We start from the raw sequence: 72,089 nt of genomic DNA on the forward strand, positions 1-72,089 counted from the left end.
AAAGTTGTTATACATGTACGTTATTGTCTGTTGTTGTTTAAAAATATGTAAATATTTGAAAAGGTCTGCATAAGATTGGAGGATGTTCTGATTTCATTACTTACCCCAGTTTTTGGGGTTTGTTTTTCACTAGATGAGTATATACACAGAGTTTCTGTAAATCCTCAATCAGCATGTGATGAAATTGGGCAATCCTCCTTTAAGCATGGCCCTTTCAAGATATAAAAAAATATTGTTCTGTGTACATAAATCACCATGCAGTGCACTTATTCTGAAGAACAATATACTGTTTTGGGGCTGAAGTATACTCATATATTAGAGGGCGTACCTGCCCACCTTGGCACCTATTGTACTTTGCACTGTGCTTAATCAAGACATGTATGGAATTCAAAATCATCCAGACATGTTTGACCATTTATTGGTACCTACTTACTAAGGATTCCATTTGAGGGTAGAATATTGTAAAGCACAGTATTTTTGCAGCATAGATGAGAAAACAACCAGTTTTTTTGGTAGCAAGAAATCAAATTTGTACTTTGTACAGTTCTTTAATTGCCTGTTGCAATTGCAAAATAAAATAATACTTGCCACTTTGCAAAAAATATCATGTTCTACAATAGCCTCTCTCTTGTTAGATGTAGTATGAAAGCGGAATCAGTAGATCCATTCAATGAATAAATTAGAGCGAGGTAGAAATTGTAATTATAATGTTATTCTGCCACCTATTTTGGATAATGGATGCAATCCTAACTTCTCCCAAGATTAACTGGAATTTATAATAAAAGCACACTATGGACTGTCTATTAGTTGAGAATAACGCCATGTTAGATTTCACAATGGTAGATTCGAATTGCACACGCTAACAAAATCCAACAGGGCGTATAAATATGTGTAGAAGGGCGATTTGTCCGTAAGCTGACAACGTAATCGCACTGGTTAGAATCTACCACTGCAAAATCCAACATTGCGTTACTCTCAACTTGAGAAGAGACACACCATAGAATGTTTTTGGTACATGGTTGCTATTTTAATGTACTACACTTAAGGGGGTACTACACCCCTGTGGTAAATTTTGGACTATTTTTGCATTTTTCTCAAAAAATAATAACACACTGGTAACAAAAGTTATGTATATTATTGGGGCAAGGAATCCAGTTACTACACTGAAATTTCAGTGACTCAAGACACGCGGTTCAGTATATATGATAGGAAATGAGGTACACTGTAGCGGTACCTTATTTCTTGTCATAAATAACAAACCGCTTGTCTTGGGTCACTGAAATTCCAGTGTAGTAATTGAATTCCTTGCCCGTATAATATACATAACTTTTGTTACCAGTGTGTTATTAGTTTTGGAGAAAAATGCAAAAATAGACACAATTTATCGAGGGGTGTAGTACCCCCTTAACAATTTGGAATTAAAGTTAGGTTTCTAAGATTTTCACATAGTATGTCAAATCATAACATGGATTCAAAAATATTGTAACTTGTAGAATAAAACATGATTCCTTTGAGAAAACCAGTTTAAAACTTTATGTTGTTGGTGAAAAGAAAGTTGAAGATGCTGATGAATCATTTGTGTTGTTTTGTTGTCAAATAATTCATGTTTTACCAGAATTAAAGATTTAAAACTAAAGACTAAAGGTTCAGATAACAATAGCACAATTTGAGATGAGGTAGGAAATATTATCTAAAATAGACAGTCTATTAAGCTACTTGCAGTTCCGCCATTATGCACTATATGTGGGGAGAGCCTCGAACTGGCAGCATACATGAAAGGAAGAATTATGTAACCTTACACAGAGCGTTATGACTAGTTCAATTCCCATTCATGTATGCTGCCAGTTCGAGGCTCTCCCGCACATAGTGCATAATGGCGGAACTGCAAGTAGCTTAATATATTAATTACAAGGTCTCATGAGTAACCAAATTGTTGTACAAATGAACAGTACTTTTATCTGGTGGTTTGTGCTATTTAAATTTATGTATGAATCGATGGAGACTTTTGTATGCACTGTGTTGATATTTTGTATATGGGTATAACTTGATTACAAGAAACCTGTTTTTCTATTTCAGAAATAAAATAATACAAAATGGTTTATTTCAAATTGTCTGTTGAATTTATTACAACTGTTTTATTTATTTAAATGTGAAAAAATATGTAACCCGCCATAAGTTGCACTCAGCCATTTCGAGGTACGGCGAGTCAAAGTTGGGAAAGGGTTGAAAAACCTTGCAGATTTTGTTTTTCAGTTTTTATTAATTTTTGATTCCTTAATGTTTACTTTAACCTACCAATGAAAACAAAAAAAATCTTTAACGTCTAAAGCACCCAAATCTAGCATTTTCTGAGCCAAATCAAGTCCTTTTAAAATGACATGTTAAAACATGTCATTTTACAACTTCCAAAGCCATTTTTATTGCATTTGCCTTTTCTTTATGTGTCGCTTCCCCCCTTCCCGTTGAAAGACTGTAGAATGAGGATCACATGTCCAAGAAACATAATTTTGGTATCAAATGAAAGCTGAAGACCTATGCTAAATGATGACATCAAAAACTCAATTTTCAAAGTTTTTTTTTTTTTTTTATCTTCATGTATTTTTATTATCAGAACAAATCACAAAAAGAAATCACAAAGAAATCACAAGAAATCACATGAAAAAAGCAAAAAAAGCAGCATACAAAAATAGATTACAGTGGTACAACTAAAACATTATACAGTGTACAAGTATCAATTTTCAAAGTTAGTGACTTATGTCTGGTTTTGTGCGAACAAGACATATGTTACTTAAAGCAACACATTCACAACAATGGGGGTGTAGATTTCAAATGAAGTCGACCCATTTAGGTAACCCCATTTGAAATTCACACTGCCTGTGTGTCATATTGTCTTCAATAGGGGGTGTATAGATTCATCTGGAAAAGCCCAGTCTGTTAATTAGATGAATTACTTCTGAATAAGATAAGTAAATATCATAATTGGGAGAAACAAGAATGATTCAAGTACTTTCAAGTGTTTTTACATTATAATAATTATGACATGACTAGGGTGTTTTTTTTCTTGAACAGATTTCTTGAGTTTTATGGCAGAAAATATCATAAAGTGCTACTTGTGTTAGATGTAGCTTATTTATGGACAGGAATGTTAGATGAAAAGATGACAACCAATGTTACTTGACGAGGAAAATAAGCATTGATAAACTTAATTGATATTACTAGTTCAATTGCAATTTTATTTACGTTCAAAATGAGTCAACTTTACAACTACTTTCTGTTTCAAACCCATTATACTCTTATCCTCTCTGGACTCTTCAGGAAACAATGTGTCCAAGTACATATTATATACATGTATCATACAGTTGATAGAATTTTTTACACATTTTGTATACAAATAGTTATTCAACAAAGATACAAATAAAGGTTGTGGAAAACATATATGGTCAATTCCAGCCAAAGCGGGACAAAATTCTCTCTGGGGGCCATTTTGAAAATGTTTTCCTTTTCAATTCTAGACTTATCAAATGAGACGATCATATCTAGTGAATCATCAGGTGGAAGTGCCATCGGATTGAAAAATAACTTTTCTTGCTAGACCAAATAAAGTGTTAAATGCGCATATGCATGTTACCCACAATTCAAGCCTTTTTCACCTGTTGTACGCCATAAAATTTCACTTTCTTTAATATCTTTCAATATTTTATGTGTGACTCATATACACTAGAAATCGGTGAAGACTTTGAACGTAAAATAGAACTTTATTACATATATCTACAAAGAAATATTTTGGTTATTACAAATTTTAATAAAGAACCAGGTGTACAGTTAAGATTGTGTCAATTCTTCGAACTCTTTCCAAAGTGGCTATCATTTAACATTACTGTATTATTTGAAAGATTAGAATAAATGCTTCATATAAATATAAAGTTAGATTTTGTATCTAAATCGCAGGATGAGGATCTCGGATGGATTCGTGGGTAACAGCGTCTGGAAAATAGCAATTCCTATTCATTTTTTTTAATAAAAAATAAAAAATACTTTTCCGTATGTCAATAATTCAGGCTGCAATGGCACTAAAATGAATTTTAATCAAAATACAAACTACATGGAATATTTAGAATGGATCATTATGGCATTTTGGGTATAAAAATTTTGAGAATAATGAAGTTGCCAAATTCAAATAGACAGAGCAAACAGTTTTATATTATTATTTTAGTAAAATAATACCATATTTTCATGCAGCAATATTCTATTAACTCGTGTTTGACAGTTCCTATGAACTAAAACACTATCAATACATTGTTAACTATAATTTAAGTAGGGATTCGTGGGTAACCAAAATGTTATTAGTGGGTAACACATATTTGAAGGTATGTATTGGTAAGCGGCAAAATAGAAAATATTACAGAAGGTTGGAAACCATCATGCGGTTATTCCTCCATTGTGTTTCAATGATTCCCGTTTCTCTAACCAATTGCATTTACCCAAAAAATGGTAATTTAGGATAATCAATCAAAACTTCATGATACAGCTTCAGTATGCCTTCAAGAGGACGCTATTAAACAGGAATGTTTTGGAACCTATTTCGCATGTTTTCAAAATGTTAAGATGCATAAGAAACATATAATTTCTGAGTAAATCCTTGGATTAGTGGGTAACGTCGGATTCGTGGGTAAAGCTATAAGTACTATAGTACCGTTTGGGGTTTGCGTTTCTTAGGTGCATAAACTGTAAGTACTGTAAAAATTATAGCATACCTATGGCTTGAATATGTGCTGATTTAAACTTAAAATAAACAATCTCCTTGTTTTTCAAGGTTAGCATCTATTCGGGATTCGTGGGTAACAAAAGATTAAACCGTCGTAGATTCTTTTTTAAAGCGGTGAACGTATTTTTACGATTTACAATTTTAAGGGCTTGTCAAACTAAATACAGTGTCCAAAGTCATTAAATGTTAATTTAAGTTATGGCAATTATGTTTGCTGGACTCGTGGGTAACAGTTGATACGTGGGTAACGTCAAATTTGATTTTATGGAATTTTATGGGTAAAACGTATTATGCATAAAATAATCACTTGGACCTCAGAATTATAGAGCGAAACTTCGTTTCATGATATAGTCATTTATGGCATATTCACTTAACATTTTTCAGAACGATCATTTTATTTTTGATACGCGGGTAACAAAATTATTAGCCAAATTGACTTAATGGCCTCTAGAGTCCACAAACTTTGGTGGAATTCAATCGTTTTACATATGATGAGAGATCATGCAAACGTCTTTCTAACGGTAATAATTTCATTTTGATTGAAGGACATTCAATGACATATATGGTGCTTTATCTTTGAATTAGTGGGTACGCCAATTCATTTAAGCCATCATAACTTGTCCCCTGGTATGACTTGCTAGTAAAGGCCTATATGCACAAAGAGAGCACATTGGACGTGACATGATATGCTCCATCAATAACGTGATTTCCTTTATTAATGACATTTTAAAGTGGAAAGTTAACATAGAGAGAATTTTGTCCGCTTTCGCTGGAATTGACCATATATAAAACTATTATACATTCCAGCTATGGAGACACCTTGTGATGTCATACTGGACAAATTGTATTTACTGTCAGAGGAGATTTGTGTGTATGAATGCAATGGAGCAAATAGGTCTACACTCAATATAGCCTTGATTTGGTAGGAATTGAACACAGCACCTGTCTCATCAAACCACCTCTTCGAAAGTGATAGAGGTGTTATTGAAGCTGGAACAGATAGTAATTTTCTTTATTATGGTTGTATCATTATACACTACTCAAAAGGATCAGAACATGACAGTCTGCTTTGTACAGAGATGCCAACCCTTCCTACTTTAGATGGAGGCTCCCTATTTTTTGGAAACATTTTTGTCCATTTTGACACCCAAATTTGGCAACCTCCCTATTTCTGGCAAGTTATGTGCCATTGAAGTTGCATGTAATTTTTAAAACCTCCCTATTTTTTGTTTGAATCCTCCCTATTTTCTGCATGTTAATGTTGGCATCTCTGTTTGTATTATTTCTTTTCTGTTCTCATGATACTGACCAACATGTTTGTCAGTATCATGGGATTTGGGTAATCGATACTATTGCCTCAACATAACTAAATGATATGACTCTTGTCAGGTTTACAATTTTAAATTTAATGCTGTTTTTAAAAATGCTGCTTGACCTTTATTTATTTTTAGTATGTATACATAATTATTACCTGGATGAACAGCTGGTTTCTCAAAATGCAAGTTTTCACCTTCAATGTGTACCTACAAAATATTCGAAACATGCCAAATGTCACACCTGTAAGTCCTACATCCAACTGTTACATGGTAGATGAATATCTTCATATATAGTCAATTTGACACACGTGGTATACTTTAATCAGCTTACAATTGGTAAGTTTTTGTTACTATGTGCATCAGAAGTCCCAGCGTATGCTTGCTTAAATTGACAAATGTGTGTGCCAGTCACGTAGTATAGTTGTTGTGTACGCCATTCTACATCAATCTGCATTGTAAATATTTTTGTCAATTATAAGCTGAACAAAGTATAGGTAGTTTATATTTGTACATCTTTGCATGTATGATTCCAATAAGTAATACATGAATCTTTCATATTTTTGTGCAGGAATTAATATTTTAAAAAAGAATGATAATTGATTGAATAATTGGTCCATAACATCACATTTTATCGTAAGCAAGCCATATATACTACACATACTACACATACAGTGTCTACTTGATTCAGTTCAGGTCTGTGGTTCAAGTCCATGAATAACAGAAATACATAAAAAGATAAACAGACTTTTTAGAAGCATCTAGCTTGTATGACCATAAGAGGTTCAAGAATATTTGGCCATATCCTTCATGGATCATTTTGTAGGTTAAAATGAAGCATGAACAAAGTTTCTTTCAACTTAGTTCATCCATCCAAATACATGTACTCTTCTTATTATCATTTGCATTTTGTCTTGATATGATTAGCATCTACACTTATGCAAAGAACTGATAAAAATATAAATCAAAATATATTGCTTAATTCACTTAAGGGATCTAAAATGAGCGTTTATTGCGTTTCAACAGTATTTTTTGTGGGACATGAGAGCACCTCAGACCTATCGAATTGCATTCTGAATACGAAGCATGTCTTTCTGATATCAAATAATTTTGTTTTTTTGAAAATCACAATATAATACACATTTTATGACAAATTATAAAAATTTGATATTTTTTAAATTTTTGATATATAACAGTCCTCAAAGTAAATTATATAAATCTAATGACATATTCTTAAAGTGTATGTAGCAGGAGGAAAAGCCGACGGTCAATTGAAAATTTTGACCTTTCATATTGAAGATATGGATTTTTTTCCCAAAAGACCTAATTTTTTTTGGTGTTTTGGGAAAAAAATCCATATCTTCAATCTTAAAGGTCAAAATTTTCAATTGATCGTCGGTTTTTCATCCCACCTACATATACTTTAAGTATAAATCATCAGATTTATAAAGTTTACTTCAAGTACTGTTAAATATCAAAAATATCAATTTTAATGATTTGCCATAAAATGTGTATTAAAGTGCGAATTTCAAAAAATCAAAATTATTTGATATCAGAATGACATTCTTCGTATTCAGAATGCAATTCAATATGTCTGATGTGCTCTAATGTCCCACAATAAATACTGTCCAAACGTTCATACCCCAGCCCTTAAAGTACTCACAAATATGCAATTTTAATCAGCACATTTTGATATGGATAAATATATTAGGTGGATGGAAATAAATGAATTTGCACTTTGAGCTTTAGTGAAATATACCTTGAGTGTATTTTGGAAAAAAGGTGAGATTTATCAATATGTAGAAATGGGCAAAATTAGCTTTCCAGCAATACCATGCTTTTGAAAATTGAGGGTTTCGTGTTGAGTTATGATGAATCTAGCCAATATATTTCTTATATTTCTCTTTATATTTTTCAAGTTAAGTTTGTTTATGGAGAAGATATCTTACACTTCCCACAATTCACTTTTATTCTCTCCTGCACTGATTTGCTATTCAGTGAAACATCAGCTCACCAACGGAGTATGGAGCTGTATGGAAAAAATATTTATAATATAGGGTGTTGACACTGCATCACATCATGTGGAATGTATACACACAAAGTGGTTTTAATAATGAGCTTTATAGTGAGATCCTGGTTGGGTTAGTGTTTAAAAAGATCAAAGTGTTCCAGACCTTGATTGAGCCAGTGCTACTATTTGGGTCTTAAGCATGACAACACAAAAGCAACTGGAAAAGCTTAGATGGATGCTATACCAGACTTTAAAAGGCTACTCAGGATATACGCTGGAAGCAGAAGATACCTAACCAACAACTTTACCATCTAAAGAAAGCTGCAAATAAATTTATACTCTGGGAGTCCAAACATGGTACTAAAGGCCATAAAACCTATCTGCATGTCCCACTTGGACGCCACAACAGTTGAAAGCATTCATGAAGGACAAAAGTGTCTGGCAAAAGTGTTGCAGCCAAGATGTGATTCCACCAGATCGCAATCTGTAATGGTGATAGTCAAACAAGGTCAAACTGATGCTGATGATACTGAAGTTTAAGTTGCTGTGACAAGTAGTGAGAACAAGATATGGCAACATGGGAGCATAAAAACATGAAGATGTTACCATGTCAAGTAAACCACATCCACCCACTGGAATAAAAATGTGTTCGGTCAGTTTGGTGAAACATGATTTCTTTCAAAACTGAATAAATCGCATTTCTATTCTCCTCTTCTAGTCCAGAATCTGATAAATTCACTTTCTTGAGATGAGGCATGTATTTGAAAGCTTCCAGTAACTTGTCTACTGAGTCACCTATTTCATTTCTTGGAATATGCAAGCTTTCCATCACCAAACCTCTCTGTGAAGCATTTGATGCATCACTTTGTACATTGCTACTTGAAGTACATGGTATATCAGCTTGTGTATTGCTACTTCTCTCATCTTGTACTAGCATTTTACCTGCTGTAATGAACCCATCAAATAACACAGCACACTGAGATGGATTCAGTCCTGTGCCATCTAAATATAAGCGCCTCATACTAGTCATGTACCTGTATGCTTGGGCAAGTTTCCCAACAGAGTCGCCAATATTGTTACCTGATATGTCTAACTCTTCTAGTGGTAAACAATTTGGCCTGAGCATACCTGGCTGTTGTAAACCATCTGGTTTCTTTTCATCTTTTGACTGTCCTGCTAAGAGAAAACCATCAAATAGTTGTGCACAATGAGATGGATTCATATCTGTGCAGACCAGGTTCAAACATCTCACACATTTCATGTATCTATATGCCTGAACAAGTTTTCCCGCTGAATCACCTATCTCATTGCCAGATAGGTTCAGGACTTCCAAAGCTAAACTATCACCTCTTGTTTGACCTGCTTCTATAAACCCATCAAATAATTTCTCACTATGATGGACTTTTAATGATACACCACTCAAATCTAAGCATTTGAGATGTGGCATATGTCTAGAGTACACCTTTGCAAATTTTTCGATTGCATCACCAATCTCATGGTATGACAATTCAAGTGTCTCTAGTAACAGACCCCTATCATATCTTTCATCTGAACTACTCTTGTCCCCTTGTTCTTGGTTACAGGTGTGTGTATTCTTAGAAGCATCAGCAAATGCATCAAACAGCATGTCACAATCCTGTGATCTCAAAGAATCATTCAAATATAGACTCAATTTTTTAAGATGTAGCATGTACTTCACTGCCTTTACAAAGTTGCATACATCATCATGTTCAAGTCTGGAGGACTTTATCTTGATTGCTTCTATTGGTATGTAAGTCTTCACAGCAGTTGATTTCTCATTACTGTGGGATTGACTCACATTTTGTTGCTCAATTATATCAGCTGTCTGTGAAAACCCACTCAGTATTGCCTTAATTGCTTCTGGTGAGTATCGAATGTATAATTCTTTGAGTGCTGGAAGGAACAAGGCACCAGGGGATTCATCGGGCAACTCACTACACAATATTGTGTTCAAAATAGCCAGTTTGCTATGAGGTGACATAGGTGATATGAAATGTGAAAACCGATTTACATTACATATAGCATGATTGAATTGCAACTCTGAGAGTGAGGTAATAGAGAAATGTCTTGTGATCAAAGCATTAAGAAATTCATTGATATCAGCATAGCCATCATCCCCAAAATGCAAAATTGACATTCTAGACAGTGCACAAAGCACCTCAGCATCCTTCATGTCTACATTGTGAAATTTAGGGACTCTTACTTTTTCAACATTATCAAGCAAAGGCTTCAACAGCATGTGCAGCTCACTACGCTTTCCTATTTCAGAATGATTTGATTCAGTTTCATACAGCAGAAACATAGGTATTTGCAGGTAGATATTGGTGCAAATATTAACATATCCTTGACTATCTTTTAATTTGTCATCATTGCACATGTGTACGGCATGTGGCAAGATGGCTTCAGCAGCCTTGACACTCAACCCACAAGCAAACCGCAACAAATATTCCATCTCATCTATATTATCACCAGTCACTTGCTTCAGGTAGTATTTGAATGTCTCCATTTCTGTATCAATCAATGTTATCAAGTAATAAGCCGCACATATTTCCTGAAATGTTTTATGCAGGAAGGTAACATGGTATGTCACATTAAGCTTATATCGCTTCTTTTCTTTGGTAACTACACCCAATGAACAAGCCTCTTCTAGTGCTGCTTTTTCAAATTCATCTGATTGAAATACAAGCTTATCTTCAAACAATCCTTCAATAGCTACTTTCCCAATGTGCTCAAGTACCCTTTCACTCCAGTTTTGAACACTTTGCACATCAAGCTCATCTGCAGCAGTTTTAGCAGTTTTAGCAAATGTATGTTTAGCTAAGTGTATGATGACCTCTTTATACAAGGCTGTGACAGTTGATGGAAGTTTTTCATCATCTACCCAGAGCAAGCACAGCATGGAAAGAATGATAGGTGTATATGAAAGCTGATACAGTGATGAAGACCTTATAAATGTAAGAAATTTTCTAACCTTTTCATCAGTACCATCACCATCATCATAATAATCTCTATCACTATCCCCATCATCATCATCATCATTGGCGTTTTCATGAAGCTTAAAAAACTTCCTTACATACTCTTCCACTCCATATTTAGAAAAACCTAGAATATGTACTTGTAAATATGGGCCATAGTTTTGACAAAATTTACCAACTTGATTTGATCTTGTGGTCACAATAACACATGCTTCAGCCAACCATTTACTACGCAACACATTACTGATATCTTTACACTGGTGAAAATACTTGGAGGCCTCATCATATCCATCAAGCAAAATAACTACTTCACTAGCATTTGATTGGATGTATGCACGCAAACTCTCACCTGATACCTCTGGTAATAACTGGTCTTGTATGATACCTATCAAATCAGTGTTGGTATTAATTTCATTAATTGTGAGAGCAAACAGTAATTGGAACTTTGAAATAGGTGAGTCTTGTCTACCACATGCCCAATCATATGCTAGCTTGGATATGGTTGATGATTTTCCAGCACCAGGAGCTCCTTTTACTAGAATACGTTTGACTAGTTCAGTTTCTTTACTTGCACCCTTTCCAATTTGTCTTTCAATACATACAATGTCACCAGAAGATTTCAATTCCCTTGATAGAACTCCAGATGGTTTCCTGTCTTCTTCGATGTGCAGGTTGACAAAGAGGTCTTCCATGTTGGCAAACTTTTCTGGCATACCAGGCAGCAGTGGTAGCTTACCTCTTGTTTCTAGATATTCTGCTTTCAGTTGTCTTCTCACAGAATCCAAGTTGAAATCATGAATATCTGTAAAATGGACAAAAAATGAGAATGCTACCTTAATTCCTTAATACTTAAAAACAACAACAACACCACTAAACCACACAAAAAAGGGCAATTTCATTATGCATAAAGGTACTATCAGTGACAACACAAAAGCATGAAAATATTTAATGTGTAGGAAAAGCTTACAAGTGAAGGATAAGATTAAATAAGGCTCAGAAAACTGTGCACATAACTTTTAATTTTAGCCCATTTTACTCCATTCCAGCAATATTCAAACTTTTTGCTTTAAGACCACCAACATCTGCCCTATAATGCTAGCTTTTAATTAACACCCTACTTAAAAAAATTCAATGTATATGTTTTAAACTATGGTCAAACAGTACATATTATATTATTATGATCTTTATATTTGACAAGTGATTTTACCTATATCTCAAATTGAGAAAAATGGATGGAAGAACTCTTCAACTATTGATAAAACTAATGTTAGTAACTATAGACCTATCTCTGTATTACCACTTGTATCAAAGATCATTGAAAGAGCTGTTCATGATCAATTATATGAATATATGAGTAATGTAGGACTATTATCAAATGCTCAATCAGGATTTCGGTCCAAATCATTCCACAACAACAACCCTTCTAGATGTTCAAGATTACATTTTAAAGAATATGGATACAGGTTATGCTACAGGCGTTTTATTTATAGACTTAAAGAAAGCATTTGATACTGTAAATCATGATATTCTGATTAGGAAACTTAAACAATATGGGGTATGTGGGGATGAATTATTATGGTTTAAATCATACTTAAACAACAGAGAACAAACTGTTAATGTTAACTCAACTTTTTCTGACTTTAGGCCAATTGATATTGGTATTCCTCAGGGCTCAATTTTAGGTCCTTTACTGTTTATAATTTTTGTTAACTGTTTACCTAATGCTGTGTCTGAATGTAAAACTGTAATGTATGCAGATGATACCTCTTTAATGTGTAAAGCTAAAAATGAATCTGATCTTAAAATTCAAATGGAGTCATGTCTAAGTAGGGTAGCTGAATGGTTCAAAGTAAACAAACTCACTTTAAATGTTGAAAAGACTAAGTTTATGATCTTTGGTACAAACAAAATGCTTGAAAAGTTCAACAATGTACATTTAATATATAACAACAATGATATTGAAAGAGTAGATGAGTTTAAATATCTAGGTGTGAAATTTGATAGCAAGCTGTCTTGGTCAGCTCATGTCGATAATGTTAGTAAAACTATTTCCAAAAGAACTGGCATAATAAAACGTATAAAATATTTCCTTCCATACAAAACCACTGTAATGTTATCCAATGCTCTTGTTATTCCCCACTTTGATTATGGAAGCATGGTCTGGTCAAATTTTAGTGTAGAGTACCATAATAGGCTTCAGGTACTTCATAATAATCTAGCTAGAATAATTCTCTCAGCAGATATAAGGACACCAACTAATGATTTAATGAATACATTGCAGTGGGTTAAACTTGATCAAAGATGGCATAATACTCTATTAATGACTGTTTTCAAATGTTTAAAGAATGAATATCCATCGTACTTATCTTCTCAATTTGATTTTGTTCATGATAACCATAATCATATAACTAGAAATCATACTTCTAATACATTGATTGTACCAAAACTTAAATCAAATTCAGGTCAACGTACTTTTCATGTCAGGGCAGCCTATGCATGGAATTCTTTGCCACCGACAGTAAGAGCTCAGATGCAAAATATGACTTTAGGCCAATTTCAATCAAAAATTAAAGAAATTTAGGCCTGTCTTTTTCTATATTTTATTCATTTACTTGCTTGATTTTGTATATAAATATAATTATTGTATTTCTGTATTTTGAATCATGGTATTTATAATTATCTTGTAGTTGATGGTACCATTATACTTATTTGTAATATATTGTAAATACGTTGTAAATACTGTATGATACTTTGTAAATATTGTGTATCATAATATATTTTGTTGCTATATAACATGTATCAATGAGGGCCTGCTTGAAAAGCAGTGCTTGTCACTGAAGCAGTATAACCCTCAATAAAGAAAGAATAAATAATAATAATAATAATTGATGGGTCCAGGTATTGACTAAGCTGGTTATTTATTGGAAGTCATCTTAACACATGCAAGTTATAAGAATATGTGATAAATTCACACACACACACACCCACCCCATATGTAATCACCTCCAAACATGGACCCCCTCCCCATTGCAGAGAGGTACATGGTTTAAATGAGAAAAACAAGTGTGTGTCCTTGTTTTACTGGCAAACACCTATATGCACACCCACCCCCACATACAAACCCACATGACTACATATTTCATACACCCACATTCTAACCATGGAGTTCAACTGTGGAGTGTTACACAACCAAGTACATAATCAACTTACTATTAAGGTCTTCAAAATACCGCATTATACCCCTCTATGGCTCAAAGACACTGCTTTTGAAGCTGTCTCAACCGTTGAGCTCCACACTTGGATCAGGCTTGACAGCAGGAATGCGTGTAAATATGCAAACTCACAGTTTGAATGTAGATAAAACATGCACACCCCTTCCTCACCACACACACACATATTCCTCACCCACCCCTACACACAAAATCAGGTATGTGATAAGTACATACCCAACTTCCTCCTTTTGCTTCCCTGGTCCACAATGTTATATACATTTTGTACCACCTGTGTCTCGATATTTGTGTCAATGTGTCTATCAACATGCTGAATGTTTGTCTGGTCGCCAGTAACAACATTTTGAGTGGCACCCTGGCCCAGGAGGTTAACATTTTGCGCTTGTATGGATGTTGGAAGGAGTGCAGCTTGCTGCTTGTGTCCTTCTACAGTTACTGCACCTAGGTAAGACAAACAATAATCATCAAAGGCTAATTATAGTTCCACATTACATTAAGATTAGCTTGGAAACCCAGCACTGGCTATCTTCAACAAACACGGAAACAGATAGGTGGCACCTAAATATTCCCGATTTTAGCATTTAGAATTGATTGTTTGCAATAAACATACCAAATTATAAGGTATAATCTTTCTTTTTATTCTTGTTTTGATTCATTTTTTCCTTTCTAGTTGGAAAACATTTACATTAAAAACTAAAGAAATCAAATTAGTATATTCTAGTTTATTGTATGATAGAGTTGAGATTCAGGACTGCAAAAAACACCTGCAAATGTCAAAAGAGCATCATAGAATTGCTCAAGTTTGTTTGGCTTATAATTGGCAAAAGATGAGACTTGTAGCATCATGTATTGATATAGAATGGTGTGCATGCTGTTGGGGGCACACACTTACACTAGTTGCATGTTGTATAATGTGCTACTATAGCACACACTTATGTGAATGCCAATTTGAGCCAAACAAACTTGATCAATGACCCCAAATGAAACGTGGCTGCCACTATTTTACATTCAAATTAAATTTGCTTAACCCCAATGCCCAACGAATGGGCTTTTAATGGAAGGGAAAGAAGGGAGGAATAAAGAGAGAAAACAAACAAAGAAGTTGTTTGCTCTGGGTGGGATTCGAACTTGAGACACCTCGCATGCCAAGCACTACATACATCGAATGTATGGAGCCGGTATATAAACCAGATGGATTGTGAAAAGCCGTAACTCACACATACGATGGGTGTAGCCAAGCACTAGGTCGCCAACACTTAGCCACGGGTCTTACACTGGCTGGGCCACCAAACCCATGCCCATATTTCACTTAGGGCGACTGCGTCATCACATCCTGTGGGTTGCACACACGCACATGCAGTGAAGTTGTTTGTAGTATTTTGTAGTACTCAGGCCAGTTAGGGAATGTCACTTTTTGTACCGTGAATTGTTTTAAATGCATAGAGTACCGAAGTGTGACATCATAAAATTTTCTTTTTTGCATTTCAGCATTTTCATGACCATATTTCATTAGAACATGATGAAAAACATCCACAGTCCAAATACCTTTTGGGAACCAGGCCAATTTACACTGATTTCAATGGGGCTAATTAGGTATTCATGCGGCCATAGCTCGGGCCCTTATGATCCGATTCCCACCAAATTTGGACTGTGGATGTTTTTCATCATGCTCCACCGATACATGGTATTCAAAACGCTGAAATGCAAAAAAAGTTTTCTGTGACATCATCACTTTGGTACTCTATTGTAGGTTTCTTTTATCCGGGGCTTTTATCATAAGCTTTTGGTAACTGCAAGATGAAATTGGTATTACTTCAGTTTATGTACAGATATTTTGGTTGTCTACCAAACCAGAGAAGCTCATCTTCTCTGACCAGACAACCACTATATCATTTTAGCTTGTCCACATTTTTTAGTTGTTTGGGAAATGACCGGACAACTGCTTCTATCAAATGCCGACTCAGACCAGTCCACCACCCCACATATTACCTAATCCAGAGCACCGGACTCGTGATCACAAGGTTGTGAGTTCGAACCCCCACCTCTGTCACTGCATTCACTTTTTATCAATTGATAGGTCCAAGAGCAAAAATCATTCTGACGTCTACATGGTCAGCCAGCATGACTGATTAACCTAGACGTAAAACGTTTCTCATCTTTAAATGTAACTGGTCTAACCAGCGTAGTGAAAGTGAAGCTTTGTCTGTCATGCTGAGTTTCCCAAGGGAAGTTACCTAACAGAAACAGAATGAAGCCCAAGCTGTCCCCAGAAATCTCACATCATTTCAACTTACCTCCCTGTCCACCACATGGTTGTAACTCTTCATGCAGATTGTCATCAGATGATCCAGATGTGGCCATATTGAATCTATAAATGCTTTTGTCAATGTGACAAATATATGTTTGTCACACTCACACGTCCACATCACTTCATCTGCTGGTGCTGGTGTCTAAGCTGCACATGGTAGTCTGTAGACTGTCTGTAAAGCAAGTGTGCATGTAAGTGAGCAAGTTCAGGTAAAGTTCAAGATCTGGCAATTCACCTACAGTGTTGCCAGTTCATACACTTACAGTACACTAGCAACTTTGATAAGTAATATGCAATAGACATATGAAGCGGGATATGAAGAGCTTATTTCCAAACCATGTTAAGTCCACTATCCCATGTTTCTGATTTCCCTGTGTGATATTGCAATGTGTTGTCAGGGTTGCCAAAAGATTTCAGCCCGAATTGCGGGTCAAATAATCGAAAAGTCGCCCAATTTTTCTCTTTACCATTGGTTTCTATGGGGCAGGAAACTATATCGGATGTCGCGGGAGCCATTCAATGTTGAAAAGTTGCCCAAATTTTTTCTTAACCATTGGTTTCTATGGGACAGGAAAGTCAAAAGTCGCGGAAAAAATCTTCAAAAGTTGCCCAATTGGGCTACCAAATCGCGGGTTTGGCAATTACCCTGTGTGTTGTGATGCTAGGTATTATAATTTCAGTTGGATGCACCATTACAAAGCAAACAATACTGTGTGAGGCTTTTGTCTCCCAAATGAGAACAATAGTCTGCATATTGTTATGCAGCATTGTTATGGTAAATAATAGCTTGTTGATGGTACAACTCTTTGTTGCTAATGTCATACTTGTCAAAGTATTTATGATTGTATCTCACAAGTAAATGAGACACATGGGGTTGTGGACTTAACATGGTTTGGAAATAAGCTCTTCATAATGGTTTCAATATTAAATTGTTTATTTGAAAATAATTATTAAGATATATCAAGCCAGAAGTATATGGTTTCAGGCCAAGAAAAACCTTAATTGAAATAAATACATTTTTGTTAATTTTCAAAACAACTTGTCTGTGGGCACCACCCCGGCCCCCCAACTCAACACAAAAGCGCGGAAAAGGGGTTATTTTTTTGCCAGTAGGAAGGACCGCGAAATTGGCAAAATAGGGGGTATTTAATTTGCACTGTCCGGGAAATTTGGATAAAAGGTGTACTTGAGAAAATCCAGATATTTTATGTCAATATTTAGTGTCATTGATAAGGGGTGTTTGAAATTGTAATCATTGAAAAGGGGTGTTCGAAACTCTGGTCATTGAAAACCACAAAAAAGGTGTTGTTTTTGGCCAAATTTTGTCCTTGATTTTGCATGAAAAAGGAGGGTAAATTTGATGAAAAATCATTGCAAAGGGGGCCTTTGAAAGATTTGGTAACTCTCATGGTTGTCAACTTTTGTGTTGAATTGGGGGACGGGGGCACCACACAGTGATAATTTCACCCTCTGACCATTTCACCCACATAGCGACATCCGACTCATTTCCCTTGATCGTGTCACATATTCGCATGTTTTTATTTTCGTGGTAGCTGAATTGAGCACGAAAAGCACGAATATTTGCACCCCTTTACACATGACACCCCCATTTTAGGTCATAATATCAAAACAGTGCCCAAATATCTGTGCCCAAAATTGCTTGTGTCCCCCACACTTTTGGTGTACCAAAATATCTATGACCCTCTTGGCCCTTTGGCCTTCCAAAAATCTTTGCCACCCCTATAATAATTCACTATATCCAGAATGCACACATAATTATTGCACCACCCCCATATAACATTGTGTTCAGATATAGTAGGATATTGAAATAAAGTACTTTTTATTCAAATACATTTCATCAGCTACTTCAACCATGTTAGCATATAGTAATGTTGGTCCCCACAGCATTATTTGTTGAATTAGCTCTTTTTAAAATCAGAAATGTATACATGTACCAAAGTATTCTAGCTTCAATTAAGGATTACATATGACAAGAGAGAACATTCCCGTCATGGCTCAAAAGAAGTTAACATTCATTTTATTGCTATGACTTTACTTTGATGGTAAAGTACCAGATCACTGGCTAGCCTACTATCTAATACTCTTACCTTTTGATGGGATTCAACAAATATACAAACTAAGGACTTAATAAAATACAAGACAACAAGGATGAATAATGGTGTATGCCTTTTGTCGTACTGGTAGAAGCTGGTATTAACACCACAATGTGCACATTTCACATGCTGTCTTCATATTTGCGACAGAGACTATTTACATTTCAATTTTATCACAACTGATCATATTCACCTTTACACCCTGTAAATTATTAAATATTAATCAATTGTGGTGCATGGGCTTTCAAATACCAAGTTCTATAATAATAGGTCCTCTTCAGACCTCTGTTATGAATGAGTATAATAAGTACAAAGCAGGGCACGTTCTAGTCCATGGGGGCCAAAGGCGCAAAATTTGAAATTGAGATAAAGGCAAAAATATGGAGTAGAACACCAATGAAAAATATAAGAAAATACACATCATCACAAAACTTCAGAACTTTAGAACCAAGTATGCTAGACCTTTGGTGTTTTCAGTATATGATAGCTTAATGCTTGTATAAGGTAATAATTATAGTAACTTAAAGGAGTATTTCCTGCTTCTAGTATCCTTTTTTATGACATATCCATGAAAAAACCTTATTCCAAACATTTCAGTTGATTCAGATTTTGCGTTTGAGAGTTATGCATGATTATGTCTATTACACAGTACACTGCTCCATAGACAATGTGTTGTAATTTCGTTCTGGTGTACCAGAATGTAATCCAAATTTAATGATATTTTTGCTAAACAAATTAATTTGCAAGATATTTTTTGTACATAAACATTCTGTTGCCAGAGGTTTCCAGTGGTATGAAAATCTCAACTTTTTTGGAGAAAAGTGGGGGATGATGCTGTGGATCACGAAATGCCCTTTTAATTGTCAAACATGCCTCCTTTTGCCCTGGCAGATCACGCCTTCAAGTTTATACAAAGTACATGGTATTTTTTTTGGATGGGATAAGACAATAATACAAAAGTATGCCCCAATTCCCACAAAACCCACAGCAAGTCGGCAGATATAGCTTCTAAAGATGACATTTTCATTTTTTTTAAATCAAATTTTCAAATTCCTAATTTCATCATGGCATTTGACTGTGGGACTAAGTACAGTGGAATTGGCCCATTTCTCTGAATAGCAATGGGGCAAAGATATATTTGACCCATTCTGACAAAACCAGGAACAAGTCGCATTTTTGACATTTCATGATTTGAATAAAAATGTAAGCACTAGACAATAAGCTTTAAAATGATACCAAAATTATATACACAACATCAATACTTTTAAGATATGTATAATTTTGTAAATGATACCTTGATATTTTTGCCAAATTGCTATTCTGAGTAATGGGCTAATTAGTTTCCTGCCTTACACAGCATTGAATAGGGATTATCACAGTTCAATTGTTAATTATTGATTAAATAAACCTCGTTTTAGTAATTACTTTCAAGGATTTGAAAGTCCATTTAGTTCCACAGTCAATACCGTGAACTTAAAAATTCCAATTTTTTTAAAATTTTATGGGAATGTCATCTTTAAAGGCCTATAACACAAAACATGTGTGGTGACTTGTTCTGGGTTTTGTTGGAGCTGGTAACATATAGGTATCGTTTTCAAAAAATTTCAAATATCGAAAAGTATTCATGCTACTTACATAAATTTGCTATTATTTTAAAGCTTGTTTAGTGCTTACAATTGTGACCAGATCTGGTCCAATCAGGCTTAAGTTGGCAATATAATAAAACTGAGATACAGCCAATGAGGTAGAAAGGATAGAGTGCCCTGCTCGCCGAATCTGTGAAGCAGGTTTGGGTCCCGGTTTGGGTGCTGTATAAATACACAAAGTTGAACAAATCATGTATTACAACGCATTAAATTTCCCAGTATACCATTGTTTTTATCAAAAAATTGCTGAATTATAAAGGCAAGCACGCCTGAATCTGGTATATATCACCAGTGTTGCCACGCTAAACAACTCTACCACTTTACGAAATTTCGCCTTCAGTGGTCATGGTGGTAGAGTTGTTTAGCGTCCGCATGGCAACGGGTAATGAACTAGATTTAGGAGCGTGCCTGCCTTTATTATTCAGCAATTTTTGATAAAAATGGTACACAGTAAAGTTGAATATGCTAAAACAAGTAATTTATTTAATTTTATTAATCCATACATGCTAGAGTAAATTCAGTTCCCATTTTAGTTGCATTTGATACTGATTTTGTTAGGTCCCTTCATTTCATAATGGCGTATTCAGTGTGTGATTGTCAATGAAACGGCAACGTACCAGTTCGAGCTCAGCGATCTATGTTTTTCTACGTCATTGGATACAGCCAATGAATGAGGAGAAAAAAACCCAATAAAAACGATATATGAAAGGTTCATAACTAATTTGCAACCAAGTATTCAAGAGACCTGGAAATTCAACATAGATAAAGTGTAGATACTGAGCAAGTTAGTATGGTTCATGAAGCAACTCAATTTTCAAAATTTCAGACTTTAGCCTGAGTGGATCAGATCGGGGCACAATTTATATTAAAATGTCAAAAATGTGTCCTGTTACAGGTTTTGTCAGAGTGGATCGCATATGCAAATTAATACAAAGATGTCAAAATTGTAAACAAATCATGGTCTACTGGAAAGTTATTAAAATCAGGATTTGTAAGTATGGATGTGGAACTTCATCTTCTTTAAATCCATATAGCAATACTGTTATAATGTTAATATCACTGACTCATTGAGAGTGAAAATACTATAAATGCATTAACTCCATAAACCAAAACATTGGTTTCAAGTTTATTGCAACTATAATGCCATCACAAAATACAATAAAGTAAACAGAAAATAATGTATATTTATTTTTATCGATATTCATCACTGGTATCATATACAAACTACAATAAAGATAAATATATTGCACAGCTTTAACAACATTTGTGAAATTCTTTGACAATGTCTCACTTTTACAAACAAGGTATAATTTTTGATAAAAATTAGAAAAATTAAGCTACAGATGAAATACATGTAAGGCTTTAAACACTCTCTGTTAAGTGATGCCCAGGGAGTCATTCTTTGTATGTTAAATTTTCGCATCATGTGTGCAATCAACCAGTACGGTCAACAGAAAATTGCTAAATTTATCTGCAACACATTTTAAAATGTCACACTTGTTGGGACCCGTTCATTATGGGATAACCTGTATAACCTGGGCTGTATACATGACTTGTATTACATTACAGGACCCTAATAAGATTGAATGCGGAATTCTGTTACCAGAAGAGAGAACATGCTGGCTGTAGCAACAACATCAAGTTTCACCTGGGTTGCCGATTACAAGCCAAACAAAGTACAGTGGAAACTTGTTAACACAAAATTAGTGATAACACAAAATGCTTTTCAAGTCTCAAGTATAAAATTTGATTTATTTTCCAAATCCAATGCATGACAGAAATACATACAAAGAAAACTGACTTAAGAGAAGCATATTTTGTGTGTAAACTCATACTCATAGTTCATTTTTGGGCCAAAAAACTGTTGAGTAAAAAGGTTTTTCAACTTAGTTCATCCATCCAAACACACTCCTTATTATACCCACTTGCATTATGTCTTGATATGATTAGCATCTACATTTATACATTCAAAGAACTGGTACAATCAGGCATAAGAATAGATTTCCATGACAAAACAGGAACATTCTGAAAAAGCAGGAAAAAGTTTGTAAAATGTGGCAAAAAATCTCCAAAATGGGCTAAAAATAAATAAAAATGTGTGGACAACAAAAAAGCAGGAATTCCTGCTTGGGCAGGACAATTCTCATGCCTGTACAATTATAAATCAAAATCTATTGCTTAATTCGCTTAAAGCAATAATGTACGATTTCCGTCAAATATTAATTTTGTTATTCTTTATTCAAAATGTTTAAATAATATTTGTAATAACTGACGGAGAAAAGGGTTGCTGCCAATTTTAAGCTGAAACAGCAATGTAAAGTGAAAGAAATCCCACTGGTTATTTTAGCCATTCAACATGCAGTTCTATAGGATCGTGATTGGAGGACATAAAGTCATAATAAAAAAAATATGACTTTATGTCAAACTTTATTTTGTTGACCTACAAACACAACAAATTTGGCTGATTCCATCTAGGTGCAAGTTGGAACATGCGTAAACATTACAAATATGCAAAAAAAATCAAGTTTGGAAAAAATTCATATTATAAGATTGTACATAAATGTCTTTAAAGAGTTTGCAGATATTTAATCTTAATCAGCATATTTTGATAATGATAAATATAGAGATGGATGGAAATAAATGAATTTGCACTTTATGTTGACCTACAGTGAAATATAGCGTACCTTAAATCTATATTTCAAAAAAGTGAGATTTACTAATTTGTAGAAACAGGCAAAAATTAGCTTTTCAGTAAATATGTTGCTTTTGAAAATTGAGGGTTTGGTTTAAGAGTTATGATGAATTTAGCCAATATATTTCTAATGTTTCACTTCATATTTTTCATTTATAAGTTTAGTTTGTCTATTACTCAGACTCACAATATATTTTACTTGAATTGGTCACAAATGCATACATGTACTCAAAGTGTATCATGCCGAAGTCATGAAGCAGCAATGACTTTCTATTTTGCTAACAACAGCACTTGGCTACTTCCATAAATAAATCATTGAGAGCCTGTGTGTGAGCATGGAAAAAAATATAAGTTAGCAAACTTATTGGAGGTGCATGGATTTAACATGATTCAGTTTCCACAGGATTTGTGAGTAACCAGTAATATAGCCATGTAGTCACTTACAAAACTAGTGATATGCAGCCAAAGTCATTACTTGCACGGTTCTTGTATCTGCATCGTATTATGTGTAAATTGCTGTGGAAGTTACATGGCAGGTGTGTTAAATACTATCAGCCTATAAAATCCCACCTATAAAAGCATTTCAAGTTTGAGATCCAAGCAGAAGTCATAAAAGGGGGCACACATGCCCCATTTTTCTTCATCACAATAGTATATAGGTTAATGCCCCCATCAAACCATCCCTTCTGCTACAAGGCCCATGAACTTAGGTTTACTATCAAACCAATTAGGCAATCCAAGAGAATTGGAAAACTGACAATTACAAACTTACGTGTAGGCCTTGCTGATGTAGCAACCATCAAACAAGATATTTCTATGAGGAAGTGTCAAAATCCAACCTTCCTAGACAAACAAAGATTGAGTATTCCAGGCCTTGGTGGAGCCAATACTACTCTGTTCTGAAATAGGGACTCTTATCAAGCAACTGAATAAAGATGGATGCTATACCAAACTTAAAAAGGCTGTCCTTGATATAAGCTGGAAGCAGATGATACCTAATCAACAACTGTATGGTGATCTTCCCAATGATATCCATGAAAATAGGGGAGTGCAGACTATGTGCTTATCACCATCAAAAGGAAGCTGCAATTAAATTCATATTCTGTGAGTCCAAACATGGTACTAAAGGCACACAATATAAAATATCTGCATATCCCACTTGGATGACACAGGAGTTTAAAGCATCTATAGCGACCTTCATTAGGACAGAAATTCCTGGAGAACTTAACTGCCAAAGATATCATCCAAGTAGCTTATCTGTGATGGTGATGGTTGACTGAGGTTGAAATGATGCTGATAGTGAAAGCAAGATATGGCAACATGTATGGGAGCAACAAAACATGTATAAAGATTATCAAGTTTACACGTACCATGTACCCGCAGATGAATAAAATACTAATATGCCAGTTTGGTGAAAAAAGATTTCTTTTAAAACTGAACCAATTACTTTTTTGGACTCCTTTTCTAATCTGCAATCATATAAATCAAGTCTCTTGAGATGAGGCATGTATTTGAGAGCTTCTAGTAACTTGTCTACTGAGTCACCTATTGTATTATCTGACATACACAAGGTTTCAATCATCAAACCTGAAGCATTTGATGCATCACTTTGTGTATTGCTACTTGAAGTTCCCGGTATATTAGCTTGTGTATTGCTACTTGACACATCTTGTTGTGCTAGCATTTTACCTGCTGTAATGAACCCATCAAATAGAACAGCACACTGGGTTGGATTAAGTTTAGGCTCCCTCATAATGCCCCCCCTTAAAGTTAAACATCTCAGGTTTGTATGCCTGGGTAAGTTTTCCTACAGAGTCACCAATATCATTACCTGATATGTCCAACTCTTCTAGTGTTAAACAATTTGGCCTGAGTGTACCCGACTGTTGTAAATCATCTGATTTCTTCTTTTCATCATGATTGTCTTTCAACTGTCCTGCTTGGAGGAAACCATCAAATAGCTGTGCACATTGAGATGGATTCATATTGGTATATTCCAGCTTCAAACATCTCAGACATGTCATGTATCTATATGCCTGAGCAAGTTTTCCTGCTGAATCACCTATCTTATTATAAGATAGGTCCAGTACTTCCAAAACTAAACCATCTTCTCTTGCTTGACCTGCTTCTATAAACCCATCAAATAACTTCTCACAGTGATGGACTTTCAATGATACACCACTCAAATTTAGGCATATGAGATGTGGCATGTGCTTAGAGTACACCCTTGCAAATTTATCGATTGCATCACCTATCTCATGGTGTGACAATTCAAGTGTCTCTAGTAACAGACCCCTATCATATCTTTCACCTGAACTACTCATGTTCCCTTGGGCTTGGTCACAGGTGTGTGCATTCTTAGAAGCATCAGCAAGTGCATCAAACAGCATGTTACAATCTTCTGATCTCAGAGAATTATTCAAACGTAGCCTTAATTTTTTAAGATGAAGCATGTACTTTATTGCCTTTACAAATTTGCATACATCATCATGTTCAAGGCTGGAGGACTCTATCCTGATTGCTTCTATTGGTATGTAAGTCTGCACAGCAGTTGATTTCTGATTACTGTGGGATTGACTCACATTTTGTCGCTGAATTATATCAGCTGTCTGTGAAAACCCACTCAGTATTGCCTTAATTACTTCTGGTGAGAATCGAATGTGTAATTTCTTGAGTGCTGGAAGGACCATTGCACCATCAAAAAACTCACCACATAATGACATGTTGAAAATAGCCAGTTTGCTATGAGGTGACATGTTTGATATGAAATGTGATAACCGCTTTGCATCACATTTAGCATGATCAAATTGCAACTTTGTGAGTGAGGCGATAGAGAAATGTTTTGTGACTAAAGTATCAAGAAATTCATTGACATCATGATACATATTATCTCCTAAACACAAACCTGACATTCCAGACAACGACAATGCACAAACCAACTCAGCATCCTTGTCTACATTTTTGAATGTACGGACTGTAACTTCCTCGACAGCATGCACCCATGAATGCCCATGACTAGTTTTCCTATCAATTTTCTGCTCTTTCGAAACAATGTATAAATTCAGGATTTCTTGAAACTCTTTATAACCCCCTTGATCGGATCTTTCTAAGCACACAGATTTGAGCAAAGGCTTCAACAGCATGTACAGCTCACTACACTGTCCTATTTCAGTATTATTTGATTCAGTTTCATAAAGCAGAAAAATAGGTATTTGCAGGTAGATATTGTTATAAAAATTGACATATCCTGCAGTATCTTTCCATTTGCAATCATTGCATATACTTTGTACAACATGTGGCAAGATAACTTCAGCAGCCTTGACACTCAACCCACAAGCAAACCGCAACAGATATTCCATCTCATCTATATTATCACCAGTCACTTGCATCAGATATTTTTTGAATGTCTCCATTTCTGTATCAATCAACTTTGTCCAGTAATAAGCAGCACATATTTCCTGAAATGTTTTATGCAGGAAGGTAACATGATATGTCACATTAAGCTTATAGCTCTTCTTTTCTTTGGTAACTACACCCAATGAACAAGCATCTTCTAGCGCTGCTTTCTCAAATTCATCTGATTGAAATACAAGCCTATCTTCAAACAATCCTTCAATAGCTACATTCCCGATATGATCAAGCACCCTTTCACTCCAATTTTGAACACTTCGCACATCAAGCTCATCTGTTGCAGTTTTAGCAAATGTGTGTTTAGCCAAGTGTGTGATGACCTCTGTATGCAAGGCTGTGACAGTAGATGGAAGTTTTTCAGCATCTACCCAGAGTAAGCACAGCATGGAAAGGATGATAGGTATGAATGAAAGATGATATAATGATGAAGCTCTTATACAAAGGAGAAATTTTCTAACCTTTTATCAACACCATCACTAACATCATAATCATTTGCTTCTTGGTGAAGCTTAAAGAACTTCCTTATATACTCTTTCACTCCAAATTGAGAAAAACCTGGAATATGTACTTGTAAATATGGGCCATAGTTTTGACAAAATTTACCAACTTGATTTGATCTTGTGGTCACAATAACACATGCTTCAGCCAACCATTTACTACGCAACACATTACTGATATTTTTACACTGGTGAAAATACTTGGAGGCCTCATCATATCCATCAAGCAAAATAACTACTTCACTAGCATTTGATTGGATGTATGCACGCAAACTCTCACCTGATACCTCTGGTAATAACTGGTCTTGTATGATACCTATTAAATCAGTGTTGGTATCAATTTCATTAATTGTGAGAGCAAACAGTAATTGGAACTTTGAAATAGGTGAGTTTTGTCTACCACATGCCCAATCATATGCTAGCTTGGATATGGTTGAAGATTTGCCAGCACCAGGAACTCCCTTTACTAGAATACGTTTTACTAGTTCAGTTTCTTCCTTTCCAAGTTTTCTTTCAATACATACAATGTCACCAGCAGATTTCAATTCCCTTGATAGCACTCCAAATGGTTTCCTGTGTTCTTCGATGTGCAGGTTTACAAAGAGGTCTTCCATTTTGGCAAACTTTTCTGGCATACCAGGCAGCAGTGGTAGCTTACCTCTTGTTTCTAGATATTCTGCTTTCAGTTGTCTTCTCACAGATCCCAAATTAAAATCAAGAATATCTGTAAAATGGACATAAAATGAAGATGCTACCTTAATAATCTTAATACTAATCACGGCGTGTCCGTCCGTCCGTCCCTGGCTCACTAACGCGTGCTCGCGGTGTGCTATCGCGTAGTTCACAGAGTACCAACAGGCGCGGTGCTAGCATCAGAAAGCATTACATTGTGGCTAATCGTGCAGGTGCATCTGATCGGATCAATAGGCCTATTTTCAACACACACGTGCAGAGGCCTATTACTCAGAACATGACTATTTCCGGGGTATTTTTTTTTTGGGGGGGGCTCATATGTGGTAGCAGGACAGGGCTTGGAAGAGGCGAACGATGGGTTTCCAGATTACGGCCAAGTAAGTGTCACATCTACAAAACTACTAAGTTGATTATTGTGTCAAATTGAGTCTTGATCATTGAGAGACGTATATCATAGTTAGTTTAAAAGGTCAGGGCAGGTAGGCCTATGGGTAACGGGTGTTGCGTAATTAGAGAAAGTCCTATCATGAGAACCACCCAACCCGAGAACCGCGAAATCTAGTAATATATAAAGAGATGGAGCTCAGACAAACTGGCATTATAATAAAGGAGAGAAAAAATCAGAACCGTTTGGATTCGAACCAGCACACATCCACGATTACACATCGTTGAGTTCACCACCACAATAATATGAAAAGATTTCTTTTGAACAAAACAAAACCATTACTATTATCTATTAATGATTTCACCTATCCTGAAAAAGGTGAATACCATATTTTAAATGAAGAAACTTGAGAAATCAGGGGAAAATTTTTGAGTGCATGGACAGTAGGATTGCAAAGTATTTCTTTAAAAAAATGAGGAAGTGTCCCATTCCTGCTGACATTGATTGGTCCAGGGTATGGGAAATGACTTGTTTCCATGACTTAAATACCTGTAAATCGGTTAACAATTTGTGGTCATTAACATGACATGTTGAAAATAGCCAGTTTGCTATGAGGTGACATGTTTGATATGAAATGTGATAACCGCTTTGCATCACATTTAGCATGATCAAATTGCAACTTTGTGAGTGAGGCGATAGAGAAATGTTTTGTGACTAAAGTATCAAGAAATTCATTGACATCATGATACATATTATCTCCTAAACACAAACCTGACATTCCAGACAACGACAATGCACAAACCAACTCAGCATCCTTGTCTACATTTTTGAATGTACGGACTGTAACTTCCTCGACAGCATGCACCCATGAATGCCCATGACTAGTTTTCCTATCAATTTTCTGCTCTTTCAAACAATGTATAAATTCAGGATTTCTTGAAACTCTTTATAACCCCTTGATCGGATCTTTCTAAGCACACAGATTTGAGCAAAGGCTTCAACAGCATGTACAGCTCACTACACTGTCCTATTTCAGTATTATTTGATTCAGTTTCATAAAGCAGAAAAATAGGTATTTGCAGGTAGATATTGTTATAAAAATTGACATATCCTGCAGTATCTTTCCATTTGCAATCATTGCATATAATTTGTACAACATGTGGCAAGATAACTTCAGCAGCCTTGACACTCAACCCACAAGCAAACCGCAACAGATATTCCATCTCATCTATATTATCACCAGTCACTTGCATCAGATATTTTTTGAATGTCTCCATTTCTGTATCAATCAACTTTGTCCAGTAATAAGCAGCACATATTTCCTGAAATGTTTTATGCAGGAAGGTAACATGATATGTCACATTAAGCTTATAGCTCTTCTTTTCTTTGGTAACTACACCCAATGAACAAGCATCTTCTAGCGCTGCTTTCTCAAATTCATCTGATTGAAATACAAGCCTATCTTCAAACAATCCTTCAATAGCTACATTCCCGATATGATCAAGCACCCTTTCACTCCAATTTTGAACACTTCGCACATCAAGCTCATCTGTTGCAGTTTTAGCAAATGTGTGTTTAGCCAAGTGTGTGATGACCTCTTTATACAAGGCTGTGACAGTAGATGGAAGTTTTTCATCATCTACCCAGAGTAAGCACAGCATGGAAAGGATGATAGGTATGAATGAAAGCTGATATAATGATGAAGCTCTTATACAAAGGAGAAATTTTCTAACCTTTTTATCAACACCATCACTAACATCATAATCATTTGCTTCTTGGTGAAGCTTAAAGAACTTCCTTATATACTCTTTCACTCCAAATTGAGAAAAACCTGGAATATGTACTTGTAAATATGGGCCATAGTTTTGACAAAATTTACCAACTTGATTTGATCTTGTGGTCACAATAACACATGCTTCAGCCAACCATTTACTACGCAACACATTACTGATATTCTTACACTGGTGAAAATACTTGGAGGCCTCATCATATCCATCAAGCAAAATAACTACTTCACTAGCATTTGATTGGATGTATGCACGCAAACTCTCACCTGATACCTCTGGTAATAACTGGTCTTGTATGATACCTATTAAATCAGTGTTGGTATCAATTTCATTAATTGTGAGAGCAAACAGTAATTGGAACTTTGAAATAGGTGAGTTTTGTCTACCACATGCCCAATCATATGCTAGCTTGGATATGGTTGAAGATTTGCCAGCACCAGGAACTCCCTTTACTAGAATACGTTTTACTAGTTCAGTTTCTTCCTTTCCAAGTTTTCTTTCAATACATACAATGTCACCAGCAGATTTCAATTCCCTTGATAGCACTCCAAATGGTTTCCTGTGTTCTTCGATGTTGTAGTATATTGGAATACGCCCATCCCTACTTATTATAATACGGACCTGATATCGCCCAGGACGTTGCCTTCGACCTTTTGATAATCACTGGACTCTATACCATTCTGGTAAGTCCCACCTTAAATACATAATATTGGCGACGAGAATCATTTTTATGGAACCTACAGCAAAGTTTCAGGTGACGGAACTGTTATAGCACCTACGGATAACTTGGCTAACGACGACGGACATTTTGGGACTTTAAAACAGTGATTTACGATCGCGAACTTTTGACTCATGAGCAGACGACCTACACGTAACTGCGAATTTTGCACCGAAGAGTTTAAGCTTACCAATCGACGATCCACTCGACAATCGCGATGTCACGAAGGCCAATTTTTGAGGAGTTTAATGATCAGGATGGCGACATTGAGTGTTATTTGGATAGATTATCGCAATATTTTATCGCTATGGATATTGCTGACACGGATGATAAGATGCCAAAAGGAGAGCAATACTCCTGAGTAGCGTTGGAAATAATGTCTACAAAACCTTACGGGATGTCAGCTACCCAGATCCGCCTCACGGTAAGACCTACAAGGAATTAGCAGACCTGTTAAAGAAGCATTATAGACCACAACGTTCAGTAGTAGCAGAAAGATTTAGATACAGATCGTGTAAACAACAACCTGGTCAATCTATCAGTGATTATGCTACCAACTTGAAGAAATTAATTGCTTCATGTGAGTTTCAAGGAGATCAGTTGGAGCAGAATTTAAGAGATCAGTTCATTTGTGGTTTAAGATCTGAAGATACGATAGAGAAATTGTTGGGTCCTCAAGCAAAGGATTATAATTTTGCTCAAGCGGTAGACATGGCAATAGCTGAAGAAGAGGCAACGAAGAATGTTAAGGATATCAGCGGTAAAACGCCATCAACGGTAAACAAAATAGGGCATGGACGTGGTAACAACAGAAGTTCTGGAAGTGGACGGGGGAGATTTAGACCCAAATTTGGTCAACGGAAGTCAACCAACACGGACGGCAGACCTAACGACAATGGGAAACGCAAGTGTTACAGGTGTGGCTTAACTAATCATTCCCCAAATGAATGCAAGTACAAGAACTTTACATGTTACAAATGTAATCGAGTAGGACATTTGAAATCAGAATGTCATGCAACGTCAAGCTATCATGCAAAACAAAACACAGTACGCTACGTAACAGAAGACGATGAACAATTTGAAGATTTTCGTGACACTACTTTCACCATTACGACTACAGACGATAGTGACGACAAACGAGACGATACGCATGATGACGACAAACGAGATAACGCGCAAGACAGTGTAAATTACACATCGTCAAAACCAGTATTCCTACCAGTGGAAATTGAAGGAGTGAAATTACAGATGGAGTTGGACACGGGAGCAGGACCGTCGATGGTCAACATCAAGGATTATCTGAAACATTTCAGCAATTTTCCATTGAAACCAGTGTCTCGTCCACTACATGCTTATGCCGGTACACCTTTGAACTTGGCAGGTGAGATCAATGTTGATGTAAAGTACCAAGATCAACACGCAGGATTACTTCGATTAGTTGTTGTAGATGCAGACAGCTATGCACCACCATTATTTGGTAGAGATTGGCTAGCGGAGATGATCTTGGACTGGCATAATTTGTTTCCACAACAAGGTCAATACAGTGTCAAGAGTTCATGCACGGTGCCTGAATTGAAGCAGAAATATAGTGAGGTATTTCAACCAGGATTGGGTACAGTGAAAGGTATGAAAGCAACACTTCATGTGAAGGAAAACGCAGTTCCAGTATTTCACAAAGCACGACCGCACCGCACGCCCTACGTCCAGCGGTAGATAGAGAATTACAGAGAATGCAAGATGAAGGTATTATCGTTCCTGTAGATTTTAGTGAATGGCGACACCCTGGTTTGCATACCAAAGCAAGACGGAATGGTGAGATTATGTGGAGATTATAAAGAAGCGTCAACCAAGCGATACATACAGGCAATTTCCAATGCCGACGCCAGAAGAAGTATTCAGCAAGATGGCGGGAGGTGAGAAATTTACCAAAATTGACTTGAAATGTGCTTATCAACAGATGTTGTTAGATGACAAATCTCAAGAATTGGTGATAATATCCACATGGAAGGGATTATTCCGCTATACACGGTTACCATTTGGAATTTCCTCGAGTCCAGCCATTTGGCAACGATTCATGGATCAAGCTTTGGCAGGATTGGATTTCACATGTGCCATCATGGATGACATTTTAGTATCAGGAAGAAACGACGAAGAACATCTTCACAATCTGGAGAAAGTACTTCAACGACTGCAGAAGTATGGACTACGAGTAAAACCAGAGAAGTGCAAGTTCATGGAACAGCAAGTGGAGTACATGGGTAGAAGAATCTCAGCTCAAGGAATTCAACCTACGGATCACAAGATCAAAGCTATCAAGGGCGCACCACAACCGCAGAATGTTACGGAAGTGCGATCATTTCTAGGCATGGTGAATTTTCAAGCTCAATTCGTACCTCATCTGTCTACGGTGATACATCCACTGAATGAACTGTTATGTGATAAACCATGGAACTGGACAGACGCTTGCACAACAGCTTTTGAGACAGTCAAGAACATATTGACATCTGAAAAGATACTGACACACTACGACCCACGATTGCCGTTAGAGTTGGCAGCGGACGCTTCACCATACGGTGTTGGAGCGGTGATCATGCATGTTTACGAAGATGGATCACGAAGACCTATCGCATATGCATCACGAAGTCTGGACAAGCATGAGAAGGGTTACGCTCAACTCGACAAAGAAGCCTTGGCAATTATGTTTGGACTCAAGAAGTTCAGAATGTACCTTTACGGAAGAAAGTTCACAATTCTGACGGACCACAAGCCTTTGGAGCGAATACTAGGACCAAAGACCGGTATACCAACATTAGCTGCACAACGTCTGCAACGATGGGCTATTACGCTTTCAGCATTCACATATGACATCAAGTACATCCCAGCAAAGCAGAACACGCTAGCAGACGACTTGTCACGTCTACCATTACCAGTGATAGAGAAAGAAGAAGACGCAATCTTCAGAGTAGAAGACAAGATGTTGGAGAATTTACCAATAACGAGCAAGGAGATCCAGAAGCGCAACACTCACGTGATCCAGTACTGTCAAGAGTACTAGAGTTTACTAGAACTGGATGGCCACAGGAAGTAGACGATTTACGTTTGAAACCCTACTTCAATCGCAAATACAAGCTCTCAGTAGAACAAGACTGCATATTATGGGGCCTAAGAGTGATTGTTCCAGCAAAGTATCAACAAGATATACTGCAAGAGTTACACACAGCGCACCCAGGTATGGTTCGAATGAAGGAGAGTGCACGCAGTTGGGTTTGGTGGCCAAACATGGACAACGAAATTGAAGAGACGGTCAAACTGTGTTCTAGTTGTCAACAAGTGAAAAACAAGCCAGCAACAGCACCTTTGATGCCCTGGATGTGGCCTGGAGCACCATGGCAACGAGTCCATATAGATTTCGCTGAGAAAGATGGACAAAATTTCCTAGTCATTACAGATGCATACTCAAAATGGCCAGAAGTTATACTAATGAAGAGTACGACAGCACAAGCGACAGTTAACGTGCTACAAGAATTATTCACGAGATATGGGTTACCACTTCAAATCGTAAGCGACAACGGTCCGCAATTCAGGAGCGAAGAATATCAAAACTTCCTGAAGAAACAAGGAGTAAAAAGTATAAGAGTATCACCATATCAACCCTCGAGCAACGGAGCAGCTGAACGGATGGTACAAACATTCAAAAAAGGTATCAGCGCATCTACTGCGAATATGCACCAAAGATGGAACAGCTTATTAATGACATACAGATCTACCAAACACGCAACAACAGGATGCAGTCCAGCGAAGCTGTTTATTGACGAGAAATCCGAACACGACTATCGCTAGTTCGGTCCAAATCTGCAAGAACGAAGTCATCAGTAAACAAGCAATGCAGAAAGACCATTATGACATGCACAGCAAATACAGAGAATTCTTTCCTGGTGAGACAGTGCTGGTGAAAGATTGTAGAAAGGAGCAAACATGGTGGCCTGGTACCATTGCAGAGCGGTCAGCGCCTAAGTCATTACATTGTGACGCTTACGGATGGAAGAGTATGGAAACGACATGTAGATCACTTACGGAGAGGAGATGTGATGCCATCGCGACAGGCTACTCAAAGCAATTTGCTACCAGCTACAGAGAGTAATTTGCCACTAACGCCGTTTCAAAGATCAGCTCCAAGGGAATGGACTCCAAGAGAAATAAGTCAAAATCTTCCGACTCCAAGTGAAAGCACTAGTGACAAGACACCGGTAGATGTTCCAAGTCCAGCGATAGGATCTCGCGGAACTGTTCCGGAAGCAGTCTACGGTGATACATCCACTGAATGAACTGTTATGTGATAAACCATGGAACTGGACAGACGCTTGCACAACAGCTTTTGAGACAGTCAAGAACATATTGACATCTGAAAAGATACTGACACACTACGACCCACGATTGCCGTTAGAGTTGGCAGCGGACGCTTCACCATACGGTGTTGGAGCGGTGATCATGCATGTTTACGAAGATGTATCGCGAACACCGATCGCATATGCATCACGAAGTCTGGACAAGCATGAGAAGGGTTACGCTCAACTCGACAAAGAAGCCTTGGCAATTATGTTTGGACTCAAGAAGTTCAGAATGTACCTTTACGGAAGAAAGTTCACAATTCTGACGGACCACAAGCCTTTGGAACGAATACTAGGACCAAAGACCGGTATACCAACATTAGCTGCACAACGTCTGCAACGATGGGCTATTACGCTTTCAGCATTCACATATGACATCAAGTACATCCCAGCAAAGCAGAACACGCTAGCAGACGCCTTGTCACGTCTACCATTACCAGTGATAGAGAAAGAAGAAGCGCAATCTTCAGAGTAGAAGACAAGATGTTGGAGAATTTACCAATAACGAGCAAGGAGATCCAGAACGCAACACTACGTGATCCAGTACTGTCAAGAGTACTAGAGTTTACTAGAACTGGATGGCCACAGGAAGTAGACGATTTACGTTTGAAACCCTACTTCAATCGCAAATACGAGCTCTCAGTAGAACAAGACTGCATATTATGGGGCCTAAGAGTGATTGTTCCAGCAAAGTATCAACAAGATATACTGCAAGAGTTACACACAGCGCACCCAGGTATGGTTCGAATGAAGGAGAGTGCACGCAGTTGGGTTTGGTGGCCAAACATGGACAACGAAATTGAAGAGACGGTCAAACTGTGTTCTAGTTGTCAACAAGTGAAAAACAAGCCAGCAACAGCACCTTTGATGCCCTGGATGTGGCCTGGAGCACCATGGCAACGAGTCCATATAGATTTAGCTGAGAAAGATGGACAAAATTTCCTAGTCATTACAGATGCATACTCAAAATGGCCAGAAGTTATACTAATGAAGAGTACGACAGCACAAGCGACAGTTAACGTGCTACGAGAATTATTCACGAGATATGGGTTACCACTTCAAATCGTAGCGACAACGGTCCGCAATTCAGGAGCGAAGAATATCAAAACTTCCTGAAGAAACAAGGAGTAAAAAGTATAAGAGTATCACCATATCAACCCTCGAGCAACGGAGCAGCTGAACGAATGGTACAATCATTCAAGAAAGGTATCAGCGCAGCTACAGGGAATATACAACAAAGATTGGACAACTTCTTAATGACATACAGATCTACCAAACACGCAACAACAGGATGCAGTCCAGCGAAGCTGTTTATTGACGAGAAACCGAACACGACTATCGCTAGTTAGGTCCAAATCTGCAAGAACGAGTCATCAGTAAACAAGCAATGCAGAAAGACCATTATGACATGCACAGCAAATACAGAGAATTCTTTCCTGGTGAGACAGTGCTGGTGAAAGATTGTAGAAAGGAGCAAACATGGTGGCCTGGTACCATTGCAGAGCGGTCAGCGCCTAAGTCGTACATTGTGACGCTTACGGATGGAAGAGTATGGAAACGACATGTAGATCACTTACGGAGAGGAGATGTGATGCCATCGCGACAGGCTACTCAAAGCAATTTGCTACCAGCTACAGAGAGTAATTTGCCACTAACGCCGTTTCAAAGATCAACTCCAAGGGAATGGACTCCAAGAGAAATAAGTCAAAATCTTCCGACTCCAAGTGAAAGCACTAGTGACAAGACACCGGTAGATGTTCCAAGTCCAGCGATAGGATCTCGCGGAACTGTTCCGGAAGCAGCAGCTCAAAGAAATGCACGTCCAAGTCCATCGTCAGTGCCACGTCGCTCGCAGAGGAATGCACGACCTCCGCGGAGACTAATTGAGGAGCTGTAACAAGGTCACAGAAGAACTATGTATTATACGTTACGTTTTAAAAGTTGAGTTAGCCAAGTTACGCGTTTCAAGAACATTGTTCTACAAGTTTGGAGTTGAAGTTATAAACTGTTTGTGTTACATTACAAGTTATAAGAATTTATGAACTTTGCTACATACAGCAATTACCACGGATCAAGCTAAGAAAGGAGGAGTGTAGTATATTGAACACGCCCATCCTACTTATTATAATACGGACCTGATATCGCCCAGGACGTTGCCTTCGACCTTTTGATAATCACTGGACTCTATACCATTCTGGTAAGTCCCACCTTAAATACATAATAGATGTGCAGGTTTACAAAGAGGTCTTCCATCTTGGCAAACTTTTCTGGCATACCAGGCAGCAGTGGTAGCTTACCTCTTGTTTCTAGATATTCTGCTTTCAGTTGTCTTCTCACAGATCCCAAATTAAAATCAAGAATATCTGTAAAATGGACATAAAATGAAGATGCTACCTTAATAATCTTAATACTAATCACGGCGTGTCCGTCCGTCCGTCCCTGGCTCACTAACGCGTGCTCGCGGTGTGCTATCGCGTAGTTCACAGAGTACCAACAGGCGCGGTGCTAGCATCAGAAAGCATTACATTGTGGCTAATCGTGCAGGTGCATCTGATCGGATCAATAGGCCTATTTTCAACACACACGTGCAGAGGCCTATTACTCAGAACATGACTATTTCCGGGGTATTTTTTTTGGGGGGGCTCCTATGTGGTAGCAGGACAGGGCTTGGAAGAGGCGAACGATGGGTTTCAGATTACGGCCAAGTAAGTGTCACATCTACAAAACTACTAAGTTGATTATTGTGTCAAATTGAGTCTTCATCATTGAGAGACGGATATCATAGTTAGTTTAAAAGGTCAGGGCAGGTAGGCCTATGGGTAACGGGTGTTGCGTAATTAGAGAAAGTCCTATCATGAGAACCACCCAACCCGAGAACCGCGAAATCTAGTAATATATAAAGAGATATAGCTCAGACAAACTGGCATTATAATAAAGGAGAGAAAAAATCAGAACCGTTTGGATTCGAACCAGCACACATCCACGATTACACATCGTTGAGTTCACCACCACAATAATATGAAAAGATTTCTTTTGAACAAAACAAAACCATTACTATTATCTATTAATGATTTCACCTATCCTGAAAAAGGTGAATACCATATTTTAAATGAAGAAACTTGAGAAATCAGGGGAAAATTTTGAGTGCATGGACAGTAGGATTGCAAAGTATTTCTTTAAAAAAATGAGGAAGTGTCCCATTCCTGCTGACATTGATTGGTCCAGGGTATGGGAAATGACTTGTTTCCATGACTTAAATACCTGTAAATCGGTTAACAATTTGTGGTCATTAACTGGAAGTTATTTTAATCTGCAAGTTTCTGAAAGTTTAAACAGACTTTCAGCACAACAAATTCTACTAACCTTGAATATGGTATTCGATGTGTGACTTTTCTCATTTTTTTCTGGTGACACACATCTTCATCAGAACAAGTCCTACGATGTTATGTTGAACTTGCCCTTTTGTTAACCAATGGTTAACACAACATCACAGGACTTCTGATGAAGATGTTTGTAACATGTTGAAAATTCAAGGTGATTTGAATTTTTTGTGCTGAAAGTCAATTTAAACTGTTAGAAATTATTTATCACCAGCACATATGAACTTATGTGCTTTTCTTATCTGCTCTGATGCAAGTTGTAAGTCAATATGATCAATTTACACACACATACACACAAAGGCACCCCCATGTAGTGAAAGTACATACCCAACTTCCTCCTTTTGTTTTCCTGGTCTCCAATGTTATATACCACCTGTGTCTCGATATTTGTTTCAATGTGTCTATCAACATGACCAATATAGTCTCCTGCAACAACATTTTGAGTATTGCCCAGGTTGACATTTTCTCCTTGAATAGATGCTGGGATGAGTGCATGCTGTTGATCACTTCTCTTCACTACTGCACCTAAATGATAATGAGTAACAAGTATATCAAAACCGAGTATCCTGATTATAGGATTACAATGCAATTTGGGGGCAAAAACATGGGGTCTATGCAATAATCATGACAGAATTATTGTCAGCTGAAAGGTGGTGTAAGTATTTGTGACAGGTAAAGAGCAAGCAATTTTTGGCACACACATTTTGGGGACCCATTTCATTAAGCATGTATTACGCAATATAGAAAAATATTGTACATTGTACAAACATTGATTGTACATCATCAAATATCAAAAATTTAGCATTGCTTTCACATAACAAAGTGAATGAATATGAGTTCTTCAAATTTTTGCATGTGTCAAGATGGAGCACGGAAAGTGTTCTTGGCACACCATTTTGAAAAATTACCCTTCTCTGGATCAGATAATTACAGTTATACTGCATGTGGGGTAGATGGTAGAACAATTAAATATATTAGCTTCATAACTAATAGCAAATTATGTAATCTGTGGCATGTTTTTAGTTAATATTTACCAAGCAATGCTACAAGAATATAATGTGAGATATATCAATGTGAGGTGCTGTTTCCTTAGTGAAGTGATATAGAGACCATCATCTTAAAGCTTGGGAATATCCCCTTTCACCAGAACACTTTTTGCCTACCCCTTTTCCCTTTTCATGTCCTTATATTGGCACACGACTCTAATCAATTTATAGTTGCATAAAATACAGCCAATATTTACATGACTATAATCTTATCACTTGTATATAATCATATATATTCACCTTTGTATCACCTATGTAAATACATAAAATTTGGATTTGAAGGTACAAAACAAGTCAAAACTCCGAAGCATTATCTGGTAATAGTAACTCTTTGTATCAATGATTATGTCACACCCATTTATGAATGAATATTGGTCCGGTACTGTGTAATCCAATGCTTAATTAAAGATCCTACATAATCGACTCTTGCACAGATCCAAATGTCAACTTTTCCTGGGAAACTCATTTTCAAATTCAATAATTTTTATTTTGCCCCACTTTGGTATCAAACAAATGTGAAACCTTAATTGTTCGATTCCACATGTGAGTTGAATATCATTGCTCATCTGCAGCCAGCTACAATTAACTTTGAAACAGAGGGTTGATGCAACCTGCATGTAAGACCACTTTGTGTGCGTATCCTGACCCATGAACATGATTGATGAATACTTGGATGTATCCCTTGGTTTGGATGATGAATGCAAGTTATGTAATCTCAACAAGTATTCATAGGCCAGCATCTCAAAGAGCCTCCCTCATTTATATTTAGATGGTGTATATGCACATGTCATGAGGTCAATTGAGGATAGGAATGCTATAGCGGGAAATTTTGGAACCCCAAATTTATAAGCCCGCAAACTGTTTGTAATCGCAAATATAAGAAACCACAGACCAAACATGCTTTACAGTAAATTGCCGATACCTTTGACAAGAATATACTCTACTACATAAGTCGACACATATTCACTCTGTTAAAATGCGCTTGTCTCCGATTGGCTGCTAACATGATCTGATGTTGTTGAATCACTGAACTACACATGGTATGCATTGGTATATTTCACCTTCAACATCGTGGAAGTACACTCTCATCAAAAGTTTTCAGCAATTTACTATCAGGGATGAAGCTGCTTTAGCCATCCTTGCCTCCTTACATACCTCCCTGATCACCACATGGTTGTAACTCTTGATTGTCATCAGATCCTCCAGATGCAGCCATATTGAAGTAATACACCCTCCTGTAACAGGTTAGAATCTGCGATAAAGTACACAGAATATTTTATCAGGTGGTTTTAAACTCATATACTCTTATCAACATTGAAATCTTACAATCATTAGCAGGAAATAACATACCATTACCAAGATCATTAGATGTATGACATAGATGCATGTATTATTTCAATAATACATGCATCTATGTCATTCTGACAAGACACTGTATGTACTTCCTATTTTAGCTCTCAGAGATCCATCAATACCAAACTACACTAATTTGTCAGCTGAGAAAGCATACAAAAGATTACCCAAATCAAACTACGCCCTCTCCTTTGTGCCTGCCATACTTCAAAAAGCCTTATCACTTGACTGCCACATGTGGCATTTTGTTTACCTGTTAGATAGATAGATAGATAGATAAATGGTTTATTAATATGCACTCGCAGTAAAAACTGAATTGCCACATATTTACAAAATATAATAAACATATTAACACATTATTCATTAAAATTGACATAAAAGATAGCATTTTATCAACGCTCATGTACTCACGCTTCGAACAGTAAACTCACCACACTACGACTCAGACTCCTAACACATTCACAGCGCCCGTCTTCACACACACCCAACACACCCCCTTTACAAACACTCACACACCCACACACCATCGCCAACACCCCGATGCACACCCGCGACACTAAACGCACAACCACCAAACTCACCCAATCACACACCCACACTTAAACCATTTACTCCATAAATTCAAGGTGAAAAACATCAAAATACATATTTCAAACTAGTACCACAAATTGATGAGAACACATTTGCATCAAAATTGTTCATAATATTGCACATGATAATAATGATAAAAGATCACATTAGCTGGTCATTGTACAGTTTAGTGAGATAGGGTATTGGGCTTTCTTGGTAGCGTTTAGTTCTGCAACGGACAGTGGTCAGATGATCTGAATTACTGAAGTAGCCGACTTGTGCTGCTGCCGCGCAGGGGAGGTAGCCATTCGCGGAATTGATGAGAACTCATCATTGCATTGACGAATGCGACTCAGTATGCTTTGTCTTGTTGGATGGACAGATGAACAATAACTTGAGTACACATACCTCTATGATCTGAAAATTAAATCACAATTGGTTAATAAAATTAGGGTAATAAATGATTTATGATTACTGCAATACATTTAGTAACAACTGCAAAGATGCGGCTTCACACCGACCTGATAGTCAATGGTTAAGTACTGTTGCTGAAATTTAAGAAGCATACCCACCCTTCAGATGGTTAAATCAGATGGGTAAGAATTTTAGATCTGTATGAGGTAAACATAAAGCAATTGCTAAGAATCCTATACATGTACACATCTGCACATGTATAGTGATCTTTGCTACTTGTTCAACTGGCTATTACTGATAAAAGCCAAATAAGTTCAGGTGCAACTCTCAGATTGAAAACAAAAATATAAATCTGGTTAGTTTCAACTAATCTGGAGCCTAGGGTCTGCAGTATGAGATCAATACACTCTTTACATTTTAGTTGCATGGACAGGGACTTTATGCTTTGGAAGTGGGAGCCATTTTAGAAACCCTAGCACCCATCCACCCCACACATATACTGACAGAAATAAAGAATTGTACTGATTTGTCCCTCCCCATTAATATTTGTTCAGATGACACATAAGTGTGATTTGTCATCAATCATATTCTGCTTACCTCTTGTATTATACTTGTGTGGACAAATCAGAAAACAACAGCAACTAGATGTAGATGCTTTTCTATCTGAAAGAGAAATCATAGTATCTTGTCAACAAATGTCATACTAATATGGTACTGTCTCAATGAAATGTTTTCCCTTCTTGATTTTCCCTAACAGTTGCAATAAGTAGGTCAAATGTTTTTCTCCCATCCCCATTCATTGATAAATGATAAATGAAAAGGAAACTAGTGTGTCTCTACATGGTGCGACCATTTTTAAATTTGTTTGTTTGTTTGTAAGTTTGTTTAAAAACAAACTCCCTCTCTCAATAGATTCACTTGAAATATATTTCTGAACACTATTTTATATTTTATTCATTATCTCTTTAATTCCTTCCTACAAGTTCAATAATAACTTTGTTTTCTATAAGAATTTATTCTAGCATATTGAAATGAGAATGTAGTACTTATTGATCCAACTACAACTCAAGGAAAGTTGACTTCACTTTTGAAGATGATTATAACTTTGGCTATGGTTTGTGATACTTACCTTTTAATGGGATCAGACCAAGTTTTTGTATTAAACAAAACTCATATTGAGGACTTCAATCCCACACATGTAGGAAATACAAGAGAACAGCAATGCAATGGTGTTGTGCGGTGCCTTGTGTCGTACTAACGGAAGCTGGTATCAAAACGATGATGTGTAAAGGATCTCTTCATATTTGCATACAATACTCAGAATATTGACATTCCATTTTTATCACAACTGAAATCATGTTCACCTTTACACCCTATTAATTAATATTCATAAAATGTGGCGGGGTTTTGAACATCTTATCTACGGGGGTCCTCTGATATGAATGAGTACAAAGTACATCAAATTTTAAATAAAAATAAAGACTTGAAAACCAGGTATTAAATATACACAAAATATGCCCCAATGCTGTAATGTATGCAAATACAAAATGTGACCATAGTCCCTGAATTGACAGACCAAGAAGGGGGGGGCAAGCAATTTTTGGCTAGCTGTTTGAAGATTTTACCCCCAAGGCTCATAATAATTGGATAGCCTGATTAGCTCCTAACAAATTGTTCACTAAAAATGTCGGAAAATATTAGAGCAAAGTTTATGTATCCACCGCCATTACATCTTGTAATAATTGGATGTTATGACTGAGGTTCTGCTTCATTTTGATTTTCTTTTCTTAATGAATTGTATTTAAAGCCATAATGTAGGATCTTATAATACGAAATTGGTTAATTTTTTTCAAACCGGATGTTTTTTGCATATTTGTAATGTTTACACATGTCCCAACTTGCACCTAAATGGAGTCGGCCAAAACTTTGTAGGTCAACAGAGCAAAGTTCGACATATTATCATAATTTAACAATTATGATAATATGTCCTTCCACAGAACTGCATGTTAAATGGCCAAAATAACCAGGGGTTTCTTTCACTTTACCTTGTTATTTCAACTTAAAATGGACAGCAACCCTTCCCGGCAGTTATTACTAATATTATTTCAACATTTTGAATAAAGAATAACAAAATTAAAATTTGACAGAAATCGAACATTAAGGGGGTACTACACCCATGTGGTAAATTTGTGACAATTTTGCATTTTCTCAAAAATAATTACACACTGGTAACAAAAGTTATGTATATTATTGGGGCAAGGAATCCAATTACTGCACTGAAATTTCAGTGACTCAAGACAAGTGGTTCAGTATATATGATAGGAAATGAGGTACATCCTAGCGGTACCTTATTTCTGATCATAAATAACAAACTGGTTGTCTTGGGTCACTGAAATTTCAGTGTAGTAATTGGATTCCTTGCCCCCCCCCCCCTATAATATACAAAACTTTTGCTACCACTGTGTTATTAGTTTTTGAGAAAAATGCAAAAATATACACAAATTTATCGAGGGGTGTAGTATCCCCTTAAGGCTTTAAAAAGCAAATATTAAACATATGTGAAACACACAAGTTTGAGCATTTTAAGACTTTTAAGAAACATACATCATTATTCCAATTTTTATTTTGAGCAAAAAGTGGGCCACTTATAATAATCATTAATAATAATAAATTTTTATATACATTTATAGCACTTTACATCAAAATGGTCACAGAGCACTGAAAGGCCTATTCAGTGATTTGCTCATCTGGAGGATCGTAAAATTATCAAAATTCAGATTTTACCACCTTTGTTAGTGTCATAGATGTGCTAACATAGCCTGCTAGTGGTTAAGCCGAAAGCCGTGTATTAAAGACAAAATAAGACATTACATGAATCTGATAGCTGTGAGTATATTTCATAAGGAATCTCCAAACACAGAATTGCACCTTATACAAATTGGGCATTATATATGATACACAAATAACACATTTTGCACTCACTTTCTAAAGTAAACAATTTATACAGAGAAACTGACCTTAAAGAATCAGAGCATAGAACAGGGGACAAGATTTGAACCAGCAACCTCAGGATTGTACTATGATTATGATGGTTAGCAGATATTGCTCTCCTTCTTCACTAAAAATTAAGTGTTATGCCCAGGGTATTATGTAGGTAACATTAATTTGTGATGTGATCACACAAAATGAGTCATCAGATGTTGTCAAGACAGGTCTGTCACATATAATTTTACACAAGAAAATTATCATCTTTCAAAAAATGGATATTATCATATTTCAAAAAGAAAACTGAAATTTTTATCATATTTCAAAAAGAAAATGATCATATTAAAAAAAAAAAACAGAGATTTTAATTTCAAAAAACAGATGTCTAATAGTGGTGTTTTAACCATATTGGGAATGGACAATGATTTAAACAAGTAAAAATTGAAATTAGTTTTACCCAACAAGACAATTATTTTGATTGATCACACCACATCTTTTAAAACATTTTTATTAAATTTGAGATGGCACTCTCAATCATTAAACTGGGCATAATAATTTCTAAGACACCACAAGTTTTAACTCGCAAGCAAGCACCTATTCTAAAGCATTATACATCTTCTCTTTCAGATCAGAACTCTTTGTATTTTGTAGGTACATTGTATGGTGGGTTCTGATTTGAAAGAGGAGTCATATAAATGTTTAAAATAGGTGCATGCTTGAACATGTATAAGTTAGTGACATGATAATAAGAAAGTTGAGGTGTTTGTCACTAGCTGAAATTTTGACTTCGATAATCATACAGCCCAAAGAAGAGTTTTATACTTCTTCTGCATTTCTATGTGGCCTATAATATTCAACTCTTGCTATCCCATGAGCAGACCAGTCCAGAGCAGACTGGCAGTTTTTGCCACTTTGACGGCAAAAACAGGTTTTTGCCGGTAAAAACCAATCCCTGATTGTATATTATCAGTGTTTAACTTTAAGGGGGTACTACACCCCTGCCCAATTTTGTGCCTATTTTTGCATTTTTCTCAAAAATTATAGATCATTGATGACAAGTAAAATATGTATATTATAGGGCAAGGGCTACAACTACTTAACTTTATAGTTTACACCCCTGCCCAATTTCAATGCCTATTTTTGCATTTTCTCAAAATTATAGATCATTGATGACAAGTAAGATATGTATATTATAGGGGCAAGGACTACAACTACGGTCTACTGCACTGGAAATTTTATTTGAACATAGACGATAGTTGTTACATAGAGTTAGATAGATAGAGTTACAGTCAAAAATGAGGGAAAACCAATATTTGATCAATAAATCAATAACTACTTGCCTTGAGTTGCTGAATTTTCAGTGCAGTAGTTGTAGTCCTTACCCTATAATATACATATCTTACTTGTCACCAATGCGCTATAATTTATGAGAAAAATGCAAAAATAGGCACAAAATTGGGCAGGGGTGTAGTACCCCCTTAAGCATCTGTCATTTGTCTTGACATATTGTTTAAATATTATCTCAGATTTTTCACATTGTAAAATTATTTAAGGGATAAAAAGTACCCATTGTTCTGTTTGGCATAGTACCTGCCTTAATTAAGGATGCATGTTTTGGTCTACAGAACATTGACACTGTATTAATTAAACCTCCTGCCCAATCCATAGTGGGTATATCCCAAGTGGTGCTATTTCATTTCAATGTTACTGATGTTACATATTCTAGATAGTGCTCTTCCTCATCCTCCATTTCTTTCTCATAACCAAACTTTTTAACAGCCTCACTGTAATCAGCGTAGTACTCCTGTTTTTCAAGATCTTCTTTAAAATCTTCCAAAACATAACCCCAACATTCTATTTTTTCATCAACTGACATCTCTGAGAAATCCCCACCAGCAGATGGATTAGCTGGAATATCCTTTGCAGTGTGATCTTGACTGCTTGCAGAAGTGGTATTCATGAGAGAGTGCTGGTCCATTTTCATGGTGACAAAGAGTTTCCGTCGTTTATACCATGAGGGGCTGTCTTCAAACCAGTCCAAATGTTTAAGCATCTTGTTGTCCACTTTGTAAATTTCTCCAATAACATTCTGCAACCAAACATTAAATTAAGCATCATCATTATTATACCTACATGTACATTGTATCACCAACAGCAAGCTTTTCTCTGTAGGACTTTCACAACAGTTTTGACAAAGTTGCAAGATTCTCATTTTTATATACAGGCAGAAAATCAGATCAAATTAAAAAAAACCAAGGTATTAACTTGGAAAGTTTCTCTCTCATCATAAACTATTTGATGGAATTACTTCTTGACAACTATTATATTTGGTTGTCATATGGAGTATGAAGCCAAGATGTCAACTACTGACTTTTGGTGAAATAACTTTTGGCAAATGTGCTCACCAATAGCTTCACCAGTGTTATAGTCAAGCCTACGCTGCACACCACGTCATAGTCCGAGTCTGTGGTACTCGCATCTGAGACTGTCAAGTCTGAGCCCTTGACTGTAAAGTCCTTAACGTCCTCTCAAACTTTTGGAGTGATTACTGAATAGGGTGCAACTCTACTAGTCTCATTACAAGACTGCCCTACCCCAACCACAAACCTGAACCTTAAACTCTGTCCACGAAAAAAGGAACTCAAGTCCAGCAAGTTGTACCCAGTTTGGTAATTGTACAAAAATTTCATTCAGTGTTTTATAGCCAAACCTCTACCTTGGAAATCCTTAATTATTGATAGAGGGTTTGACTTTATCATTCATTATTTGCTTTCAATGGCAGTTTTTATGGCTGATCAGGGGAGGTTTAACTTGCTTTTAATTTGATTTCTTTTTCTACAGCATGTGAGGCCATGGGTATCAATCCTGGAGGAAGGACTGGGGGAATATCCTGAAAGGCGCCCTTCAGGATATTTCTTGGTTCCGGAACAAAATGTTTTCACAATACCCTTAAAAAACAACTGATGTGCCGTCATTGAAGTCTAAACAAAATATTTATACATATGCATTGCTAAAAATGTCATTGCTTCTAAAAAAAAAAAAAACTTGGGATTTCAAACATGTGCAAATTCAAAGCTAGACTTCTCAAGTAAGTTAGCACACCTATATTATTAATTCTATTACCCCCACGACCCATTATTCAAAATCGTGCACTGTGATTTGTTGAAACGCGTCACGTGACAGACCATTAATTAGCGATAAAGTGTCAAGGGCAACGAACTTTATGTTCTTCTATCATCACAGCGCACAGCACACCTGCTTATGTAGGGGAGAATGGAATGTCAGGGGTGTGTTATTGTATGTACATACCTGCTTATGGGGGAGAATGGAATGTTAGGTTGTGTTATCATGTACATACGCTTATGCGCTCCACCTTGAGGTAAACAACTTGAAATATTTGGGCAAAAAATTATATATTTTCTCTTTAAATCACACTATTTTGTGGTAATAGAATAAAATAAAGGGTGCAGCATTATCCTTTACGCAAATAATGTGTCCTCGGCAGTAAAACATTTAAATAATGGGTTCGGCTGCGCCTCACCCATTATTTATGTTTTTACTGCCTCGGACACATTATTTTCGTGTAAAGGATCATGCATTACCCTTTATTTCTTAATTATACTTTTATATAGTTACTTACTTACTTTACTTTTTATCCAAAATATTAAAGCAAATTGAAATTTCAACTTACATGTCCATAACCTGGCTTGTAGAGTACAAATGGGATGTTGAATTTGGTCCCTATAACCAATGGCCACTTCTCCACTGTCCTGGCTTGACCAACGTAAACTGCTTGGCCATTTCCACGTTCAGTCAATACATATTGGTTTTTGTGGCCCCTGCGCAATGTGCCATACACAAACACAATATGGTTGGTCTTGTCACCGGTTTGTTGGTTAGATTCTGTCGCCATTGGCAGTCATTGAGCAAGTGAGCTCTCACTCATAGCGGGAAAAATATATCACCATTTATCCACAGTTGCTGTAATCGGTAGCTAAGCCTATGCCCTGAGCTGACTGGGGTTGGGCTCTAGCTAGTATCTTGAATATGACGAGTTTTGAATATTCCTAAAGTCTGAGTGGTGCACTGAGCAAAGCCGATGTCCAATAACACACATTGGATTATGAGTGAATACAATGCATGTATCACACATCACATGTAAATACACGTAACACATGCGCCTATAAAACTAAATAAGCTTAATTTTGAATTCATTACTGCATGCATGAATCTGATGACACAAGTGTTTTTTGCAGCCCAAGCAAATATTGCTACATGTTATACTGTCCATAGGGCTTAACTGGTATCACGGATCAGGCCTCACAGGGTTATTTGATACAAGTATGTAGCCTTTATAGATAAACGCACGGCGCATGCGCGGACCGGGAACTTTAAACAAATCGGAAATGTCACTTTTTGATGTAAACAAAGAGTTCGTGCATGGAAACTATACTGAAATTTCACCTTTTTACTGTCTATAAATAACGCGATCGGATGAAACTAACTTGACGAATATAATTACTACAGTCATGACTTTTATCAGCATTAATGGTTTGGCTTGGTTTGAAAAAATAATATCGAAAAACATCGTTTTACATTCCGCCTTCATGTCAAAAAACTGAACGTTAATTTTCTCGTAATTTTAGTATAAAAATGTTACCAAAACCATGCCAATGGCAAGCTGAGTTTTTCATTTTAAGAGCTGAAACTTAGAAATAATGTTTAGAGGGATGTTTTCTTATTAAAAGCTTTTGAGACGGAGGATTGGTTCACTGAAAGTGAAGTTACAAAGCAAAATACGTCCGGGCATGATTTTCCCAAAACGACCCGTATTTGCTCAGTGCACAGTAGGTAAGCTTAAACGTCTCACAAATTCAAAATGTATCTATTAAAATGTAGTAGCTTGTAGTGAAGCTTCAAATTTTATAAGGACCCTATTTACTCATAGATTTTTTTTTATTTACATGACTTTGCATCTTGCAAAATGTGAATAAATACAGTGCATTTTACATTTTTCTCCATTTTCAATAGGTTTGAAGTCAAAAGTTTGCCTATTTGAGTCTGGGCAGTTGGACATTGTCATTGGAGATATTGTAGGCCTATTTTATATATAATACAGGTCTGTACAATAATTATGAGCCCTTGGATTGGAAGGGTAAAATTTAGGGGAAAAGATTTTTGGCAAGCCTCCATTTCAATAAGTTTGAATGCCAAGTTTCCATCTTTGAGCCTGCGGGTCTGTATAAATTATGAGCCCTCAGGAGGGTAAAATTGGAGGGTGGGGAGAATTTTGGCAAGCCGAGAAGGGACATAAGCAATTTTTTTTCTCCATTTTCAATAAGTTTGAATGCCAATTTTGCATCTTTGAGTCCTTGGTAGCCAGGCTCACATCTCACACTATAGGTGGCGCTATTCGTCCATAGGGAAGTGGAATGTGCCTGTACGGTCCAAAAATGGCTTTACTGTGGGGCTCAATGGAAAAAATTACTAAAAATTAATTTTGACAACCAAAACCTAAGTGATGTTGACTTATGTTGGTACTGGGATAATAATGGATTCATAAACTATCACATAGTGCAATCCATGTTCCACCAAGTCGACACTCGATTTAGCTCAAAAGCAATTTGTGTGTAAATCAAGACCATCCAAAACAGCTTTCTTACAGTAAAGAATAGGAGGTCATCTGGGGTCACATACAGTAGTGTACATTGTACATGTGCCTGCTGTCACAATTTCACACACAAAATTTTGGACAATTTGGTGACACTATTTTTGTCTGTAACTTCAAAAGTATATGCACTAGAAACATGATTGACCCCTTATTGTTTAGGTAATTTGATTCTCTTTCAAATGAAAGAACTTTCAGCTAAAAATATTGAACTTCAAAATTTTATGAACATACCTATCCTTGGAGATATTGAGGCCTATGGTGTATTATACAGGGGCGGATCCAGGAATTTTCAATAGAGGGGGCGCCGAGCCACCACCGCCGCTGCTGCGGCTCGGCGCCCACACAAAGTCAGGCGCCGCTCTGCAAAAATACACAGAGTCAGGCGCCGATCTGCAAAAAATAGAGGGGGCGCGCGCCGGGTGCGCCCCCCTCTAAATCCGCCACTGTTATATGAGCTATGTACAATAATTATGAGCCCTCGGGAGGGTAAAATTGGGGGGATAAGATTTTTAGCAAGCTGAGAAGGGCACAAGCAATTTTTGGCAGGATGAGAGGGGTTTGGGGAGGGAAGCAATTTTTGGCACATATTTATTGGCACCTTTTGGAAAACACTTGCAGAAATATTAAATATGCTAATTTTCTGCTCGCTACACTCCTATCATATTCTAGCACATTTAGGGGGTTATAATTTTCTTCGGAAGGGGGTCCCAAATTATTTTTAAAAAGGTCAGTGTTAATAAAATTACAACCACCTGTATTTTGGGAACAAAAATTTTATGACCCCCACAGAACCCACACTACCAATACACCTATCCCCTAAACAGGCTAAAATCAGTCTTTTTGAATAAAATAAAGTATAAACACACTATTTGTGGTCATCTTGTGACTCCCTACATTGTGGTCATCAACAATTTTATGACCCCCCTATATTTGGGACCCCCTTCGAGGAATATGATAGCCTGTTAAAGTTTGCAAATTGGGCAGTGCAAATTGGGGTGGCTGCAAAGATTTTATTTTGGCAGGCCAAGATTGGGGGAAAGCAATGTTTGTTGTTGGCAGGCCAAAGGGGCGGGGGAGCAATTAAAAAAATTACCCCCATACTTTATTGCACAACCAATACACACAATTTTATAATTCCACTGATTCAATATAAAGGTACATGATTTAAGACAACAAGAGAAGCACAAAGTTAAAGTTAAAGTCACATGCATTGCCATATGAGTATGACAACATAAACAAAGTGGCAGGATGATCCTCCATGCACTGCTTGGGAGAAAAAAACCCATGGATGCACCACAGCAATTTATAGGCCTAATGCTGGTTTTGTACCATGCCGCTGGCGCACACATAATTTAAGACAAACGGACACAATCAACTCAAGGCTTGTCATTGGTTGATATGTCTTGCCGCTGCGGCAAGCGGCATGACGTATGAACCATTGACAAGCCTTGATTGAAAGTGACAGGGGCATTACACTAGCAGTGCTGAGTGTTGCCAAAAGTTTTCAGCTGGATATGGGCTCGCCAGGCAGCGGTAAAGGAGTCTCAAGTAGCCTTTTTTTAAGCTTAAAAAAACCATCCTAAGTGCTGTCGTAGACTATACACCAATCCGACTAAGCCATTACTGCGGTGTCCCCGACCCTGCCTGCACGTAAAACTGCGGTGTCCCAAGGTCGGGGGTTCTATCATTTACTTGTTAGTGTGCTATACAGAATTGTACACAACGGTGATTTTCAATACACGATCATGAATTCATTGAACAAGTTAAATCTCCCGCACTGGTACAACTGTGGTACCGTCAATAGAGGGCCAAATACAGTAAACGCTTCTCGGATTGGTGTATACAGTTCTCTAGCTTTCTGCTCAAAATTTACTCTGCAATATAACAGGCATTACATATTATTGTTATCCTGCACTACAATTGGTTTGATAGCTTTAATATGACATGATGAACTGAACAAGGGTCATGTGCTATTCACAGGGTCACAAGTCACACAATGAAACAAAGTTGCATTCAACATGGTACCTGAGGATTATATTGATCTTAAAACCAAGTAATCATATGGGCTATTCCAGTTGAATTTCATACACCAGTACCCCCTATGGAAGACATGACCTTAATCATGTGAATTTATTTCCTAATTCGCCCAGCTCAAACGTAAATAAACTATTTTCGATTGCGCAATGCGCAGACCCCCCTTTTATCCCCCCTTACCCCCACCTGCAATAGAAACATAATCTAATCAATGACTGTAATACCAGACACTTGGGGAACACCGCTCTTCTTGGACGGCTGCGGACATCGCCGCTCCCCCACCTCAAATAGAAAATATTATTCAAAAGGGGAACCCTAAATGGGTGACTACATTTGAAATCTACAATCCCTTTGTGGGAGCTTAAGGTCATCTCTTCCATGTGTACTGTATAGATTTGGTATATAAATGCAGTTTTGTTTGTCAGTTTTGAACACAACTTTGTCCCACCCCTCAACATGGACTTACCTCCCCCCTCCCCCCCAAAAAAATACCAACCTCATCACCTGTTGGTGTATATTGGCCTGTAATAATTTTCACTACACTTGCCCAAGGTCCTGCCATGTTTCCAACACTCTTCAATATGCCCCTGTCAGCAGTAAAGATACAGTGGCAACTCGTTAACACGAACCCTCTTAACATAAAGTTCCTGATAACACATATGTTTATATACATTCCCAAGTATACATTTCATGTGTTATTAGAACTGGATAACACAAACTCCTGATAACAAGAAGTAAAATTTGAATTCCGCACAACTTTGTGTTAATGAGTTTCCACTGTAGCATTAATTGGTAGTCCTCAATATACCCCCCTCCCATTAGCAGCCAATCACAGGCGTGCACGGCTGCGATATCGCAGCGCGATACTATAAAGTTGAACAAAATCCAACTCCATCGCCAAGCTTGTAAAACCCTGGCTCAGATTTCAGTGTTTATAGCATTGCATCGCGCTGTGATGTGGAGTAAGAACCAGACTTTAAATGCACATGTAGGCAGTGAAAGGAAAATACATTTTCAAAATTTCCCATCAATACATTAAAAAAACTTTTTAACTTAATTTTATTTTTGTACTTCACTTGCACATTAAGGCACCAAAAATATTTTGCGCAAAAGCTATGTGCTATGCTCCTTTTTTTCCCCCATTGTTTTCTAGAAAAACAAGCTAAGCTATTAAGTACTACTGGGTGTGTTGGGTGGGTGTATGTATGTATAACTTTTTTTTTAAAGGGCCTGTACAAAAGGCACAGCATATAGTGCTACAGGTAAGTAAAAATAGCACATGAGATCAATTCAATTCAAGTTTATTTGGTTTCTTCTCACATAAATACAAATTATTATTAAATACAGATATAATCAAATACATTATAAATTATATGAGATGTGGATGCCATCAAGAGCGCTGAGCGTGGCTGATGGCACCAAGGTTACATGAAAATATTACAATGAAAGACATAGAATTTAATAATTTATTAAATATAAAAATAACATTTTTGCAAAGAAAAGAAAAACAGTTAATGGATGTCATATGAGGTACATGCATATACCACATGAATATATTTGACAAGAATTCTTTTGATATGAACTAGAACATCCATGATCTTTTTAACTGTGTGGGCAACAACAAGAATTTCAATTCTTATTTACCTCACTGTAGGGCTATGTGCTAAAATGGCTTTCACATACTTGTGTGTGTGAGTTTGAGATACAAATGTTGGGGGAGGGACATTTATAAACATATTATGTTACACACACAATTTAAAAAGGTGAACATTAAAACATTATAAGAGTGCCTGGGGCACAGACCACACCCAATTAAATTGAGGGGCAAATTGTCTGCAAGCCAATCTGCTAATTCCAAGTTGGAGTACTACTGAGTTGGTTTAAAATTTTACATTGATCCCTACAGGGTTAGCTTGATTCAGTTGATTTAAATCAAGATTTAAATCATTTTCATGATTTAAAATCAAATGATTTTTTAAGTCACTGATTTAATCAATTTCAGTTCATTTTTACTATTTTTGATCAATTTAAGGCGATATAATACCCCGATTTTCATCAGTACCCCTCTGCTTTTTTTTCTTGCAAATTTATTAAGTACATATATATGTTTATCACCTCATGTCCTTAACTTATAAAATATATCTACATATAAAGTGACTTTCAACCATTTTAGTAAGTCATTTTAACCCTATATATTTTTTGTTTACTGTAACCTAGTAACTCAGATCTGTGTTTCATAACAAACCATAATTTATTCTTTACAAAATGTTCAAGTAGGGTACATGGATAGAATACATTAAATCCTTTGTTATACTCTCTATAGAAAATCTATAGTGGTGCATGCAAAATACCTACCATGATATAACACTGAATAAATTAAATAAACACTTATACAATGGATGTATATAGTCATTAGTTGTTAGGAGAAGAAAAGGCTATTAGGTCACCGTATGTCAGGTTATAGGTCAATTGGTTCAGGTCAAATTTAAGCATCAATTTTGAATACACATGTGAGAGTCTGTGATATCATATGAGACATAATTTTGATATTCTGTCTTTAACTGGATATATATCGAGAAGTGCATGGTGGATATACTAATATACCTTGGGATGTAAATGGTGAGTACAATTTAGAATGCCTAGTTGAGACGGATTTCACAAATAAATATAAAATAGTTACCAAAATCACAAAAGGTAAGCTTACGGAAAACTACCCAATATGGTTGTATAGGTGACAAGAAATACAATTTTTTCATCATTGCTGTAGTATGGTTGTTGTAACCTGTTACCTATGGCTTAATTAAGTTTCAGTGCAATAATGTCGCAAGTTAAAAATACAAAATATAGCTCAACATTGAAAATAGAAGCATTTTAGCCAGTTCCTTTTTTGATAGTTGTGGAGCACCAAGTTCATGAAGTCATAAAAGAAATCAGGAACCACTTATTCCCATTTTACATATGAACTTTATTTCCCTAATGTGTTAGCAAAACATATCCAAAATTTTAACGAAATCCGTTGATAGTAAGCTTTCCAAAATGAAGTGAATTTAAATCATCAGTGATGTACCTCCTTTTGGCTTCTATCTGTAAAAGCATGTAAGCTACATTGATACCGATACCACCAATAAAACGAGAAGATTTGCCCCTTCATTTTGCATACCACTTTGTCCAATTTTTTTTTTGTAATTTCTTCACAAAATGCAAAAAAATGCAAAAAAAATCAATAGGTGTAGTACCCCCTTAAGTTAATTTCTTCCTTAAATTGACTGTTTTACTATATATTTTTATATATATACTAATGCTTCTCACTTTTTGATTACAATTAAATTACCAGTGCCTCTATCATGTCATTTTATCTATTGCTAAAAATTCATCTTCAAGGTGCAGAATTAACAGGGTTTTTTTCTGGAAATTTTTCCATGATTTAAATTTTTTAAATTTTCACCTGTAAAAAAACTACCGCAAAAAGTGGTAAATTTTGTAATTTTGGGTTTTTTTACTGGGGGAAAGAGTACTGACTGGGTGATTTTGCCTAAATGCCAAGTTGCTGTTCAAATTGAAAAAATTAAGGGTCTTTGGGTGACAGATCAAATGGAAAAATAGGGGGTCTTTGGGTGACAGGGCATGTGTTCGAAAACAAATATGGGGTCTTTGGGTGACAGCGACGCTGAAAAAGGGGGTCTTAATAGCTTTACAATGTACATACACATCACCTCCAAAGTTGATGTGCCTCCCCTTCCCTGGGGCTCAGGGCCGGAGTTACCTTTTTGGGCCCCTCACCGTGAGGAAGGCATGTGCCAGGGATTGAGTTTTAAGGCACGCCAGTGTGATCACAAATCTTAATTCACCTGCAGGGTGTGATTTATGGCACAGCTCAAATTTCTTACAGACTACAGAGAGCAATTTAACAGCACACCCAATAGCCAAGCTGACAAGCCCACCTTAACATTTCTAAAAGGGTGATTTGTAGCACGCCAAGCCTGTATAAATTTTCAAAACTCATTGCAACCCCTGATGATGTACACTCAAGTGGTCAAGTTTTGGTTTCCATATAAGATTGAGTGGCGTCGGAAAGATTTTCAGGAGGACGGGCATATTTTGTTTCGATAGGACTACGGTATGCTATTTGAAGGGCCAGTGACAGTGTGCAAGAAACCGTCAACACAAGCAGAATTTTTGGCTGCTTGCCCCCCCCCTTGGCCATGCCAAAAATCTTTGCCCCCCTTTTGACATGCCAAAAACCTTTCCCCCTTTTGTTGTGCAAAAAAATTCTTTCCTCCCCTTACACATGCAAGATTTTTGGGAACCTTAAATTGTCTTATCACAGTATGAGCACAGTGAGCTGGAAATTTTGCATATTTGAATGTGTTCCTAATCCTAAACCTTTTCAGGGTGTAAATCGCTTGACCCCCCCCCCCCATTTCGCCCTGCCAAAAAATGCTTGCTCACCTATTGGCCTGCCAAAAAATCTCCCCTATAATTCACCACCCCAGGGGTACAGTGCAATTAGCATTATTATAAGGACCGTTCACAAACACTTGTTAGGGGGGACCTGATGCAAAATGGGGGCCCTTAAAAGTTTTGACCCTCCTATAAGGGGGGGGGCCTGAAAAAATTGACCACATGAATGTTCCTGAGAAAATTGTGTTTAAATGCATTTCTATGGGGTTGACCCATAATTTTCATGTCAAAAAAAGGGGGGGGGGCTGAAATTTTTTTTTGGGGGGGGGCTGAAATTTTTGAGATCCGAAAGGGGGGCAAAAAATGTTGTGATGAATTTTTTTTTGCATCAGGCCCCCCTGAACAAGTGTTCGTCACTTTGTGAACGGTCCCATGCAGTTTTAAGCTTACCTGTACAATTGAAGGCAAATCATTGCACTGTTCGCAGGTCTATGCCCGCCATATTTTGCTTTGTAACTTCACTTTCAGTGAACCAATCCTCCGTCTCAAAAGCTTTTAATAAGAAAACATCCCTCTAAACATTATTTCTAAGTTTCAGCTCTTAAAATGAAAAACTCAGCTTGCCATTGGCATGGTTTTGGTAACATTTTTATACTAAAATTACGAGAAAATTTACGTTCATTTTTTTTGACATGAAGGCGGAATGTAAAACGATGTTTTTCGATATTATTTTTCAAACCAAGCCAAACCATTAATGCTGATAAAAGTCATGACTGTAGGGATTATATCCGCCAAGTTAGTTTCATCCGATCGCGTTATTTATAGACAGTAAAAGGTGAAATTTCAGCATATAGTTTCCATGTACGAACTCTGTTTACATCAAAAAGTGACATTTCCGGTTTGTTTAAAGATCCCGGGCCGCGCATGCGCCGTACGTTTGTCCTATGTCTAACCTGTACCTGTCCACCCGACTGAGTTGTTCACAATCCGGAAGTGAAAAGCAGCAACGCACAAATTAGTGATGGGCAATATCACGGCAACCAAACGGGAAATTCCCGATTCGAAAGATTCATCCAAAAAGGGATTATGACATTTTATAATACAATATCATGTACCGTGTTATTTATTTTCAATATAAATTAATAATAAAATTAAAATTAAACCTGTATAAGATATAGGCCTACCTTGCCAGAACAAGCAAATGATAATATTGCTGGTGGTTCGCATCTGCACATGAAAGATACATAGGCCTATAAACACTATTGCAAATGTGTTTTAAGTTTAAGACAAGCACTCACACGGTCACACCCAACTCATCAATCATACCCTCAGCATGCTCAGTGCAGTGTGGATGATGCCAAGACATGATCATGTTATATTATCACCAACAAAATGAAGAGAAAAATCACGAGGCTTCAAGATCAAGGGTCCATGAAGTTTTTTTTTTTTAAGGGTCCATGAAGTTGATAATATCATGAAGGTCATTACCTTTTACAAATGGGACTATTTCAAAAGGTGTATGGGGGCATGGGGCTTTTTTCAAACTTGCTGCTTTCTTAACATTTTCAACGTTTTAGTTTCAGTGTGTTTTTTGGGTGTTTGTTTTTGTGTGTTTTTGTTTTTTTGGGTTTTTTTCCACTCTTTGCGATTTTCACTCATTTGGAGTTATTTTCACTTTTTACACTCTTTTGAAGAGTGAGTTTTTCACTCTTTTACATAGTGAGAGTCACAAAATTGAGATCAATACCACGGCTCCTGAAGCACACCCTGCAATCCGGGAGTAGTAAAACCATGAATAAAAATCCCTCTGAAAAAAGTCCACTTTTCACTGCACTTTTGGTCAAACACTAGGTAAAAATGCCCAAGGAATGAGTCAACTTATGTACTGATTTTAGATCATGCGCAAATTTTGATTAGATAAGTTATGGATATGCACACATTAATTTTGATTATGAAGTTTAAGAATGTGCATGTAAATATTTTGAGTCACCAGCTAATAATTTAGCTTAATTTACAACTCACTTTTGCAGGGGCGGCCAACATCACACTGGGGGGGGTGCAGTGGCAAGAGGGGGACAAGACTTCTCATGGGGCAGCCCCCCAGCCTCTCCCGGCTTACTGCAAGAACTGTGCCCGATCCCGCGGGAGTTCAGGGAGAGCTAGGGAGCTCCGGAGTTCTCTTGCCTTTGTCAGGCATTTGTACATTATTGTAAACTCAACATTCCATTCTTCAAATCATCGTTGATTTTTTTGTGTAAAAATTATGATACCCACACCCCTATTTTTTGGTTCAGTAGGGCCTATATATTCATGATCCACTTCCGAACAAATACAGCCCCGGACCGATAATTATGATGCGTTCGTTGTCCGACCTGTGGCTCTGTTTAATTTCAAATTGCCCATCTCTAATGGTGGTGCAAATCTGGTGCAAATGGTGCAAAGCATACGGCGCCACGTACTCTGTGTAAACTTGACAAATACGCTGATATCATGCTGCAGCATAGTTTACATTATTGACATAAGACAGTAATTCAGCCAGAGAGAATTGATTGTAGATGTGGTTTGCTGTTCCACGGAGTTTTCATTTTGTATTAAAAAATAAGACATTAAACTTATCAATATTGGCAAGATTGAGTGACTTGAGACAATTTGTGAACATGACAAGCCATCTTGTATTTGTATACGGTACTCTAAAACGTGGTCAACCAAATCATGAGAAGATGACTAACCCAGACAACGGTCAAGCTACGTTTATAGGAGAAGCAAGAACCGTAGAGAAATGGCCTCTGGTTATAGCTACCAAATTCAACATTCCATTTATGCTAGATAAACCTGGACTAGGACATGTAAGTATATAAAAAAAAATGGTGAAATGCAGGATCTGTCTATACCGAAGGTACAAGGTGGTACTACACCCCCTGATAATTTTGTGACTAATGTTGCATTTTTCACAAAAAATAACTACACACTGGTAACATAAGTTATGTGTATAGGGGCAAGGAATCCAATTCAGCATCGAAGTGGTTACGTAATTCTCTTGGTTACCGGATCACGCTATTTTGATATGCCTTCAAGTGCCATATACTTTGTGTGGTGATTGTTTCGATCGTGGTTCATAACTCAAGCGCGTGATCCCGTTGACATAGTAACATTACGTAACTTCGATACTGAATTACTATATAAACCGAAATTTCAAGGATTCAAGACAAGTGATTATTTATGTTCAGAAATGAGGTACATTCTAGCGGTACCTCTTTTCTTATCATAAATAAATTTGAAATTCCAGTGTAGTAACTGGATTCCTTGCCCCTATAATATACATAAGGCCCTTCGCACTTGATTATTAGTTTCCTGTTAAAGATTTTGAAAATGGGATGAGGTGACTTTTAATTATTAGTTATTAATTATCTTTTATTTTCTTTATTTAGTTTTAACTATTACAAGCAACTATTGACTCGTTTTGACTAGAGCCGGCATTTAATTATTTCACAACAATATTTGATTTTATAAATAAGTGAAGGTGGAGTTGTACTCTTTGTTCATTCATCATTTAATATTGTTGATATTATTAAAGTCAGAAAATGGCAAGTAGAAGTAGTTGAAAGTTATTTTAAAGGAGAAAATTAGAAATAAAAATAAAATAATTAATTATTTTGAGATTTTCAATTTTGGACGCGGGCGGTAAACAGGAAACTAATAATCAAGTGCGAAGGGCCTAACATCAGTGTGTTTATATTATTTTTTGAGAAAAATATGCAAAAATAGTCACAAATTTATCAAGGGGTGTAGTACCACCTTAACATATATATCCAGTTGTTGTAACTACAAATTTTTAATACATCTTACGACAATAAGGGGCGAAATTTGCAACCCCTGAATTTGCCATTTAAGGGTCAAATTTTGAGATGCTGTGACAAGCATGGGTAGTGGGTACCACATTACTATGCGACTGAACCCCCCCCCCCCAGGAAAACACTATGACAATTTTATTAACTGTGTGTATTTTCCCATCACTGATAGTGCTTTTAAAATACCTTAGTCATGGTGTTGAATTTGGTGTTGAAATGAGGTAAATTTTGAGTTACACCTTTTCAATGTAAAATTAATTTTCTCGGCCAAATGAAAAGCAATCATTTTCATTTTTTCAGTAAATGTCAGGTCAAATTGTAGTGCTTGATACTGTATTTTTTTTTCAAATCCTAATGTTAAACTTAGGCGTGAAATTCAGTCATTTCGTGTAAGATTTTCGATTTTGATAGGCTTAAACTCTGCCCGCAAGCCTTTTTTTTGGATCAACCTTTTAGTTTTTCAAAGTAATATAGTTCGCTAATGAAGGATTTTTCCCAACTTTCTAACGCACATCACCGTGAGCGATATATCATAGTTTTGTCAGAATTTCCGTTTGATTTCACCATTTTTACTGCCGGCTGAAAAATTTTCAAAATCAACGCGTGAAATCTAAGGCTAATAATAGCATTGTGGATCGATATCCCTGGGTTTAATAGGAATACCGGCATGGCTACAGTGTTGCCAGAACTTCAATATAGCAACAAAATTCCCAGGCCTAATAGCGCTCCTACTGATCATGTTTATAGCACGATGAGGATCTTTCATCACGTGAGTGATTAATTATTTGATTTCATCATCACCGTGATCATCGAACCAATGTGTTGAAATTTGCTTCTCCTCAAAAGAACTTTGCCCAACAATCTTACATGCAATTGGGCAATATTTTAAACAAAACTTTCTTTTACAAAACATAATATTACGCTGTATGTTTTATGATCAAGCAAACTGTTTGGAGCACACTTCCAAATAACCTTCATAACGCCCCAGACTTTCGTTATTTAACGCCAGCTTAAAACCAATCTTGATAAATTGATTGTTTTTATGTTTGTTTGTAAATTTCGTGCTTTACGCGCTTTGAGTTCCTCATCAGAGATTGTGCCTTGTAAGAACGGAACCATTCATTATCATTGTTAACTTAAACAGTTTTTTGTTTTTAAACAAAAACCTGTTCAAGCAATTATTTAAAATTGCTTGCCTAAAAACAGAATAACTTGGATGTTAAGGGGGTACTACACCCCTGTGGTAAATTTGTGACTATTTTTGTATTTTTCTCAAAAACTAATAACACACTGGTAACAAAAGTTGTGTATATTATTGGGGCAAGGAATCCAATTACTAGTACTACACTGAAATTTCAGTGACTCAAGACAAGCGGTTCAGTAAATATGATACATGTAGGAAATGAGGTACATCCTAGCGGTACCTCATTTCTTATCATAAATAATGAACCGTTTGTCTGGGGTCACTGAAATTTCAGTGTAGTAACTGGATTCCTTGCCCCTATAATATGCATAACTTTTGTTACCAGTGTGTTATTAGTTTTTGAGAAACGTGCAAAAATAGTTACAAATTTATTGAAGGGTGTAGTACCCCCTTAATACTTGACGTAGTGTTTCAATTGTCATGAAGGTGACTGGGTATGGTGCCTTTTGTTTGTGTTTGTTTGAAACTGCTTTTGGAAACCCACTGAAAGTCATAGGCCCTAATGAAGCAGCCAAAACAATACCAGGTTAAACATGGAAGTTTATAAAAACCTATTAAATAACCTTAAGGGATCTAAAATGGCGTTTATTGCGTTTCGACAGTATTTTTTGTGGGACATGAGAGCACCTCAGACCTATCGAATTGCATTCTGAATACGAAGCATGTCTTTCTGATATCAAATAATTTTCATTTTTTGAAAATCACAATATAATACAAATTTTATGACAAATTATAAAAATTTGATATTTTTCAAATTTTGATATATAACAGTCCTCGAAGTAAATTATATAAATCTAATGATATATTCTTAAAGTGTATGTAGCAGGAAGGAAAAGCTGACGGTCAATTGAAAATTTTGACCTTTCATATTGAAGATATGGATTTTTTCCCCAAAAAGACCTAATTTTTTTGGTGTTTTGGGAAAAAAATCCATATCTTCAATACGAAAGGTCAAAATTTCAATTGATCGTCGGGCTTTTCATCCCACCTACATACACTTTAAGTATAAATCATCAGATTTACAAAGTTTACTTCAAGTACTGTTAAATATCAAAAATATCAATTTTTAATGATTTGCCATAAAATGTGTATTAAATTGCTAATTTCAAAAAGTCAAAATTATTTGATATCAGAATGACATTCTTCGTATTCAGAATGCAATTCGATATGTCTGATGTGCTCTGATGTCCCAAAATAAATACTGTCCAAACGTTCATACCCCAGCCCTTAAGGAAAACATTTGTGGCAACAATAAGCCTTGCATTGAAAGTCATGGTTAAAGTGTGTTGAGTACCACCCCAAAGTTTCCCATCACATAGGCCTACATGTACATGATATTACATAATAATATATAGCATAGCTATACATTTAGGTATAGCGCTTAATTATGACAAATATGGCTAGGCCTATAGGCCTACATGTCAAATTAAAAACAAACCCGAACACAAGTCTGAAGGGTGTAGTGAAAATGGCAACCGGGGATGGGGGGGGGGGGGGGTAGGTCATACAAAATTCACCTGGAGATAGGAGGGACAGAAGATTATAATCCCCTATAATAACACGCTAATTTTTCTAGGTTTGGACCGTGGATTTTCCCATGGACCTCAAGCGTGCGTCTCTTAATACGGACTAACCTAGGTAAACAAACAAACAGACAGACAAAATGGTTTTCATAATCATGGAATCCATATAAATTGAAATTGCAGGCTATCACGGGAGCAAATTTTTAAAATTCACCTCATTTACCAGAAAACCCAATTGGGGATTTGGGCTACCAAATCGCTGGTTGGGCAATCTTTGCTTTTCAATGGAAAATTGCCCTGGATGACAACAATGAAAATATCGACTATTTCTGCTGGTTGCTCACGAGATAAAAGTTTGACATTTTCGGAGCATAAAGGGTAAAATAAAAACGGAAATTCTGACAAAACTATAATATATAGACCCACACGATGTGCCTTACAGAGGTGGGAAATATCTTTCTTTAGCAAACTATATTAGTTTGAGACGCTAAAAAATCAATTCCGTACAAAGCTCGCGGGCGGACGCAAGGCCTATAAAAATCAAAAATATCACACTAAAAGACACAATTTGATGCTTAATTTTAACACCAGGATTTTTAAAAAAATGTATATCCAAGCAATAAGTTTTTAACTGACATTACTGAAGAAAAAAAAATATTGCTTTATATTTGACCGAGAAAACTAATTTCATAGCAAAAAGGTGTATCTCTGAATTGTGCTATTTTAACATGTGTCGATCGACTTTTAGCGCGACTAAGCATTTCTAAAGAATCGGTTGTCCAGGTTGCTGACTGAAATGGGGATGGCAAAGAGTATTTAAAGTGTCCCATCACACTAAAAGCCTTGCTGTATGTTGTTTATTGGAATAAGAGTGTATGTATGCAGTATAAGTATATAATATACAGAATACTTTTACAAGCAAACACAGGTGACTAAGCAAAAAATTGGATGTGAACTATTTAAGACAATCAACAGGTTTAAATACATTTTGTATGTATCCAAAGGTACCAAAGGTAGACAGTTTAGTGCATAGACCTATTTGACAGGGAAAAAAAGGAACCTGTATACTGTGGATCTTGGACTAACAAACAAATATTTCCACAGTGACCTTTTTGTCAGACCTACGGTTAAGAGGTCATAGGTCAAAACAGGTAGAAATTTCAAATTGCCTCTATGGAGCTCAAACTTGGTGGGTGGGTGGACCTTGGACTAACAAACAAAAGTTTCCACAGTGACCTTTTTGTCAGACCTACGGTTAAGAGGTCATAGGTCAAAAAACGTACAAATTTCAAATTGCTCATGGCGCTTAAACTTGTGGGTGGGTGTAACTTTGGCCAAGGAAGCTCAGGTTTGTGTTTGTTAGGTCATCCATGGTCAAAGGTCAGGTCAAATTTCAAATTGAGGGCGAAAGTCAGGTCAAATTGCAAAAAGCTACAATTGAGCTCAGCTGTGAGGAAAGTGGTCCCACCCTGATTTTGAGATCTGCAAAAGCCAATAACCATGATAACCGCGAAATACGGGTAACCGCCTAGTACTGTATAATACCCCCGTGTATGCACTAATGTATGAATTATACATGTAACAAAAAAACTGCTGCTTTTGATGATGGTAGAGATTGGGAGCATTGCAAATCATGCTACATGGACACCATTGGTCCAGTCAATCTATAGTTCAGGTCAAACCATAATAATATTGGCAGGATAAACATTGTGTCATGCTTGCTACCAGGTCCGTGCTGGCGAAGTGCGATCCTCCGAAAATTGGCAAAAGTATACAAAAAGTCCCAAAGGTTTTTTACACGTTTTTGGTTTGAAAAAGGTCCAAGTTTGGGGAAGAAAGTCCACTTTTCACAAAATCGCCCCCCCCCTGAAAAAAAAGTCCACTTGGCTGCATATTTTCACTATAAACTACTTATTCCAAACAGCATGTAACAGGGGAAGTGTTTAAAGTTGACGAGAACATGTTAGATGTATTGGATGAGTTAGAGCGGCACCCAGTATTTTACAGAAGACGACTGACAAATATCCAACTCACTCATACCAAGGATGCGATAAGTACAGCAGATGATATGAAAGCAGGAGAGCAGGAGATGTGTCAGAGCGGAGAAGGAACCATTCTGGAATGCATGTGTTATTTCATACCTAATTTTAGAGATGAATTGTTAGAGATTACCTTTGATGAGGCTTATGATGGATACAGAAATCCACGACATGCATACATACCACGGGAGAAGAGAACAATGACTAAAGAAGAACAAAGACTACATGTCCGGACATATGTACAAAAACAATAGCAAATCAATAGATAGTGAGTTGATTTTACCTCAATTTTTGCAACTAACTATGGTGATGGTCAGTCTAGGATGGAAAGCGTGATTGGTATATGTCAGAGCAGGGAAGTGTTGCACTCCCATGGTCAGAGTAAAATGCTGCAAAAGTTGACTACATTTGATACATCGCATAAAAATGACATAATGACATCATGTACCATATTCATTCCATTAACCGCCCATGCCCTAATAAGCGCCCACCCAATAACTTCACAACAAACTGCCCATGCAAATCTGGATCATGGCCCGAAACATGGCACACTGATGATGATGGTTGAATTATTTGGGACCATTTTTATGTATTTAATTATGTATACAATTGATGTAAAAAGTAAGCGCCCACCCAAACTGACTTTGTTAAGCGCCCTGGGCGGTTATTGGAATGACTATGGTACTACATCTACTTGAAAAAAACTAATCATGTGAAGTGTAAATGGCTGTAACCATTTGTAACCTGAGTAGTTATTGATATAACCTTTTTTATGTTGTACATGCCTGGAGATGGGTAAGGGGGGTACTCATGTATACAGGAATGTGCCGCTCCAATGGGTCAGTTGAGAAATCCTTAGCCATGGGTAGGCTTTTCAAGTGACAAATCCTTACACATGGATCCTGTTTTTGACACTAGCCCTTAGCAGTGGGTTAGATTTGAGCACATCGTTCTGATGGCACTTTTCAATATTAACCTGAATTAAATTCCTGGGATTCAATTCGATTAATTCAACCCCGAATCACGGTTTTGGCGATAAATAATCAAGAGAGGGCACTGTGTAACTTAATAAGTGACAGAGGGTGAGAGATCAGCTGTTGTGTTTAAAATCTCGGGTTAGTAACCCTTAGGCATGGGTACTTTTCCTGCAAAATTACCCTTAGAAGTGGGTATGGGTTTTGAGGCTGGAGCTGCACACCCCCATCCAAAATAAATCCGAGTACCCCCAGGTGTAAATGAAACGTGTTAAGAGGTATCAGATCCTTAATCCTTAATCCTTCTAATCATGTTTATGGTGAGTTGCGGTGTTTAATCCTGGGCAATACTAACCCTAAACACTACACCTCTGGCCAATTTTGTGCCTATTTTTGCATTTTTCTCAAAAATTGTAGTGCATTGGTGACAAGTAAGATATGTATATTATAGGGGCAAGGACTACAACTACTGCACTGAAAATGTAGCAACTCAAGGCAAGTAGTTATTGATTTATTGATCAAATATTGGTTTTCCCTCATTTTTGACTGTAACTCCACAACTGTTGTCTGTGCTGAAATAAATTTTCCAGTGCAGTAGTTGTAGTCCTTGCCCCTATAATATACATATATTACTTGTCACCAATGCGCTATAATTTCTGAGAAAAATACAAAAATAGGCACAAAATTTTCCAGGGGTGTAGTACCCCCTTAACATCATCCAAATGGCAAAATTCATACGCCACTGAAGAGGGATGCCCCACCAACAAAATAAGGCTAAATGCTATGCCAGTGAATAAAGCACCGATGAGTGTCTTACCAAGAAATAACATTGATAATACATCCTAAAATGGTGTAATTTGTGGGCACTAGGAAGGCAGAATATGGGCATAACTAATCATGGAATGGGGTGGGGGAAGGAATGAGGACAAATGCAAAACAAACAAAAAGAGAGAGATGGGGGGGGGGGGGAAGGGAGAGAGAAAGAATAACAAATGAGAGAAAAGATGATGCATTGAGAGGGAAAGAGTCAGAGACAAGGGAGAATACTACCATGATTGAGTTATTCACTGATAAACAGAAAAGGGCCAATTTTGACCTTTTCTTTGCTAAAGTTTTCATATCTAAGGGGTCCAGAATCACCAGTGACATTTCCTTTCCATTTTCTGTCCCAGCAAATTGTATTTTCCAGCATTTAAGTTGGTTCTGAATTTGACAGCCTCACTCATGCGATGATTAAAGTGCATGCACACTTTGCTTTGTTTTGAATGTCAGATTTTGCCTTTATCATATTGCTTTCATGTACATGTACCATTTGTTCAGTTCATTAGAACACCCATGCTTTTTCCAGAAATGCAATGAATTTGAGGGTGTTTTTGAGCCAAAATCATTGATAATAATCCCATTAAGTGTTTGGTCCAGTAGATTACTGAATGCATCTTTATTATATCTTCTTTAATAAAACAGCATGTTATTGGAGAGTTATACAGCATTGACAATAAGACACTACAGGCGCTGGATAGTTTAGAACATCATCCAACATGGTATTGCAGAAAACCGATATCAGTAGCCATGGTAACGGGATCAACAACAGCAAAGATAGTACTGTCGACAATATTCAAGAGTGTATTTGTTACCTCTTACAGAATTGCGCTGATGATTTGTTGAATTTAACATTTGAAGACAAGTATGATGCGTATGGGAAAGCTGGACATGAGTATACACCACCAGAAAAGAGGCAGATGGATGGAGAGCAATTGAAAGACTATTTGATTAAAGTTACACAGAAGCAGTGAGCCCTGTGTAATATAGCAATGTCAAGTCTTGTGTAATTTGGTTGAAACTTTTCATAATGCTGAAGTACACTCTAATAAATGCCCCTCTAATAAAAGCCACCCCCTCATATTTTTAAATAAAAGTAACCAAAATGCAAAAACTGCCATGCCATAGCATGTATAGGTAAAGCTTAAAACCTGGCATTATGTTGGGCATTGTGGTCGCCAAAGTGACGGACCCGCAAATAATTTATGATAAAAAAGAATTTAAACAGGAAGTAAACTGGAAGTAGGGAGCATTTATTGGAGAGAATATGATACATTAGTGATACATTATATCAGAAGTTGTGACATTATTTGAAAAACAAATAAAACGTAAATATTATGATGATACCCTTCATCAAAGGACTGTGTTCAACTTTTATTATTTTCTTTATCATTGTTTTTTGCAAGCTTATTTGATGTTTATAGCAAACCCACTTTGCCATCTGCTGATACCCTTATGATGCGTCACATTTTTCATCAAATTTATATCTGTCACCACTTTTAAAACTTCACTCATCATGCTCGTAAACCATTTCTTACATGTAAATTCTTACATGTTTTCAACAGAATTTTGTTGGGGAAGTCTTCAGTGTTGATGATGCCATGTTAAAAACTCTGGACATGTTAGAGCGCCACCCACACTATTACAGACGAAAACCAATGCAAGTCAAGTATACCCACCTTATTGACAGCGATGCTGCATCACGGTGTAATATGATTGCCAATGAGGGTGCTATGCAAGACTGTGATGGTTACATTTTAGAGAACTGCCATCATTCGTTAATGGAGTTGCCATTTTTGGAGTTATTTGACACAGCTGTACATGAATACCATCGCATTGAGACAAGAGATATGCCACCAAAGGAGCAAAGGGAATACTTGGAGAGAACTGTACATAAACATTAACTTGTTAACCCCATGAGAACTACCTGCTGATTGGTCTAAAAGAAGTTATCATTATCAATAGCACCAATCAGCAACATTGTTAGAATAATTTCACCACACAAAAAAATTGGGGTGAATTATTTGCAAAGCTCCATTCTGATTGGTGATTTTAGTGAATATATGCAGGGCATGACATGGGTTACCATCTGTATATCCACTGTTAACTGATTTAATCAAGTCATCATGCAAGTCAGGCTAATTATCAATTGAATACCTGGGAGGAAGAAGGGCCCAACTCCATCAAAACTATTGCTGAGATATTAAGAAAAAACTTAATATTTGGAAAAGTTTGACAGACATAATGTTTTCATCTTCAGGGGACCTTTAATACACAAACATATATTATTACATACGTTGAAATCGCAACGCTCCTTCGCCTCCGCTTACGCTTAAATATCTATGATTACATACATGTGAAATGATATGTGATGTTTCCATGGCAACGCTACAGGTCTTAATACAAACTGGTGTTTGGCCCTTTTTCCACTAATATACAACAAGTGCTAGTTCCGTAAGCAGATATGTGTTATAAATCAATGTATTCTGGCTAGAATACTGTGTTTAAATCAAACATATTCTGTGGGAAAGAAGTGACATTTCACTGGTAACTTTGGCCTGAGTGATCAAATCATGAAGTAACATAAGTGTGTATTAGTGACTTATATCCGCCTTCCAATTTGGTAATAAGACACTTTTTCTCACCTTAATTGACAGCCATATCTTGCTTCTATGTAATTTTCAGTTATTTTCTTCAACAGCGTGTACAAGGTGAGGTGTATAGCATCAACAACACAATGTTAGAAGCTTTGGATAAACTAGAACGCCACCCTAAAGTCCACACAAGAAACAAGATAGACATTGAAATGAACCCTACTTCAAGGAGTGAAGATGAGAAGACATCTCTCGATTCTACAGTCCCTGACGAGGCATCCATAGGGTGTGGTGAAATCCAATCATGTTGGTGTTACACATATAGGAAATACACAGATGAAATGGTAGATTTACCTTGTTTTGATGTCTATGATGCTGTATGTAATCCTGCACATGAATTTACGTGGGATACTGTGTACAGTAAGCAAATGACAAGAGATGAAGCATTGGCATATATAGTGAGCAAAACCTTGAAGGAATGAGAACTAGACGCTCTATAATGTGTCTTGTTGAGAGTAACGCTATGTTGGAATTTGCAGTGGCAGATTTGAATCACGCATGCTGACTTAATCCCGCGGGGTGTATACACATGCGTAGAAGAACGATTTGTCCGTACGCTGGCGACACAACTATGTAAACACACTGATTAGAATCTGCCACTGCAAAGTCCAACATAGTGTTACTGTCAATGAGATGAGACAGACTATAATTGAACTCAGGGAGGCAAAGAGATTAGACCAAAGAGAACACACTCAACCATGTCTGGCAGTGGGTCGCTCATGGACTGCAAGATAGTGTACAATGTACCTCCAGATTATTTTGACATTCATGCACCTGGTAAACATTGATTTAAAGTGGTTGTGATTTTGCCGATTAAATACCAGAGACAAAGTCAGTGTACACTATTTTGGTCTCCATACGTGACAACCAACTTCCAGATATATACCATAGCATTACACCAAGTTATTATATTTTTGGGCCAGAGGCCTTTATACACTATTCTATTACCCTCATAACCCATTATTCAAAATAATGGGTCGCAATGAACGGGTCAAGCACCATTAGTCAATATTATGCGCATAGCATTATGCTTGGTTATGTGTACAATCAGGGATATACAAGATAATGCGCTGTCATGCCACCTTGAGGTAAACAACCTAAAATATTTGGGCAAAAAAAAGTGATATTTTTCCTTTAACTTACACTATTTTGTGGTAATATAATAGAAATAAAGGGTGTAACATTATCCTTTACACCCAAATACTGTGTCCTTGGCAGTAAAAATGTGCGCCTCACCCATTATTTACATTTTTACTGCTTCGGACACATTATTTGGGTGTAAAGGATACTCCATTACCTTTAATTTCTGAAATAAAGTCTCTTTTGAGGGATGAAATGAAATTGAATACCATGTCTTATGGTTCTCGTTGGGGTCACAAGTAATAAAGGATGGCATATTCTTCTGACAGGAATAGGGAGCAGATGATGGGGGGGGGGTAAGGTCCAGGGGTATAGGTAATTACATGCTATGACAACTAAATGTTGCCAGAAGAACCACTGGTCCGAGCTCTATATCAGATTTCAAAATTCCATGTGATAAGACAGGGAAGTACCACTATAATTGAAGACCGAATTAAAAAGCCTAGTTTGTGTCTGACGTCAAGGCAAAGGCACAACGTGATTGGTTGCTGACCTGCACAGTGCAGCACTTTTGGTCTGGTTGACAGGATGTCATTACGCAAACTAGTCTTTTTATTTCGGTCTTCAATTTTAGTCGGTGGCGGCACCAGGAATTTTTTTCGGGGAGGAATTGACAAATTTTGTGCAAAGTTGCTGCAAGATGCAGAAATTTATGCAATTTGGTGAGTTTTGCATCTAAACTGAGGTGCAAGAAAAATATTGGGGGGAGGGCAATTACCCCAGTAGCGCGGCCACTGATATAGGGGTACTTCCCCGATTAAGATAAGATGTGGTTGGGATATTGAGAGCATTTCACCTAATCTTTTGATAATTGTGATAATGTGTGTTTCTCAATTAACAAATCAAAAAATGAAATATAATGAAACCAAAAAAATCAGACCAATTGCAAATATATTTGTTCTGGAAATGAAATGTGTGACAAAATTGTATCACACAAGGAAGCTAATCATCAATTACAACAGAACCTGAAAATGGGCCAACTGAGAAATGATCTTGACTAAGTAATACTATGTATTATGTTCATCCTTAGCAATTTACCGTATATAATTATAAAAATTCCTTTAAAACCATTTATCGTAA

General features: G+C 36.8%; 5 protein-coding genes across 8 annotated transcripts in view; 1 reads left to right on the forward strand and 4 right to left on the reverse strand.

Annotated features, from left to right (window-relative positions):
- Positions 1-24,814: 24,814 nt before the first annotated feature.
- On the reverse strand, positions 24,815-28,839 carry LOC140162519 (uncharacterized). Its single transcript, XM_072185771.1, has 3 exons — positions 28,833-28,839; positions 26,958-27,707; positions 24,815-26,850 (listed from the first exon to the last, which is right to left on the reverse strand). Exons 1-3 carry the CDS (start codon positions 28,837-28,839, stop codon positions 24,815-24,817), a joined length of 2,793 nt encoding a protein of 930 aa, XP_072041872.1.
- Positions 28,840-28,987: 148 nt separating this feature from the next.
- LOC140162529 (NACHT, LRR and PYD domains-containing protein 3-like) lies at positions 28,988-30,655 on the reverse strand. The gene is made up of 2 exons (XM_072185781.1): positions 30,628-30,655; positions 28,988-30,414 (listed from the first exon to the last, which is right to left on the reverse strand). Exons 1-2 carry the CDS (start codon positions 30,653-30,655, stop codon positions 28,988-28,990), a joined length of 1,455 nt encoding a protein of 484 aa, XP_072041882.1.
- Positions 30,656-37,138: 6,483 nt separating this feature from the next.
- LOC140162564 (uncharacterized) lies at positions 37,139-40,629 on the reverse strand. The gene is made up of 3 exons (XM_072185825.1): positions 40,536-40,629; positions 38,662-38,859; positions 37,139-37,317 (listed from the first exon to the last, which is right to left on the reverse strand). The coding sequence occupies exons 1-3, from the start codon at positions 40,594-40,596 to the stop codon at positions 37,139-37,141; spliced, it is 438 nt and encodes a 145-aa protein (XP_072041926.1). The 5' UTR covers positions 40,597-40,629.
- A 5,231-nt stretch (positions 40,630-45,860) lies between these two features.
- Positions 45,861-49,052, reverse strand: LOC140151687 (uncharacterized). The gene is made up of 2 exons (XM_072174026.1): positions 48,394-49,052; positions 45,861-46,791 (listed from the first exon to the last, which is right to left on the reverse strand). Exons 1-2 carry the CDS (start codon positions 48,613-48,615, stop codon positions 46,396-46,398), a joined length of 618 nt encoding a protein of 205 aa, XP_072030127.1. The 5' UTR covers positions 48,616-49,052; the 3' UTR covers positions 45,861-46,395.
- A 9,890-nt stretch (positions 49,053-58,942) lies between these two features.
- LOC140151698 (putative gamma-glutamylcyclotransferase CG2811) overlaps positions 58,943-72,089 on the forward strand; it is a 15,423-nt gene continuing 2,276 nt past the window's right edge. Inside the window, exons 1-3 of one of the 4 annotated variants that reach the window (XM_072174045.1) lie at positions 58,979-59,654; positions 65,308-65,690; positions 67,861-68,899. In XM_072174045.1, the coding sequence (XP_072030146.1) occupies positions 59,364-59,654; positions 65,308-65,676 (660 nt within the window). In that variant the 5' untranslated portion in view covers positions 58,979-59,363 and the 3' untranslated portion in view covers positions 65,677-65,690; positions 67,861-68,899. Of the gene's footprint in view, positions 59,655-65,307; positions 65,691-67,860 lie in introns of all 4 variants that reach the window. The other 3 variants (XR_011858952.1, XM_072174052.1, XM_072174037.1) reach the window with 3 other exon arrangements.

The sequence above is a fragment of the Amphiura filiformis genome, chromosome 1, assembly GCF_039555335.1.
Source record: "Amphiura filiformis chromosome 1, Afil_fr2py, whole genome shotgun sequence".
Taxonomy (NCBI): Eukaryota; Metazoa; Echinodermata; class Ophiuroidea; order Amphilepidida; family Amphiuridae; genus Amphiura; species Amphiura filiformis.

Excerpts from the sequence above, each read along its gene's own strand:
- LOC140162519 (XM_072185771.1), bottom strand. Across the intron at positions 26,851-26,957 it reads TGATTATGATGTTAGTGATG|ATGCTGAAAAACTTCCATCT; the intron begins GTGTTGATAAAA and ends TACTCTGGGTAG.
- LOC140162529 (XM_072185781.1), bottom strand. The coding sequence starts at position 30,655 with ATGTCCGTCGTCGTTAGCCAAGTTATCC. Across the intron at positions 30,415-30,627 it reads CGTCGTTAGCCAAGTTATCC|AACACAGGAAACCATTTGGA; the intron begins GTAGGTGCTATA and ends ACAACATCGAAG.
- LOC140162564 (XM_072185825.1), bottom strand. The coding sequence starts at position 40,596 with ATGGCTGCATCTGGAGGATCTGATGACAATCAAGAGTTACAACCATGT. Across the intron at positions 38,860-40,535 it reads ACCATGTGGTGATCAGGGAG|GTGCAGTAGTGAAGAGAAGT; the intron begins GTATGTAAGGAG and ends ATTATCATTTAG. Across the intron at positions 37,318-38,661 it reads AAACAAAAGGAGGAAGTTGG|ATATTCTTGATTTTAATTTG; the intron begins GTATGTACTTTC and ends TCCATTTTACAG.
- LOC140151687 (XM_072174026.1), bottom strand. The coding sequence starts at position 48,615 with ATGGCGACAGAATCTAACCAACAAACCGGTGACAAGACCAACCATATT. Across the intron at positions 46,792-48,393 it reads ACAAGCCAGGTTATGGACAT|AATGTTATTGGAGAAATTTA; the intron begins GTAAGTTGAAAT and ends GTTTGGTTGCAG.